Raw genomic sequence first — 72089 nt, 5'->3', positions numbered from 1 at the left:
TTTGTTCGATTACAAGTAGATGTATTGATATATATATGAATGATATAGGTTCGTGAATCCAAGGCCAACCCTACACTTGTTCTATGTCGTTATATGTATTTTTACTACAAAATACAGTATGGTGAGTTCATTTGATTCCCTTTTACTCTTTACATTTTTGGGACTGAGAATACATGCGCTACTTTTACAACTGCTTTATTAAATGCTTTTGAAATACATTTTGAACTGCGAATACATGAAATGCTTTTATATATGATTGACAAGATAGACAAAAGCAAAACATTCCTCGAATGAATTATGTGGACGTGATAATTGCCACTATTGAATTATGTGGACGTTATAATTGCCACAATTGATAAGAATATTTTTCCCCTGATTATTATTGCTTGGTAACTTAAGAATTAGGGAACATCACTAATTTTGAGAATTAGTGCACGCCTAATTGACGCGAATCCTAAAGGTAGCTACCGGGTTTAACACCCCCACCCAGAATGTTCACTAGACGGAAAAGCTAGTGGGCGTGGTATTTAGTACTTCGAAGTTTATATATTATACAGACGAGATGTTCTGTTTTTGGGGATATTATTGATGCGCATTATATGTTAAGGTCGGTTATCAAGCCAAGCTATGAAAGCAATGAAAAGTGAATGTTATATATCGAGAGAATGATTTTATACACAGGTTATGTGTATATTATTTTTGTGCACAAGATATGTGTACGGTTACTAAGATATATGAAAGATGATTTCGTACACGAGAAAGGTGTACTGTATTTAAAAGATATCGCATGTACATTACAGGTGGGTATAGGATTCGGGCCCATTTGTACCATGCAGGATTTAAATCTTGTGGTCTATCAAAATGATGAATATTTTTTTTGTTTTATGATAAACCTATGAACTCACCAACCTTTTGGTTGACACTTGAAAGCATGTTTATTCTCAGGTATGAAAGAAATCTTCCGCTGTGCATTTGCTCATATTAGAGATATTACTTGGAGTCATTCATGACATATTTCAAAAGACGTTGCATTCGAGTCATCGAGTTCATCAAGATTATTATTAAGTCAATTATAGTTGGAGGTATTATGAAATAGTATGCTTGCCATCAACTTTCGATGTAAAGAAAGTTTGTCTTTTAAAAATGAATGCAATGTTTGTAAAATGTATCATATAGAGGTCAATTACCTCGCGATGAAATCAACTATTGTGAATCGTTTATATTGTATATGAACGGGGCATTTCAGTTGATATCATAGCGGTGGTCTTAGCGAACCAGGTCTTGCATTAGTGTGTCTAACTGATAGTTAATTAGATGCATTAGTGGGTCTGGACTTCGACCGTGTCTGCATGTCAAAAGTTTTGCTTATCATTTCGTGTCAAAAATTACCTGCTTATCATTCTTAGGGAATCATTTGCTTTTCATCTTAAGTCTAGACACGTCTTACTGCATTTAGTGCATCGATAGTGTATAGACAAAATTCATATCTTAGCATATATGTTACTCTAGACCTTTCCTGACAGTTTCCGTAGATTCCTCCGTAACTTATGGGATTTTAGTATTATATATGCATATGTAAATCTTGTATTGCAGGGTACTAATCTACATCCTATAATCTATTTCATATCAAAAATCTTTCATCTGATTGTACGAGATGAATCCCTCAACCAGTTCGAGTCCCTCAGATTCCGATAGCTATTCCGACAGTTATTCCGACAGCTATTCTGACATGGAATTCCACTCGAGCTCTGAAATCAGTGTGATCTGAATGAATCAACCAATTAGACATCATCTATTCTGGATGAATTGGAGATGGGTTCGTAGTCGACTTAATCAATGGAGACGCGAAGAAGGCAATCATTTCCACCAACCAAATTACCCTCTTAACGATGAACCTAAAGCACTTACCGGCGAACCCGTTCGAGAAACAATTTTCTATCTCATTTTCAGAGTATCTCATCACAATTATATTCTATCCACAATTCTAGATCTTATTCATCCGCTCGTCTGAACCGACAACCATCCCGGTGTAATAGAAGAAGTCAACGAGCTTCGCGCCCGAGTTGTAGCCTTGGAAAATATTGTGCAAAACGTACCAGCTTCAGCAACATCACCGGCACCAACAGTACCATCAACAATCCATGCCTCAACAACTCATTCTGTACCTCGAGTATAATCATCGTTCTACGTATCGTCCTACATCAATTATCTTCGTTCTTCATGGCGATTATGTAATCTCTAATGTTTTAGAGATTATGTATTCTAGTTTTAACGGTAAATCAAATGAGATTAATATTATATTAACTCATTAAATCCATGATTTCATCAGAAGAAAATATATATGTAAGTATATTTTCATAAAGATTGTAATTAAAAATTCCTTCATACAAACTGTTAATGGTGAAAATATTTTAACGGGTAGGTAATACCCGAGGAATATTTAGATTTCACATTAATAAGTTACATTGTGCATTCTTCGAATCTGACTCAACAATCAATTACTATCCTACTTACAACCACCGATATACGTATTCGTTCACCGCAGAATAACCATTTTCATCCAATTTAATATTTGGATTTTGATTTACCAGAATCCAACAAGTGGCATAATGAAGAGAACATTTGACAAAATAAAATTTGTTAGAAACAAACAACTTAACTATGAGAAGAATTTTGTTAAGAATCCATGCTAACTGTTCCTAGCTAACTGTTCCTAGCTAACTGGTTACATTTTATTTATCGCAATTTATTTATCGCCATTTATATTCTCGCAATTTTATTTATCGTCATTTAATTTCTGTTATTTATTTTATGCACTTTAAATATCGGGACACGTATACAAGGTTTTGACATATCATATCGACGCATCTATATATATTATTTGGAATAACCATAGACACTCTATATGCAGTAATGACCGAGTTAGCTATACAGGGTTGAGGTTGATTCTACAATAATAGATATACTTTGAGTTGTGATCGAGTCTGAGACATGTACACGGGTCACGATACGTATTAATTAATTCGAATATTATATATATAACTATATATGAATTATTAGACTGTTAACTGTAGACTATCGACTGTAGACTGCCGACATTGGACAATTAAAATGAATTAAAATATTGATTATAATATATGAAACTAAACAATTCTTCAAGTTTGCCACTTGATCTTATCTTAAATCTCATTTGTATCTTGACAATTACAATCTGCGTTCACATCTTTCATAATTCTTGAAAACACCTTAATCGAGAGGATGAACCAACCGTACTTCATCTACGGAAGAAAAGATTGATACATATAGTTATGCACCTGAAAATACTCGGAACCTGAGTAAACATTTAACACGTATCTGTGCTAATTCCTTTAGTGTTATTATTACCCAAAATAACTTGGTGATTCCTTTCAAAGTAGCAAATTTTGTCACAGCTCCAGCAAATCAACTTTGACTTTTCATTCGAAACAACCTTATTATAACCTTGATATATATGCGTGCTCTTTTATTGTTACCGGGGAACCTTTTATATTCCACCATATTACCATCAGCGTTTAATCATCTAAAAACACAATTCTCCTGAAACCACCTCGGATTGGTAACCGATGATTCAGATATCGTAGCATTAAATGCAGAGGAAACAGAAAAATTATAGATGGTCTAAACGGCCAAAAGTTTGATGATAAAAAAGGGAGTGTTAGGAACGCTCGATAGAAAATTTGGTACTAAAGAACAGATTGAGTAAATCATGAAGGAGACCAAGGCCAAATACAAGGACCATACCATATATTCAAAGAAACTAGGTAATTCTGGATCTGATGAAATCTTCAACGAATATCTTGCTCCGTACTCATGTTAAAATCTTGCGGAAAATCTTTCTTCATCAACCATCGAACTTAGAAATTTTCAAAATATCATCATAAATATCTTCGATATTTCTGAAGATATTTTCATAAATATTCTCGTCCGAAATTATTTATCTCTTCATGCTATCTATATTATATCATAAAGGAAACTACTTTAGTTTCTAAATTTCTTTAAAATTCGAGTTTGAATTATGAATGATTTTGAAGTAGTGTTGGAAATTGATGCATGAGTTAGTATAATATAATGACACTTGATCAACGTGATTATATTACAGTAAGTCATGCTGAGTTTCTAATGGAACGTGATGATTCACAGATCATAACGTCATCATGTGCCATGTTACACGACTCTTACATTATATCTAATCTATAACCATATCAAGAACATATTTTCTTGATAATCCTATTTTTTTCCTTGAATTCAGGTAATTTGACAAATCAAATCGTGCGATTTCGTTCTTTCTTGTTTAGAACATTAAGTTCATTCGAAACTCCATACTTACGAATTCTGGACCATTACTCGCTTTACTAGAGGTCGAGAAGAGAATAAAAAGGCAAAGAGCTTCAAAATATAAGAGAAAATATAAAGCCCAATAACACCACGGAGGTCACAAACCATGGATATTAATACAAATAGCAATATAAAGACACGGTAGAATTAAGAATAGTATCACCCCAAGGTAATAGTAATAAGATTTTTCTGGTGGAAGATGGAAAGGAAGGATGACAGGAATGATAATTAGAAAAATATCAAGGATTAGAACTGGATTAAGCATTTTCATAATCTTTTGGATGTATGAACTAAGAAAGAAAGTATATAAGAATGGGGAGAATAATGGAACGGAAGAGTTTAATTTATAATGGAAATATCAGACAGAGTAATTGAAGCAGATCACCGTATTCAATTATAGAGATCTTAATTTCCTTATTCGCCGAAAAATTAAATCTTTTAGATTTTGAAAATTTTCTTTAAATCCCTTGAATTCCGGAATTCAACCGTGACAACGTCAAAAGATATAACGAAATTTTATTTTCTCATTTCACTCTTTTACGATTGCTTCACTCGTACTCTCGAGTAATCGAATTCTCTTATCCATATTACTCAACAGTAATAAACTCTAATTTTTCAGCTCGTATGCGTCATGAAAACATACTTATTGTCAGTCATGACCATCCCAATCAAATTTCGGGACGAAATTTCTTTAACGGGTAGGTACTGTGAAGACCCGAAAATTTCCGACCAAATTTAAACTTAATCTTTATTTGATTTCGACAAGATAAGCAAAGACTGTAATGTTGAAGTCTCAAAAACTTTGAACTATGTTCATGTATACATTTGACCTTTGACTATGCCCGATGATCACGAACAATTGGTTATAAATAAATGTGTGTATATATATATATATATATATATATATATATATATATATATATATATATATATATATATATATATATATATATATATATATATATATATATATATATATATATATATATATGTGTGTGTGTGTGTGTATATAATAATTAGATATAATAAAATGCCAATTAATCAGTAGAATTGAATATGTAAAATAATATATAATATAATAAGGTTGTTAATAAAATAAACCTATATATATGATTTTTATACATAAATATTATTATATGTATATTATAATATATAAAATCTCTAAATAATAAATATTCAATAAAAGTTATTAAATATGTAATTTCAAGATAAAGTATAAATGTTTTAGAATATTATGATCATTACTTTCAGTATTATTAATAATAGTAACATTATTATTATTAACAATATTATATCTAGTACAAACTACATATATGTATATAAAATTTTATATATAAATGATGATATTATTATTAATACTATTATTATCATTAATGATAATATTATTATTATAACTAATGAGATTATTACTATCATTTATATTATTATCATTGCTAGTAACTAAAATAGTTAAATTTATCATTTATTGTTAGCATTAACATTATCATATTATTATTTGTCAATTATTATTATTAGTCTTAATTAAAAATATTATTATTATTAATAATATTATTATTAGTATTATTAATATTAATAGTATTAATATAATTATATTAGTTAATTATCAAAAATAGGAATTAGATATATATATAAATACAGATATATAATCATTATATATATATAAATAGTTATATATGGATACATATACATAATACTGTTATACATATATACACATACATTTATACAGATACATACGTACATGTGTAAATAATGATAAATAAATATATATACTCCGTATAATAAACACAGAAATCTGTAATCAGTTCCATATCATTGTCAAGCTGTTGTGAATTGATTTCATGACATCAAAATCATACCAATCAGGAAACTCAATCAGCAGATACCAACAAAATTTGTTTACAATCCCTTTCTTCTTTTAATTTTTTTATAAAGTTTTGGTACCTGCTTGATATTCTTGTTGACCAATGGATTATAAAACAAACGAGTTATGCAGTGATATCAATTGACTCTTTCAGTCTTTCATTATCATTATCAATTAAAAACTAATACATCCAGTGTCTGTTTGAATTTAAATCTAAATTTTGAAGAAAATAGGTGAACACCCTGTTCTTATTTCGTTTTTCAAAAACCTCGATTACAAAACAAAATTTAAGATGTTTTAATGCAATGTTGTTAGGAATTTCTCAATCAAACTATCTGTAAAGTCCCAGCTCACAATTTTTATTCTAATTCTCGAGTCAAACATATTTTTCTTAAAAAGTCAAACGAGTGTTCATAGTGAAATTCGTGATCCTTTTAATGATTTAAGTTCAATTGATGCTTCAGATAGATTCTAATAAACGTTTAGGATCTTTTTCATGTTGGGATTGTGACCTGAAACATCCTAAAAATTTCAATGTGATTTGGAGTTCTTAAACGAGTTCATAGTATCTGTCTCATTTTTTTTTTGTAAATCCTTTCTGTTTTAATTAACAGTTAATCCTTCAAATCATTTCTGGTATTTAAAAATCCTAAAACAATTAGTTAATTTAGCTATTAAAAATCAATTGGGCTGTGTATGATTATGGAAGAAGAAGAAGAATAAATAGGAATCAAATATTATGGGTTAAATACTTATATGATATAGATTTAATCAGAAAAATGGAACTGGAGCATTGGTTTAAAGGGTTAGCAGGTTAACGAGAGGTCGGGGGTTCGAACCCCACTGATGGCAGTTTTCATTTTTTTGAGCTATCTCATCAAGGTAGCTAATTTATTATCATTATTATTATAATTATTATTGTCATTGATTATTTTTATCACTAGTAATATCAATTAATATTGTAATTATAATGATTATTATTGTTACAAAAATAAGTATTAGATATTTGTTATTATTATTATCATGATTAAAATTACAATTATTAGTATTATTGTAATTATCACTAATAATTAATATGATTATCTTTATTAATACTAGTATTATCACTAAATATTATTATCATTAGGAGTATTATTAATATAAGTATTACTATTATCATTATGATTAGGATTACGAAATTATGTCATAGCAGCTTTAGTTATTAGTTTGGAAATTAAACATGAAGACTATGATTATGATTAACATATCTATTATTATTAATATTGCTTATTATTTAGTATTATGTATATTTATAAAAGTTACTATTTTCATTATCATTACTAATAAACTTTTCATTTCATTAAACATTACTGTTATTATCATTATTATTAAGACTAGTACTAACACTAAGCATTATTTGTATTATTCTTATATGAAGATATTAGAATATTAGTAAGAGTGTTATGAACTAAAAATATTATAAATAGGTTATGAATTGAGCATGATATAATTAAAATTTAGTAAAGATCATGATTTAAAAAGTATTGTTATAAACATTAATTCCAAACTTCGAATATAAAAAAATATGTTTTTGCTATAAATAATATTAAGTAATATGTATGAAATATGGAACTAAAATTATGGATAAGATTATGATTTAAGTAAGTTATTAATTATTATTATCATTATCATCAATATTAATACCAACACTACCATTAATAAAAATTAGTAGTATCATTATTATTATTATTATTATTATTATTTTTATTATCATTTTATTTATTACAAGTATCACTCTTATTATTGAAATAACTATTAATTATATAAAATCATATCTAATACATATAACCTAACTCTATTATTATATTATTAGTTACTCAAGGTATATAAAATAAATATATTTAAGTTATTAATGGAACACAAAATTTATTAAAATAACAATTATATCACTAAAAATAATATATATATTTGTTAGATTACAAGTAGATGTATTGATATATATGAATGATATATGTTCGTGAATCCAAGGCCAACCCTACACATGTTCTATGTCGTTATATGTATTTTTACTACAAAATACAGTATGGTGAGTTCATTTGATTCCCTTTTACTCTTTACATTTTTGGGACTGAGAATACATGCACTACTTTTACAACTGCTTTATTAAATGCTTTTGAAATACATTTTGAACTGCGAATACATGAAATGCTTTTATAAATGTTTGACGAGATAGACAAAAGCAAAACATTCCTCGAATGAATTATGTGGACGTGATAATTGCCACCATTGAATTATGTGGACGTGGTAATTGCCACAATTGATATGAATATTTTTCCCTTGATTATTATTGCTTGGTAACCTAAGAATTAGGGAACATCACTAATTTTGAGAATTAGTGCACACCTAATTGACATGAATCCTAAAGGTAGCTACCTGGTTTAACACCCCCACCCAGAATGTTCACTAGACGGAAGAGCTAGTGGGTGTGGTGTTTAATATTTCGAAGTTTATATATTATACAGACGAGATGTTCTGTTTTTGGGGATATTATTGATGCGCATTATATGTTAAGGTCGGTTATCAAGCCAATCTATGAAAGCAATGAAAAGTGAATGTTATGTATCGAGAGAATGATTTTATACACAGGTTATGTGTATGTTATTTTTGTGCACAAGATATGTGTACGGTTACTAAGATTTATGAAAGATGATTTCGTACACGAGAAAGGTGTACTGTATTTAAAAGATATCGCATGTACATTACATGTGGGTATAGGATTCGGGCCCATTTGTACCATGCAAGATTTAAATCAGGTGTTCTATCAAAATGATGAATTTTTTTTTTGTTTTATGATAAACCTATGAACTCACCAACCTTTTGGTTGACACTTGAAAGCATGTTTATTCTCAGGTATGAAAGAAATCTTTCGCTGTGCATTTGCTCATATTAGAGATATTACTTGGAGTCATTCATGACATATTTCAAAAGACGTTGCATTCGAGTCGTCGAGTTCATCAAGATTATTATTAAGTCAATTATAGTTGGAGGTATTATGAAATAGTATGCTTGCCATCAACTTTCGATGTAAAGAAAGTTTGTCTTTTAAAAACGAATGCAATGTTTGTAAAATGTATCATATAGAGGTCAATTACCTCGCGATGAAATCAACTATTGTGAATCATTTATATTGTATATGAACGGGGCATTTCATTACCTGGATTTAGAAAGATAACCTACTGTTAATAACAAAGGTTTCTTGATCTTAGATGATTGCTTGGAATGGATTAGGAAACTTAGAAGTAAACTTGTAAACTTGGAAGTGTTCTTGATGTGTTCTTGAGTAATTGTTTTTATGATGATTATAGGTAATAACCAAATCTTGTATTTGATGATTTTTGCTGGAAAATAGTAATTTAGACGTTCATGAAAGAGTGTGTGTGTTTTGAGAGAGAATTGGGAAGGAAATTGGAAGTGAAATGGAGTAGGTGGTGAGTGGTGAAGGTGAGTGGGGTTAAAAGGAGTTCTTGTTTTTGTTTCCTTGCTCATAAGTCATGCTAGTTATCTAATTGTTGGTTCCACATATTTTTTGACTATCTAGGGCTGCTAAGATCTGAATTATTATGTGTATATACCAATAGTATATACATCTAGGAGCTGGGTATTGTACGAGTACGAATACGGTTGCATACGAGTAGAATTGTTGATGAAATTGAACGAGAATGTAATTGTAAGCATTTTTGTTAAATAGAAGTACTTTGATATGTGTCTTGAAGTCTTCCAAAAGTGTATTATTACAACATAATACACTACATGTATATACATTTAACTGAGTCGTTAAGTCATCGTTAGTCGTTTTTGAAACCTTTAAGTTAACGATCTTGTTAAATGTTGTTAACCCATTATTTATAATATATAATGAGATGTTAAATTATTACATTATCATGATATTATGATGTATTAATATATCTTAATATGATATATATACATTTAAATGCCGTTACAACGATAATCGTTACATATATGACTCGTTTTGAAATCCTTAAGTTAGTAGTATTGTTTTTACATATGTAGTTCATTGTTAATACACTTAATGATATGTTTACTTATCATTTATCATATTTAAACATAGTGTAACAATATCTTAATATGATTCATATGTATTTAGTAAGACGTTGTTATAACGATAATCGTTATATATATCGTTTCGAGTTTCTTAATTCAATAAACTCATTTTTTATGTATATCACTCATAGTTAACATACCTATTGAGATACTTACTTATTATAATTTCATGTTAACCATATATATGTCTATATATATAACATCATATAGTTTTTAAGAATTTGTAACGTTCGTGAATCGCCGGTCAATTTGGGTGGTCAATTGTCTATATGAAACCTATTTCAGTTAATCAAGTCTTAACAATTTTGATTGCTTAACATGTTGGAAATATTTAATCATGTAAATATCAATTTCATTTAATATATATAAACATGGAAAAGTTCAGGTCACTACATTCTCAATATGTTTGGAGATTAGATAAAATGTAAAAGTAGTGTAACATGGCACATGATGACGTTATGATCTGTGAATCATTATGTTCCATTATAAACTCAGCATGACTTACTGTAATATAATCACGTTGATCAAGTGTCATTATATTATACTAACTCATGCATCAATTTCTAACACTATTTCAAAATTATTCATAATTCAAACTCTAAGTTTTCAGAGATTTAGAAACTAAAACAGTTTTCTTTTATGATATAACACAGATAGAGCAGAGAGATAATTAATATCGGACAAGAATATTTATGAAGATATCTTCAGAAATATTGAGGATATTTATGATGATATTTTGGAATTTCTAAGTTCGAAGGTTGATGAAGAAAGATTTTTCGCATGATTTTAACATGAGTAAGGAGCAAGATATTCGTTGAAGGTTTCATCGGATCCAGGATTACCTGGATTCTTTGAATATAGGGTTTGGTCCTTGTATTTGTCCTTGGTCTCCTTCATGGTTAGCTCAAACCGTTTTTCAGTACCAAATTTTCTATCGAGCGTTCCCAACATTCCATTCTTTATTATCAAACTTTTGGCCATTTAGACCATCTACAACATGCTGCTTTGTCAGCATTTTCAAAGTTAACGGATCTGGATCATCGGTTATCAAACCGAGGGTTTTCAAGAATATTGAAGGTTTTTAGATGATTAAACGCTGATTGTGATCATCAAGATACAAAGAATGTTTAAGATGAAATCAAGTGGCAAACTTGAAGAAATATTTAGTTTCATATGTTATAATCAATATTTTACTTCATTTTAATTGTTCAATGTTGGTAGTCCACAGTTAATAGTCCACAGTTAGCAATTCAATAATTCATATATAGTTTAATATATAATATTCAAATTAATTAATATGTATCGTTATCCGTGTACATGTCTCAGACTCGATCATAACTCAAAGTATATATATTATTGTAGAATCAACCTCAACCCTGTATAGCTAACTCAAGCATTACTGCATATAGAGTGTTTATGGTTATTCCAAATAATATATATAGATGCGTCGATATGATATGTCAAAACTTTGTATACGTGTCCCGATATTTAAAGTGCGTAAAATAAATAACAGAAATTAAATGACGATAAATAAAATTGTGAGAATATAAATTGCGATAATTAAATTGCGATAAATAAAACGTAATCAGTTAGCTAGGAACAGTTAGCGTGGATTCTTAACAAATTTTTCTCGTAGTTAATTTGTTTGTTTCTAACAAATTTTATTTTGTCCAATGTTTTCTTCATTATGCCAGTTGTTGGATTTCTGGTAAGTCACAATCCAAATATGAAATTGAATGAAAATGGTTATTCTGTGATGAACGGATTCGTATATCTGTGGATGTAAGTAGGATAGTAAATGACTGTTGAATCAGATTCGAAGGATGTACAGGGTAACTAATTAATGTGAAATCTAAATATTCCTCGGGTATTACCTACCTGTTAAAATATTTTCACCATTAACAGTTTGTACGAAATAATTTTTAATTACAACCTTTCTGAAAACATATATACATATATAATTTCTTCAGATGTAATCATGGATTTAACGAGTCAATATGATATTAAACTCATTTGATTTACCGTTAGAACAAGAATATATATAATCTCTAAAACATTAGAGATTACATAATCACCATGAAGAACGAAGATAATTGATGTAGAACGGTACGTAGAACGATGATTATACTCGAGGTACAGAATGAGATATTGAGGCATGGATTGTTGATGGTACTGGTGCTGTTATTGATGGTACTGTGGGTGCCGGTGATATTGCTGAAGCTGTTAAGTTTTGCACCATATTCTTCAAATTGATTACTCGAGCGCGAAGTTCGTTAATTTCTTCTATTATTCCTGGATGATTGTTAGTCGGAACGAGCGAATGAATAAGGTTTAGAATTTTAGATAGAAGATAATCGTGACGAGCTTTCCTGGATATGAGACTAAAAATGGTGTTTCGAACTGGTTCGCCTGTAAGTGCTTCAGGTTCTTCGCCAAGATTGCAGGTTGGTGGGTGGAAAGGATCGCCTTCTTCTTGTCTCCATTGATTAAGTCGACTACGAACCCATCCCCATTTCATCTAAAATAGGTGATGGTTAAGTGGTTGATCCATTCCGGTTACGCTGCTTTCGGTGCTCGAGTGGGAATCTATATCGGAATAGCTGTCGGAATCCGAGGAACTTGAACTAGTTGCGAGTTCCATCTTGTACAGTCGGTTAGAGGATTTTCGATATGAAATGATTTTCAGATATCGGATGATATTCTAATTACATAGAATACCTATATATAATATAGAAGATCCCGTAGATTACGGAGGAACTTTCGAAAACTGTCAGGCAAAGTTTACATTAACAGATACGCTAGGATATAAATTTATCTATAAACTATCTATGCAATAAGTGCAGGAAGTCGTGTCTAGACATAGGAATGATAAGCAGGAAATTTTCCACTAGGAATGATAAACAATACTTATAATATGCAGCTAAGGTCGAAGTCCAGACTCACTAATGCATCCTAACAACTATCAGTTAGACACACTAATGCAAGACCTGGTTCGCTAGGACCAATGCTCTGATACCAACTTTAACAACCCGTCCTAATCCACCTGGACGAAGTCATCAACATCTGGTCCAATTGCGAGGTACTGACCTAAATATGCCATGAATGACTCCAAGTAGTATCTCTAATATGAGCAAATGCACAACGGAAGATTTCTTTCATACCTGAGAATAAACATGCTTTCAAGTGTCAACCAAAAGGTTGGTGAGTTCATAGATTTATCATAACAATCATTTCAATATATTAATAGACCACAAGATTTCCGTTTATAAATATATGTACACTCGCAAGTGTATAAAAGTATTCTATAAGTTGTTGAGCGCTTCGGTAACCATACTTAACAATTAATGTGGCATATTCTCTTTATTATGAAATCTCCCTACACTGTACCAAGTGTAGAAAAAATGAAGTACTATGCAACCGTTTACGATACTAGAGTGACTAGCCCAGTTGGGGTGGTCAAACCCGATAGATCTATCAATGGGATTCGCGCTTACATGTTCTTCCAACATGTAAATATTAGTTATCAAGCTATTAGGGAAGATATGCAAAGTGGTACAACTCAACGTAGAATATATTTTAAGTACTTGTGTCTATTTCGTCAAACATAAAAGCAGCGCATGTATTCTTAGCCCAAAAATATATATTGCAAAAGCAATTAAAAAAGGAGCAAATGAAACTCACGATACTGTATTTCGTAGTAAAAATACATATGACGGCACTGAACAGTGTAGGGTTAGCCTCGGATTCACGAACCTATATCAGTTATATATATATTAACACATATAATTGTAATCGAACGAATTTAAATATTATATCCTAAATTATGTATTATATATATATATATATATATATATATATATATATATATATATATATATATATATATATATATATATAATTTGTGTATATATTTAAAATGATTAATATTTATATAGCTATATCAATGTATATATATATATATATATATATATATATATATATATATATATACCTAATTTGTTAAAAATGTTAATATGATTAATACATACTTATATGTAATATTACTACAAGTATACTTTTATATCAATAATAGTAACAAAGGTTGTATTTGATTATAATGGTAATATTAATTATAATAATACTGGTAATAATATTAATTATAGTAATAATAGTAATAATATTGATAAAAATAATAATAATAATATTGTCTCTAAAAACAATACTAATAATAATAATGATAATAATACTAATCCTAATAGTGATAAAAATGATAATTTGACTAAAAATGATATTTTTAATAATATTGATAACAATAGTTTTTAATAAAAATAATACTTTTACTAAAATGCTACTTTTCATAATAATGCTAATAATGATAATAACAATATTGGTTTTAATTATAAGGATACTACTAATTCTTATGATAATAATAATAAAAGTTATATTTATGTTAATCATAATCATAATCTTTAATGTTAATAATAACAATACTTAGCATAACAATTATAACAATAATAATACTAATAATTTATTTAATAGTAATAATAAAAACAATAATAATAATAATAATGAAATAATAAATATAGTAATAAAAATTATACCTCTCAAGAATAGCCCTAAAAAATATAGTTCCTCTGCCCGGGCTCGAACCCGAGGCCTCCCGCTCACCCTCAAACACACTTAACCATCACGCCATTTCAATTTTTCTGTAATTAAATCACCTTAATTTAAATATAAACCGTACTGTTCTTCTCCCTTTTTCTTCTTCAACTCACGACATTCACTCAACCAAAGAATCAAACAAATCAAATAGTGGAATTAAGTTTATTATTGAAGACAGAAACGACTTGCAATGGATACACTTGATCAGTTAATTAAAAAAAATAAAAATAAAAAGAAACCTGCTGAACGTGATGACCAAGAACAACTCAAATGGTGATTTTGGATTTAAAAAAGTTTTAGCTCATAATTCCTACATGAAAAAGGTTTTAAATACTTCCTATAAACTTTCTAAATTATCAATTTCACTTTAATCGTAAGAGAAAACTCCAATTTAATCCAAGAACATTGTTTGACTTTTTATTTCAAAATCTTTGACCTTGAAATTTGAATTTGATAAAAGGAATTGGATTCTGAAACTTTACAGAAAGTATCACGACATGATTTGGATCGTTTCTGCATTTTTAGATTTTAAAACTCATTACAAATTCAAGCCATTGATAAAAATGAATAAAACAGAGATAGTCGACTGGTTCCAGCTTTTTTTCGATTTTAATTCAATAAATTGGATTGTTTATAATTGATAATTGATAATGGCAGTGGAAAAGAATTGGAATGCCTGATTTACAACTGAATTGATCAAGTATATATATAAAACATGGGTATTCAGCTTTCTAAATCAGACAAAGTAAAAAAAAAAATTAAAAAATGCAACAACTTGTACGAATTAGGGACAAAATCAAGAATCATTCACAGTCAGATAGTGAAATCAAACAGAATACGTATAACTGTATAATTGCATATGTATAACTGTATATATATTTATATATATAGCTGTATATGTTTATATATATATTAATATATATCAGTATTTTTTTATACGTATATGTATTTATGTATATACATATATCTGTGTTTATATATTATATATTTAATATTAATACTAATGAATAGATATATTAATAATTAATAATAATAATAATAATAATAATATTAATATTATTAATAATGATATTGATAGTAATTATAACCCTAAATGATAATTTTTAGTAAAGACGTTAATGATAATAAAAATAGTAATAATAATAATAATGTTAGTATAACACTATATTTTTAACTTGAAACCCAAATTTAATATATTGATATTACATATTATTATTTATTTATATTTAATACTTATATGATATATATCAAATAAATACACATATTGATTGTTTAATATTTATACATTTTATATATTATAATATATATACAATCAATAATTATGTATATCAATCATATATATATATATATATATATATATATATATATATATATATATATATATATATATATATATATATATATATATATATATATATATATATATATATATATATATATATATATATATATATTTCCGAAGGTACTACATATTTAATTATGTTTTAAATAGCTAGTTTAAGTTTTCTTTCACAATAACTAAATCACAATAATAGTTCTCTCATATATTTAATGTACAATTTGTTACATGTAGTTATTTACATATACATTTTTGTTTATGTTTAAAGGTTCGTGAATCGTCAAAAATAGTCTCAGGGTAACTGAATAATTCAAAAATTTTGAGGTTCAATTATATAGACTTTGCTCATCGTGTCGAAATCAAATAAAGATCAAGTTTAAATTTGGTCAGAAATTTCCGGGTCGTCACATCACTTCTCATCTTACACTCCAGGTGACTATGGATTTGCTAGGATGGGTAATGCCAGGTTATCAAAGATCGTTGGTATTGGAGATGTTTGTTTGAAATTCGACACAAGAATGGAGTTAGTTTTGCATAATGTAAAACATGTTCCGGATATGAGACTTAATGTCATTTCAACAGGCATTCTTGATGATGATGGTTATCATAGCGGTTTTGGTAATAGTATTTGGAAACTAACTCTTGGTTCTATGATAGTGGGAAGGGGTAAGAAAGACTCAAGATTATACTTCACGTGTCCGAAGATCATCCAGAACATTGTCAATGCAGTTGACAATGTTGACTCTACTGAGTTGTGGCATAAAAGACTTGGCAACATGAGTGAAAAGGGGATGTCTATCTTGTTTAAGAAGAATGTGTTGTCGGGTGTTAATGATATTAATTTGAGTAAGTGTTCTCACTGTTTGGCAGGAAAATAGACCAGAGTTGTGTTTAAGAGTCATTCTTCTTTTCAAATGGAGAACGTACTTGATCTAGTACATTCGGATGTTTGTGGGCCTATGAAGACTAGGACACTTGGTGGATGTTCTTACTTTGTTACATTCATCGATGATCATTCCAGGAAGGTGTGGGTTTATACCTTAAAGTCAAAGGATCAAGTATTTGAGAAGTTTAAGGAATTTCATGCACTAGTTGAAAGGCAAACGAGAAAGAAACTCAAGTGTATTTGGACTGATAATGGCGGTGAATACATTGGCAGATTTGATGCCTATTGTAAAGAGAATGGTATTCGGCATCAAAAGACTCCACCAAAGACACCTCAGTTGAATGGCTTAGCAGAGAGGATGAATAGAACTTTGGTTGAGAGAGTTAGATGTTTGCTTTCACATGCAGGGTTGTCCGATTCCTTTTGGGGTGAGGCTATAAATACGACAGTTCATATTATTAATCTAACCCCTTGTGTACCTTTGCGTTTTGATGTTCCTAACAGGGTTTGGAGCGGCAAAGATGTTTCTTACTGTCATTTACGAGTCTTTGGATGTAAAGCATTTGTTCATGTTTCCAAAGATGAAAGGTCAAATCTTGATATGAAGGCTAAGCCATGTGTATTTCTCGGCTATGGTGAAGATGATTTTGGGTACAGGTTATATGATCCAGTTCAAAAGAAACTTGTACGAAGCCGAGATGTTGTTTACAGAAGATCAGATGTTAAAAGATGTTGATAAGACAGATTCAGTTCCTTAACCTAGTGCTAATCTTGTTGATTTGGATCCAGTTACTCCACAAGATGTTGATTCACATGTTGGAGATGATGTTCATAAAGATGAACATGGTACTGATGATGATTATGCTCCGGAGCAGGTAGAGATTCCAGTACCAGATGTGCCCCCATTTGTCCCACTTAGGCGGTCTACCCGAGACTGTCATCCTTCTGTTAGATATTCTGCTGATGAGTATGTATTACTCACTGATGGGGGAGAGCCAGAGTGTTATGCAGAAGCTATGAAAGATGAGCATAAGAAGGAGTGGGGTGAAGCCATGCAAGATGAGACGAATTCCTTACAAGAGAATAATACTTATGAGCTGGTGAAGTTACCTAAAGACAAGAGAGCTTTGAGAAACAAATGGGTATTCAAAGTGAAGACATATGAGCTTACTTCACAACCAAGGTACAAAGCTAGGTTAGTCGTTAAAGGATTCAGCCAGAAAAAGGGTATTGATTTTGATGAGATTTTCTCACTGGTTGTGAAGATGGGATCTATTCGAGTGACTCTTGGGTTAGCTGCTAGTCTTGATCTTGAGGTTGAATATATGGATGTCAAGACTGCTTTTCTTCACGGTGATTTGGATAAGGAAATCTACATGATGCAACCTGAAGGTTTTCGGGTTAAGGGTAAAGAAAATTATGTTTGTAGACTTCAGAAAATTCTATATGGGTTGAAGCAAGCACCGAGACAGTGGTATAAGAAGTTTGAGTCGGTTATAGGAAAGCTAGGCTACCGAAAGATAACTTCAGATCATTGTGTTTTCTTTCAGAGATTTGGTGATGATGATTTCATCATATTGTTGTTATACGTTGATGATATGTTGATTGTTGGTAAAAATATTAAAAGAATTGTGCAGTTGAAGCGAGAATTGAGCAAGTCTTTTGCTATGAAAGACTTGGGGCCAGCAAAACAGATTCTTGGCATTCGAATTTCTAGAGATATAGGTACTAAGATGTTACATATATCACAAGAGCAATACATTGAAAATGTGCTTAGTAGGTTCAACATGAAGAATGCTAAAGTGGTTAGTTCCCCTCTTACTACCAACTTTAAGCTAACAGATAGAGATTGCCCTACTTCAAAGGAGGATGTTAAGGAGATGGACAGAGTTCCATATGCTTCAGCGGTTGGTAGTTTGATGTATGCTATGGTGTGTACTAGGCCTGATATAGCTCATGCGGTAAGTGTTGTTAGTCGGTTTATGTCAAATTCGGGTAAGAAGCATTGGGAAGCGGTTAAATGGATTATGAGATACTTACGAGGTACTTCAAAGTTAGGTATCACATTCGGAAATGGAGAGCCGGTGCTTATTGGTTATACAGACTCAGATATGGCAGGAAACAGAGATAACATGAAATCTACTTCTGGATATTTGATGACTTTTGCAGGGGGAGCAGTTTCATGGCAATCAAGGTTGCAAAAGTGTGTTGCATTGTCTACGACCGAGGCTGAATATATGGCAGCAACAGAAGCGTGCAAAGAACTATTGTGGATGAAAAGATTTCTACAAGACATTGGGTTTAAGCAATCACGATATGTGGTTCTTTATGATAATGAGAGTGCGATTCATTTGCTCGATCGCCGAGATGGCGATCCCTTCCTCATAATTGGAAAGGGGGAGATTTGTTGGGTTTAAATTGGTTTCCAATCATGATGAAAGGCCCAAGCCCAACAAATTAGGCCCAAGATGAAGATTGACATGGTCAAACATCTAAGGGCATTATTTGAGTCAACTATCCAGCTAATTTCCAGAAAAAGAGAGCAGAAAGTTTTCAAGAAAAAGTGTGCGATCTTCAATTTCCGTCTACAGTGACAGCAGTCCAGAAAATCGACGATCCCCAGAGATCTAACTGTTGGATCTTCATCAAATTTAGGCTCCTGACATCAGTGCCAAGGTTTTCAACCATTGAATTCGTCTAAAGAGGTCTGTAGCTCGAGTAATAGCTTCTGGATCAGACTGCAGTGTTTGGGTAAAATCATTCATCTTTTGTCTTTAATTGTTTCATATACTTGTTGATTATTGTAGTTCAAGAGTATGATGATGTTGTATACCTCTAGTTGATCTAGAGAATGATTATTGTATTGCTCTCTTGTTGATGATAGTGGAATTTAAGTGGCTTACGAGTCCCGTGGTTTTTACTCTTGATTTTGAGAGGTTTTCCACGTAAAAAGTCTTGTGTGTATTGTGCGTGCTTGATTATTGCTTAGCTACTGATTTGCTACTGATTTGGTATTGTTTAGCTACTTATTTGGGTTGGATTTGGTATAGCTTGTTTGTTAGCATCCTCACGGGTTCATACGGGTCGGGAAAGTATTGGTCAAACGGGTTTGTTTCCGCTTTGTAGATTGTCCGTTGTGATTATTTTCCCATCAAGATGTAGATGAATCTTGTTTCCTTCTGTCTTTTTATAACAAGTAGATGTAGATGCCGGTGTTGGGATATTGGTTACAGTCCACCTTAAAATTGGTAAACGATGTTTCAAAATTATAATGTGTTTAAAAGGTGCGGTTTTGTCCGATCTTCGCGTTTTCACTCAAAATAAACATCGAAAAACGATGTTGCGAAACAATAACGCGTTTGAAAGGTGCGGTTTTGTCCGATATTCGCAACTACAATTGCTATGTTAATTTGAACCTGGCAACAGTTTGAAAGTAACGCACGTTAACGCCACTAACGGGGCGTTAAAACTGACGTCGTAAAAGCGTGGGTGCGTTCAAATTTTTTCAACCAGTCAAAATTTAACACCTCATTATATATTATTTATTTATTTTTTTCACCAAGCTTCCAATCATATCTTCACATGTCACTTAAAACCTTTCAATAAATTTGACATTAATCACTATTTACCTTCAAAATTTTGTACATTTCTTTATTTAGTTTATTTTATTATTTAAATTTGGTGTTTGTGTGATTAAGATATTACGGTTAGTCTGTGTAATTTATTACCTTGAACCCAAATTTTGATGCTGCAAATTTGATTTTAAAAAATAGGATATGGTGCTTGATTCATAGACCATGTGTTTTTTATTTTTATTTTGTAATTATAAGCTTATGATATGATATTAAAGGGATCACTATTATATAAATTTAATGTATGAAACCTTTTGTGTTACAGAAGATATCTAATACTAATTAATTGTGTTTAGATTTCATCAAGAGGTTGTTTTCGAAGGTTATGTAGCGTCACTGCTTAACTATCTTTGCGACTCAGATGCTTACTTCACATTTATACATCATTGCTTAACTATCTTCATGGTGAATTTCTAGGTGTCGCTATTAAGACCTGTATCATTACCATTGAATACTATCATTCACAGTAAGTATTAAACAGGTCAAACATGAAGTTCGGTTGAAAGGCACGTGATTAACTGTACGAGTGCGTCAAGCGGGTCAAAGTCCATTTTGGTTGCGATTGGGAAAGAGGTTAATTTATTTTTTATCAGTTTTCTGCCCCTCTTATCATCTATATGTTTCTAGCGTGATGACCGCTGATTGGTAAATTGTCCGTTTTACAGGTCATGCAGATATCTGCGTGATTGAGGAGCTGATTTGGTTCGAAGAACCGTGCAAGAGGAAAGATATACAAATGAATGTTCAAAAGAAGTAAGTCTGCTTCTCTAAGTTTTGGAAAAGTATATATATCGGGCCTTAACCATCACAAGTTAGCCCAGTGGTTGGTTGAGGTCCTAAGTTACCTCATACATGTTGTACAGTTGCAGCAGTTATAAGATACCTCTTGTGGCAGATATAATTTTTTTTTTTTTTTTTTTTTTATGCTCAATCAGTTGCACTGCGGGTTGGGACCCTGGAAATTCTGGTGCAAGCTCACCATTTTGTTTCCCTTGTCAGACTTTCAATCCTTGTTTTATATTCGATATTCAATTCTTGGTATGAAAGATTCCCAAGTTCAAGATGACCTTAAATTGGGAAAAATGAAACGAAATATTGTATACAAATAGAATATTAAATATGAATAAACACAATTCGACTTAAAATTTAAAATATTTATGCTGGAAATAATATATTAACTAGCTTAATGCCCGCGAATTCGTGGGGCTGCTGTATGGGACTAAGCAAATATTAGTTAAAAAAATACTTAATGTGAAACATTATATTATTTGTGTGATTTTCAGTAACAGACACAATTGCTGAATATTGCTATATAGTTGTTGAGCAAAAGATAACAAATAAACCCATAAATACAAGTCTAAGGATGTCTTATATATTATTCTTAAACTAAGGTTTTGTCCCATAGGTTATTTCATGCTTCAAATCTCTTGATGTGCTGATGGCTAGCGAAGATGGCCCAATCTCAGTAGATCTCTCACTACTCACCAGCTTACGGAAAAAGAGCCATAAGGGAGAGAGTTTCGGTACTTCGGGCAAATCTATCAATGGGCAAAGACAGAAGAGCCTTCTATCTCTTCCAGTCTTATAAAGAAAAGAAAGCAGGATGAACAGGCTTTTATGTTGGTTTAAAGCATTAATACATGAACCCGGTTACAACTAACTGACTATAGTCAAGTTAAAGTAAAAGATTCTTTCTCACATGCATCCAGTGCATAAAAGATTAATAGAAAATTTGTATCATCAAGTGTAGTAAAACAACATTTACGAAAAGTTGAATAAATATGACGGGAGCGTTGCTTCAAGGAATCTTCTTGCAACTGGTGAAAGATTTTACATACCAACGTCATGGGTCGGATGCATTAAAAGTCACCAAAATGCAACTTAAATGTGAAAAATATGATTACATAAAGTAATATGTAATTAAAAATGGCAATCTAATCATGTACAGAAAAGTAAAAAGTGATTTAAGTCGAACAAATCACTTTGACCCGTTTCAGCCACGAAAACCCGTCTTCATCGCGAACACCCAACTTGTTAGTCCTGTCTATACGAACAGTTAGCCATCTAGATCATTTTCCCAAAATGTCAAAGCCTGTAATGTTTGGTTATAACAGAATTTACCGTCAAAAACCTTAAAAGTTTAAGACATTTTAAGAGAAATATAGATGTATCATGCGCATATGGTTTATTGTGACCCATTTAGTTAAAATGAGTTTTTTTTGGGACCAATTGAGTAGATTACTAATATTGACCCATGAACCATGTGTGTGGAACAAATGAGGAACCATTTAGTATAAATCTGAAACTGACCCATTTGGTGTATTGTGAAAGTGTTATTGTGACCCATTTGGTCAAATTGAGCAAATTTTTTTTTTTTTTTTTTTTTTGCCAAATCAGTAGATTATTCATATTGACCCATGGACCATGTCAAAGCCTGTAATGCCAAATTAGTAGTTTATAACCCGCGATTTCGCGGGATTATACATAAAAAAAATTTATCAAGTGATGTATCAGAATATGTTAAGCCTTGCCTTTTTATATTGAATTCTTTAACGCTTTTGTAAAATGCTCTATTATAGTTTGTCACCTTCATTGCATAAGGAGACTCAACTATATTCTATCTATACCGGCTTAGAAGCAAGAACTTGTGACGTAGTTACTAATTCAATTAATAAAAATCAGTCTTTACACGGCCACATAGGTACTAATTCAGAAAAATAATAAATAACATTAGGAAATTCACAATTCAGTGACAAAAAAAATAGCTCATTCAACTTCTTCAACACTGCTACATTGTTCATTAGTGAAACGATACTGATACATATAATAATAAATAATTTAAGGTCATACATTACATCAGCAAGAATACTTGCCCGAATTTCAAAATACTGAACCTGAAGACCTGCAGGTTGTGATTTAATCTGGTGTTCTTCAACATGAACTCAACTGCTTTATGAATTAAACTCCACAAAACTGAACGTGTCACTTAATTACTGAAACGATTCCAACTTAGTTACATCAATAGGTTTAGGAATTTCAAGTCTTTGAGAAGACTTTTCTACCAATATGTGTATTCAAAGAAAATAATTGCATTTTAAAATTGTGTTGATCACTTTGTTTTGTAAGACTTTTTGTTAGGTACCAAGAAAGTTTTTAAAAATAAATTATCACTATGGATGCAATATAAGAATTAAGATAAAGCACATGTTTCATTACCCGGATTACATGTCATGCTAAGGAAGCATACCCTCGCACCAAAGTAAAATGGCTCTGTTGTTAAGAGATCAACCTGTAGATTAAAAACAACAATTAAAGATGAATATGAATCTGCTGTGTTGCACTAATGAAAGAACTTCATGGTACTAATTACTTGTAATTTAAAGTAATATAAAACTTTAAATAAAGCATGTGTTAACTAAACTAATAATGAGTGTTGTAAGTTACTGCACTGGAAAAAATGATATCTTTTATGAATTTCATTCATCGTTAATTGTTCCTAGTTTTAAAAGTCAACCACATATTATGCTTTCTTGTTGACTATTGAAGTCAATCACATATGTGCTTTCTTCTACAATCACCATTCATCTATGCACTTATTATTCAAGGACTCTTAATTATTTCTCTTGTTTATATTTATACCCGTTGATACATTCAACAATAATTATTCACAATTTGACTAAAATTAGTCAAAGCTAACTCATTACCATATGGACCAATTCAAATTAGTATCATTTCATTATTTCAACAGTTGACCTCTTATTTTTCCTAGATCGGCTATATTCCCATGACTTCTAATAAATAATAAAATGTCAAACATCCCCATAAACTACTTTTATGTGTTTGACTAAATGCCATCTATGATCACTGCAGTTTATAACCACATGGTCTTAAAAGGTCAAACCTCCCAATAAATTACTTCAAATTGTTTGACTTATATTCAATATATGATCACTACAGTTTGCAACATTAAGAATCATCTTTTTAAGCCTATATTGTATAACCCACAAGTCAACTAATCCAAACTACAACTTTGTAGTCAAAACTTTTGATTCACTAATATAACAAATTTTCTACATGAATAATCCTCCTATAATTTCACATCCTTTCCTATAACCCCAATCCTACTATCCATTTTTGAAAAATAATGTTCACCTGAAATGATCTTATTTTTAAAACAAGTTTTATCATATTCCAAGCCCAATAGCTATCACATCTCATGCCATAATAGATCTAGTCAATAAGACCCCGTGAATCATTAACATTCACAACCACACACCTATTTCCATCCATTTACATACCATGTGACTTTCAAACTTAGTGTGTTACTTAAGGAATTTGAAAGGTTACCGTTTAATTTCATAGTATACCCAAACATAAAGTAAGTAGTCACCGCAGAAGAAACCTAATGCAAGCTTCCAATTGTGGCCAGGGGGCCTATCACACAGTTCTTCAGTGAATGGATCAAGAAAATATGCACACCCTCTCTAAGATGCTGAATGTACGTGTTGCAATAGCAAAATAAAATCAAAATTATCATTATCATTTCAAATATAAATGGAGTACTAATGCAGTCTGAATACTTACACAGGCTAATCTATGCTCCCTTTAATTTCACACACAACAAGCCCTTGAATGACCTATGAAATTAAAAAATGAAAAATTTTTAATTGATATAATTCCAGATTGAAATGTCACCGACAATCTTCACATAAGGATTTTCTCATTTCGTAACTAAAATCTAAAATTAACACATAATCACCACTATTTGATCTAGCGCATTCTCATTTAACGACTTCAGAGAAGAAGAAAAATTAAATGTTACTACATACCTTTTAAATCATATATATGGCACTTTGTATGAATTTCATGATTAAATAGTTGTTTTAGTGAAGCATGTTTCGACGTATTCTAAACATAGATTATGCTTCATATGATTTTGCAATTAAAGATGTTGCTACAGTAGGCAAAAACATATTATAAAAATTGAATATTCAAATTTAAAAAGGAGAGAAAAAAAGAATACCATGTGAGAACTGAGAACAAAGCACAACCCAAAGGTACAAGCTTAACATCTCTCTTTTGAAGTGCATAATATATAACATGTTCCTTCTGCAAGATCCCACAAGTTTAAGATAAATATACCAAATCAGTTAACACAAGAAATTAATATTTCTTTTCCAAATTAATCAATCAGATGCAACCTATTAAACACAAGAAACAAAACAAATTGATCACAATTTTACTTCTTCCAATTAATCAAAACACATAAGAAAAACAAATTGCTTACACTTGGATGGGTTATAGTCGGTACCCTTTTCTGATATTAGGCATATATAGATTAGGTAAAATGCTTAAGACAACCCATACACTGCTACAACTTGTGTCAAACCTATTATTCATCTAACTTAAATTGTTGCATGGTTCTTGTTGTACCTACACAAGTAACAACATGACATATCTTTAAACTATCAATCAAATATCCATTTACGTTAGAAATGTTTAGTACACAAATATAATTACTGATGCAATAACACCCATCAAAACAAAAGATTCAAGAATAGTAGCAAATGAAAACTTATAAAACATCAGTGATATAGAACTCTTAATTTCAAGCGTTTAGTGGTCCTCAATAACTAACAGCAAGTTCAAATGGTTCAATGTCAATTTAAAATTCACAAATACAGCAGATAGTAAGAAAATAAAAGAAATTTATCTATACATTAGAGTCTAATGGTTATTTCTTGTTGCTTTCTTGATCTAATGGTTATTGCTAATGGCTAAACTTCATCAAACCTCGTTACAAACATTAAACATATGGTTGAATCATGTTGATAAATATCTGAATAGTTAACTAAAGATAATACCATCCTTGCTAAATTAAAGATGAGGTTATAATCACAAATTAATAATGGATAAAAAGCAGGTAATAATCACATTTTGTAGCAAATTATCAATCGAGAAGTAGTTTTCATATGCATTTGTACCAACTTAAAAATGGCAAAAAGCAGGACTAATTACCCACTGGTTTAAGTGTCTGCTTTAGTCTTCATAAGCATTCGGTCCAAAAAAATCACTTACCATCAATAAGATTCGCACCTATACTGCAATGTCATGAGAAGAAATTGAGTCAATTATTGTCATGGTTACATAAGTAATCAACACAGTGTCCTTTTTTAGAGACTTATATTCATGAAATTTAAGTGTGAATGCACAAGCAACTATCACACCACTAATAGTAGTATACACAACACAAAGTTAGTGAGTACAAATGGTAGCAAACTAATATCATTTGAAAAAAAAATATGACTTACTCTAAATCAATCAAATTAACGTATATAACTATATATATTTGGATTTCAGCTCTTCACATCTCCTATAATGGTTGAGTGGACCAAAATATTAAACCCTACAATGGCATGTTTTGAAAAAAAAAATATAAAATAAAACATCAATTAAAACGTAAGTAAATACTGTTATACATCAAGTAACTAATAAAATAGTTTGATGACTACTAACCGACAGTAACACCATTTGCCAATGTAACACCATCTACCAACGATTTGTTTTTTAAATTGTTGAATGAACCAAACTAAACCCATTCGGGCCAGTCCAGTTCAATGTTGGTACATGAGTAACAGCTAATATGCAGGTAAACATTAGTTTACAGTTGTGATTCCAGTGGATGGATCTCCACTTCATAAGGTTATCAACGACATAATCGTTGCGTATATCGTAATTACTCATTTCCATGATTCCATCATAGCTCTCAAATTTTGGCCATTCTTGATGGTTAGGCTAATCATGTCTACCTGAAAAGCATTATTTAAGTAAGTTAAATGTTGGGCTCTATACCACTTCAATGTAACTTGAACATATACAGATAAAACTAACATACATTCTTTCACTTATAAAGCTTCCCAGATAAATCTAAATTAAGGAATTCAACACGACCATCATGAACAATTTGGCTAAAAAGATACGGAGGCAATTTATAATTCATACCATGTTCTCTTTTTGTCTCAGACATTTCATCGAACACCTTACATGCACTCAATAATCACCATTTAACCCCTAACCTTATCAATTCACAAAACCTTAATCTGACAAAGCTCTTATGTAATGAAATTACTTACAGTTTGTGGAATGGATAACAAAATTGCACTTAATGTATGTGCTGAAATCTGCGTGACCTGGATAGTTTGTATGTAATACAAACTTCTTTATCTTATGAGTATGTAAAAATCATATCAATACATTCACACTACAAAAACAGATTATGTTACTTGAAGTCCTAACTTGTGTGTTTTTCAAAAAATAGCCTTCCAGTTCTTTGTATATTCTCTGCACGTTGTGAAGATTCAAAAGTAAGAACACAAAATGTCACTAATTCATCTCAAAATTCTAACTTGTGAAGTCTGAGTTACCTGAATGAATGGTTCCTCATACTTCTGTGAAATCCTAACTTTCATGAATCGATCTCCTTATCGGCAGTCACTGTTACAAATATAAGATTAGGTCTAACTAATGGTAGAGCATCAGCAAGTGTAACATGGTTTTCTTTCATATTGAAAGGTGAATTCATAGGTACCATTTATAACATATAACATCAGCATCAGCATAATTTAATGGAATATATACATCAAATAAATTACTAATTTACTAATCAATACTCAAATGCTATGTCGTTGTATGCAACATTAGTATTAATATCATAAACTATGTAAAAGCTTAACACAGAAAATTCAATGTAATCATACCTGATATGCACCGTAACAAACGTCTGTTTAATTTAATATAGATCCTTGGTTGTCGAATTTTGTACATGTCCAGCAACCGATGACATCGAATAGTAGGAATTTGGTCATTTGATCACGAATTGTATACAAATCAATTAGGGTTTTAGTTACATCCATGATTGCCGCCTTATGAAACAATGAATATCTGAAACGATTGAACACTAACGATTTATTGAATTCAAGACGATTTAAATTGAAATTATCGATTACCATTGGGTGTAAAGTTCGAGAGGAATTTAGGGTTTTTTTGGTGTGTGTCGCCACTCAAATAGCGAGTCAATTGAAACCCCTATTTTTTTTTTGAAAGAAAGGCCGCTACTTTTTGCTCAAAAGGGCATTTGTGTAATCAAACAATTAAAACTTGGGATTATGAGGTCATTAGGAAGAATCAAGGGTTAAGATCAAAGATGGTTATTTTAATGGGTGGCTAAGATTAATTGTGACTCTCTAAAATGACCTATTTTAGTTTTTGTTATTATATATAAAAAAGATAATTAGTATCATTTTGAATTAGATTTTAAAACTAGGGATGAGCAAAAAACCGCATTAATCGAACCTTAACCATATTAACCGATAAAACATCATCAAATTAACACTTTGATCTATGAGCATCAAATGGATAACCGCGGGTTTGGTTAACACTTTTAAATAACCTCACTTTGTGGGTCGGTTATGGAAATAATAGGTACCCGCGCCGAATTAATCGCACCCGCACCATTTAGTATTTTCTATATGATCATTTTTACTACAGATAGTCAACATGTTAAAATATTAAACCTTGTAGATCAATGTGTAACATTATTTTGACTTTTAAGTTGGAACAAATAAGCATACATATAAATTATACCAAAGGGAAAGACACCAATGAAAGACACTTTGATTTATGACTCTCGGATGGAGGGAGAATAAAGTTTGAAGGAAAGTTTATGTTTAAAGAAATTTACGTGAACTTATGTTTTGTCTAATTATTTATGCGCTTTTGCATCATCTTGAATTGTAATAACGACATTGATCTATTTTATTTTCGATTAAATATGAGACAATGACCTAGTCTCATATTAAAATTTTATTCTATGTAGTATAGAAACAAACTTATTAATTTTTTTTTTCGTAAACGGTTAACCAAATTAACTGTTTTATAATCAATCGTTAACCAGTTTAACCAAATTAACCAAACCGCTTTTAACCGAACCCAATGGTTAAAAAAACTAGTTAACGGCAATAATGGTTATGGATGTGATTTTGGCCTCAAACCGCCCCAACCAGCACCATGCTCTCCCCTATTTTAAACTTCGTTATTCAATGCTCCAATACGAATGCTCTGACAATTAATGTTATGTTTTATTCGCAATGTTGATTAAATAAATATAAACATTAAACATAAATATAAGACTTTTTAGCTCCGTTGCTTTTTTGGATCTAAACCGTTTTGCATGCTGCGTCTCTATGTTTTTTTAGCAAACTTGATCCCTTATTTTTACAAATGTTGCATGGATGGTCCTTTCAGCTAACTTTCGTTAAAAATTCGTTAAATCTTAACATGTGCATATTGCATGTGAGGGTATAATAGTCATTTTGCTTCTTCCCTTTTTCTTCACCTACTTCCCTATTTTCTTTTCTTCTACTTCATGTTACTAACCTACCCGCAAGGTAAATTACGACTTGAAAATTAGCGCTTTATCTTATTCAAACTCTGATCTTGAAAACCCACCACTACCACCACCAGCAACCGCCGCCGCCGGTGGTACCTTCACAAATTCGAATTATCCAGTAGTAGAAATCGAATTACCCAGTCACGGATCTGAAATATCCATCTTGTGCTTCTTCCCTAGATCTGAATTTTTGTACTTCAAAGAAGGTGACTCACAACCACTGCAACTCCGGCCAAATCCAGTTGAAACAACTGTGGTGGTTTGCGGCGGAGGTAATGGGGAAGTGATTTTTTGTTCATCTTTGTTCTGATCGTTGTTTAGCTTTTAATGGGGAAGTAATTTTTTTTGCGTGCAAAAATAATGAACTATATATTACTCCGTTGGAGAAATGATGCTTAATTGAATTACTCCGTATATATTAGATTACCATTGTTATTATTTTACTTATTTTTTTGCGTAGAACTCCGAATGATGCTCATATTTGTAAGTTTTTTTTGTAATAAAAACGGAGCATTTAGGGTTTGTTACATTGATTTAGTTGAGGTTTTTTATTTGGTTTGTCATTGATTTTGATTTGTAGTCATTTTGATTTTGATTTGGTTTATTGAAAATCGAAAATGAAGGGGATAGAGGAACAGAAGAAAAAAGGTAAAATTGGCAGGCTCACTTGCGATTTTAGAATCAAAATCGCATAGGGTGTTATACAATTTGAGTTGTACTTTGTAAAAAAATTTTCTAAAAATCAAGTATTTTCTTTCAAAATATCACAAATTTAACAAATATATGGGGTCATATCTTTAAATTTAATGGTATTCTATACAATTTAACTTATACTTTATTAAAAAAAATAATAATAAAACTTAGTGGGGTCCTTGGACCCCATTGCTCTTACCTTACAATCGCCTCTGGGCAGGCTATGTAAGATGAAGGGATTTAACAGTTTTTTTTTTTAACGAAAGTTAGTCGAAGGGATCATTCACGCAACATTTGTAAGATTATGCAAAATGCGTTATAACTAAGGGATCTATAGAACAAAAATGTCTAAATATAAATATAAACGTAAACCAGGTTATAAGGGTGTTTATCTTGTGCAACACCAAAAGGCCCAACCTAGTTTTGAGGCATAAGTTTATCCAATCTACTAAAATATATCATATTAAGTGAATGTGAATAGTTAGTTTTGTTTTTTTCTTTTTTATATCTTTTTCCTAAATGGTAGTATTGAGGAATATTAACCATCTTCGCGATCATATGTTACTGATTCACACATTAGAAGTAACTCCTCATGTGTACCCGGTGTACTTTGAGTTAAATCGAGTGCCTTACGAAATGCACATTGTCACCACAACAGAACCCTGGAGAAAAACTCTCCCTCAATGATGCAAACATGCACTTAATTTTTTACGGATACAGGTCTGCCAAACAACATGAGGCTTTTTTCCACTCAGCTAGTAGCCACATAATTATATCCACGTAATTATATATATATATATATATATATATATATATATATATATATATATATATATATATATATATATATATATATATATATAGTGGTAGGATCAAGAGAGAAGTAACCAATCGGGGGAAAGCGGGGGGAAGCAAAAACTTTTTTTTTTCGTTTTTTGAAAAAACTTTGTTCACGAACATTATAGATGGGATGAAAATATGAACATTTAGTAGAGACACTTTGTGATAAATGTTTTTATTTTGGCGGGAAAACGCTCGAAGAAGTAATATATAACAATTATCGTGTTTTTCGAGCGTATGTTGAGGTTTTAGCTATTGGGGTTTAGATATTAGGGTTTATAGGGTTTAGATATTAGGGTTTAGAAATTTAGGGTTTAGGGTTTAGATTTAGGGTTTAGATTTAGGATTTAGATTGAGTTTTTAACACGAACGGTTTAGAGTTTAGGGTTTAGGGTTTAGGGTTTGGTGTTTTGGGTTTATGGAATAAACCCAAAACACCAAACCCTAAACCCTAAACCCTAAACTCTAAATCGGGCTAAATTTTACTTCACAAAACATAGAAAAAAAAACGTTCATATTCTTCACGAACAATATTATCTTGAATGTTATTTTTGTCGATCGTTTTCCCGCCTAAATAATAACATTCATCACGAAGTGTCTCTTCTAAATGTTCATATTTTCGTTTGATCTTAATGCCGGAAAAAAAAATTCAAAAAAAATGAATTTTTTATTTTTTTGCTTCCCCCCGCTTCCCCCCGAATGGTTACTTCCCCATTGATCATGCCCCTATATATATATATATATATATATATATATATATATATATATATATATATATAATTAGAAAATTTATGAACAGTAATTTTTAACTCAGTTTCAATTTAAGATTTTTTTCGAACAAATATAAACTTACAGATGTACAATAAAATAAAAATGTATTAGTGGCTGAATGGTTTGGTTTGCGTACCTACAAGCAAGAGGTCGCTTGTTCGAGTCATGGTAGATTCTTTTATTTTTGTATCTTTTTTAAATACGAATTTTTCAAAAATCGACAAGCTCTTACATGATCAACAGTACTTCGATCTTAGCGAAATGCGGTTGACCTCCCAAAACTTGTTCAATTATATTGAAACCGGTACATATTTTACTTGTATTTCTATTTATTAATAACAAGTGTATTGTGAACATGAGCTACTATGTACATTTGTTAATTATTAAACTTATTCATATATATATATATATATATATATATATATATATATATATATATATATATATATATATATATATATTGTCGAAAGTTTAAACGAGAACCATAAAAAAGGCAGAACTGCGAGAACTTTTGATTTATAAAGATTTTCACATGTAACAAGATTGAATCACACATAAACCTTGATGAAGAGTATGAATAAACATATAATAGTTGAAAAACACTTATATTTTACCTATTTAATTAAATATATAGGATCTTGTTCACATGTGCGTATTTGTTTTCGAACATGTGAACAGTTTCATATGATTAACAATTTAACATGTAATTTGAACTAATGAACATATGTTTGTTAATAATATGTGCATTAATTAACATTTGCAAGTAATTTGTTGTGATTAAAACAAATACTATGTTGCAATGAAAAAACAATTAATGTATCTGTTAAAAATTAATCTTTTTTTGTATCAAAAATCAGTAAAATTATGGCCTGTAGACTTCACCTTTTTAGGGTTTTTGTTACCCTCGCTCATTTTCTTCTCCACAACTATTTCTTCAACAAGTTTCTTTGTGCTTCTAGCAATTTGTGTCTGCTTCGAGCGATTGTTTCGACCTTTAATCCGTTAAGCGTCATGAAGGATTATTTCTTCTTTCAGGTTTTTCTAAAATCGATTGTTGATTTGAAGTAAAGATTAGGGTTTTAGGCGCTAAAACTCCAACCGTTGCCATCACTGTGGTGGCCTATGTAAGTTTGGTTATTCGATTATTTTGTTGAAATAACATTAAATTATCGTAATTTTATTTGATTTTTATACAAATCTGTTTTTTAGGATTTTTATTTTAGTTGATTTATTTTTTATTTTTATTTATTTATTTATTTATTTATTATTTATTTTTTTGTCCTGATAGTTGTAGGTGACGGTCGTAGTTAATAATAATAATACTAGTTATAGTAGAAATGATGATTGATTATCAGATTATCGTTTACATGAAATATTTAAATTATTTTTAAATAGCCGTATGGATGGACAGGGCCGGTCCCGAGAAATTGAATGCCCCGTGCGAGGCGGAAAAAAGGCCCTAATACCTTAACGAATAATATAAGTTGTTTAAAAAAAAACGACAAAACTTGAGTCTTATTATAAAAATAGAACAACATATAATAATTCAAATCATTTATTAATTCAACATATAAATCAAAATTGAAAAGTTAGCCATATAAAAAAAACTGCTCTGTCAATTATACTAGTTTAATTCAATTCATATATTAATTCAATTCTTTGTTCGTATATCTCTCGAGACTCGAGTTATACTAGTTCTCTTGAATTCATTAAGTGAACATTAAATATTTAAATAATTAAATTGATAAGAGTGTATCAATAATCAATGTATCATAACAGTAAGGACTTAATTATTTTATTGATCGAAACTGACAAACATTAAATTGATTAATTGATTAATTGAATAATTGTAATAAACTCAAGTATACTCATCAAAAAGAATTGAGGTGATAAAACGTTCAATTAAAAAGAAGCTATACGATTACGGTTATTACATTCAATTCTTTTCATTCAATTACTCCCAACTAAACATAAATTGATTAATTGAATAATTGATAATAGTATAATGTTTAGTTTATACTTACATACACATAACAGATCGATGAAGCAAAGTCCAAAAGAACCAACTGAAATTCGATGAAAGATGAAGCAAATTTCGAGCGACGTATCACGAATGACGTATGTCAGGTAGCTTATTCCGTATGATTGAAGTGAACCGTCTGTTTTTTTTTTTTGGCCCTAGTTCTATAATTCCTTTTGGGCCTTAAGTGTACAATGCCTAGTTCCAAAATAATTTTTGGGCCCTAAAATTCATGGGCCCTGTATAAATGTACACAATGTACATACTATTGGGCCGTATGGATATTAAGATAAATGGTTGTACATAGTTGCTAATGTTACAAAATGCCCCCCTCTACGGATGGATATTAAGATAAATAGTTGTACGGAATTGCTAATGTTACAAAATGTCCCCCTCCCTCGTGCGGCACTACTGTATTTGTTGTACGTACGTACACTTTATTGTTGAATTGTCCCCTGGACATTCTGTTATATATATTGGTCGGTTTACCATTACCATTTAAACTTACCAAATATTACAAAAACTGAAGATTAAAAAAAAAAAAAAAAAAAAAAAAAAAAAAAAAAAAAAAGAAGAAGAAAAAAGAAGAAAATTATGGCAGCTAATTTCATCAATTTTCTTGTTCATCATCCAGAGTCTGTTCGAAGGCTCTAGTAGCAGTGCCGTACGGTGGAGCAGCAACGGATGTGGTTACGTACGGGCGGGTTTTGAAACTTTCCGGGAGGTTCTACTCCGGCTCCGGCAACATTGTGCCGGTTACTGCTAGTTTAAAGCTTTTTACTGAAACGTTTGCAACAAAACCTGGGCGTGATAATGAAAGCTACAAGAAGGAAGAGAAACTGAAGGTAGAAGTAGATAGTAGCGGTGATGAAAAAAAAGGTGATTCAAACAGTGAGGAGAAAGGATCAGATTCCAGCTACGGTGGTGAAAATGATCGTCTAAAACGTAAGTTATTTGTATTAACTACACTTTCTTTCTTTCTTTTTTTTTTCTTTCCTTTTTTCATTATATATTTTATTAATTTTAAGATCTTTTATTAAAAAAAAAAATAAAAAAATAATAAAATAAAAAAAATTTAAGATCTTTTATATTTTTAAAATGATTACTGTAAATGGCAACTGTACGTGTGTAATTACTTGTCGAATTTTTTTTACCATATGTGCGTAAGATGTATGTATTAACTGGTGTGCAAAACAAAAACATGCATGTCTGTGAGATCATTTTTGTTACTATCTGATCTGTTATCTATTGATGTATATGATGATGATTGTAGTAATTATATTATGTCATTAATTATCAGTCTTTAGTTAATGTACGGTGCAATTTGTTTTTGTGAAATTACTCCGTATAAACATATACGGACTAGTAATTATTATTTATTATACAATATGATATGATATGATGACTCTTGAAAGCTAAAAAGTAAAAATTACTCATGTAGCATCCATAAATAAACATAGTAATAGTTTTACTTTGATCTTAAAAGTACAGAAAAATTTGATCTTAAAAGTATAGAAAAATTTGATCTTTATAATAGTTTTACTTTCATCTTAAACTATGGGCCCATAATCTTCAAACAGATAATATCACTGCATTATTGTTGCCACAACTTGATCTATTTATCTAACATCCAACTCAAACTACAAAACATTGTTATAGGCCCATATTCACCAACCATAACAACAGCCCAATATATCTTTTTATCCTTTCAAGCCCAAAACTGATTCTAATCCAAACAAACTAACCATTTAATTCTTAATAAAACATATACCTCTACATTTTAAGTGTATCCAACTTATGAACAAAAACCACCATGCGATTACAACTCAAACCCAATTTATAGAGATAATAGCAATCATAAGTTCATAACCCATCTTCATACTAACACTGTCGAATTGTTCTAAGAATTATATATGCTTATCGGACTAGCTAGAATAGATACATCACATTATATTATATATGTTTTTGAAATTCTAGTAATAATTAATAAAGTATTGGGATTGGGATTTATTTTCCACAATGTATTTTGCATCCATATATCTATATCTATACATTATATAACTTGTTATTGTCTTGTCTAGCTAGTTAGCTATATGCAACTCTTATTCACGTACATGCACCTCAATTTTAATTAATCAGGATTCAGAGACTGGATGAAGACAATGGGGGAGAAGAGCAAATTAAAATGGAAGAGCCAAGTTGGTAAGATGGAGTGGAAGGGCAAACAAACTAAAGGCAACAATGATGATGATGTTTTTTTTTTTTTTTTTGAAAAGCACAATGATGATGATGTTGAGGAGGTGTGTGAAGGTGGAAGATACATTCTTCCACCTCGCATAACGAGGTTCGAAAAAGATGGGAACATGTGGTTTAAAGTTCCTGTTGGGGGTTTTGACAACTCCGACAATTGGCGTTTGACCGTCCGAAAACAAAAGTTAAAGGTCCACGGAATACGGAAAGGGATGGATGTTGCGGGTGATACATCCACCGAGATTAAGGCTGAGTTGTTTTTACCCGAACCATTCGGGGAGTTTGCAAAAGATGACTTCGAGGCGAGGGTCGAAAAGGGGGAGCTATCAGTAAGGCTAGGTAAGTACCGTAACAAAATGGTGGAATTGGACATCAAGAAGGATTAGTCATGGTCGGGGATCGGCGGTAGTAGCATCCAATTTTCAGTTATGTTTAACAATATAATAATTGGATTCCGTGGTTTATCGTTTAAGACAATAATTTCCGTGTGTTATCGTTTAAGACATTAATTTCCGTGTGTTATCGTTTACGAACTTTTTAAGTTAATTATGATTATGATGTTTAATAATTAGTTTCCGTATGTTTTTAATTCCTCCTGTTTCCTAGCAAGTTGTAGTAAAATGTTCAACACTTTTAAAACATTTCTAGTATCGAATGAACTAAAGAGTGTAAGTTTTGAGATATATAACAGGCGAAATATTATATAATGCTAAGTACGAGTACTATTCTACTCTGTAAAAACATATTTTTTTTTTTTTTGGTGACTCGGGAACCCCCCTACGAACGAATCCTTTGGACTCCCCCGCAGAGGGTAAACCTGGGGGAACGAGCCTGCTGAGCGCCAGACACGCTACCTGGTGAATTGCATGTGAAGGCACTCCTCACAACAACCTCCCATTTTGAACGAGCGACCGAAGCCAGACTCGAACCCGGGTGGGTTGCAGGGTGGAGCAACTCAGTGGCCATCCAAGCTAAGCCCGGATGGTTAAACATATATCCAATTATAACTATAACTACCTGTATATATACTCTCGTAAATATTAATGCTAACTATATATCTTATTCTGTTTTGTACATTATTATACTCATCCTACTAAAATTCATTCATGATTACTCTTCATGTATGTCCAAATTTGTCTTTTCAAATTTTTGTTTTCAGTTCCTTTTTTTGTTTATAGCCAATTATGTCCAACTAATATATGTATAACTACGAAATCGCCCCTCGTGCTTAAACCACACCACGTGACCACCATCCACCTTCAACGTTTTTTCTTCTTCTTCTTTTTAAATTACATATATACCAATTGTTTATTTGTTTTTTGTAACTTACATTTATTGTAGTTAAGGTTTGTTGAATATGCAAGATTTCACCGTTTTCATCATATCTTCTTCATACAAAATCTCGTTTAGTTTATTCAAAAGCATAAACGCTCGTAACTTAAAGGGCTACAACTTTTATTTTTGTTACGTGTGCCAAAGCCCCTCCCCTACCCTTACTAAGCTCCATTCATGGTAAATCTATAAACGAAAACAAACGTACCATTTTAGTAAGCTCACAAAGTACCATCAATCAATTAAAGTAATAAAAATGAGACATAAATACATTTTTTTTTTTTTTTTTGTCTAAAATGACAAAAACTCATATAACAAAACATCTTCAACGGGAATTACAACGTGAGACAGGCGTACATCGCACGCCTGTTATTTTTTTTATATGTATTTAAGTATTTGACAGAGTAGCTAACTATTACAATAAATAGTAAATAATAATTGTTATAGTTGTTAATTTTTAGCTGGTACTTGTTATTTTTTTTATATGTTAAGTATTTGACAGAGTAGCTAACTATTACAATAAATAGTAAAATGACAAAAAGTTATAAACTTTTTCTCAAACGCTATTTCAATTAGCTTTTAACTTTTTATCTCCCTCAAAAAGTTTTAAACCTTTGTAAGCAAACCAAGTTTTTTACTTGATAGGAGAATTTTTTTTTTTTTTTTTTAAAGTTAAAAGCTATAAGTTTATAAAAGCTCCAAAAAAATTCATGTCAAACATATACCCAAAGAGAGAAAACTACTTAAACTTACTATGAAACATAACGTAAAATCGTACTCCGTATTTAGAAATTAAAAAGTACTTTATGTTAGCATATATTCAGCCCATTATTCATTGTTAGCCCGTTAACCCATTTTAATTTGTGTATGCGCCTAGCTTATTTGCACCATTATTAAAAACCTCGTTTATGTCAGAGAGTTTACACGTAATAACAATGTTTTGATTGAATTTGACGAATTCGGGTTTCCCACGAAAGACTATTTCCAAACATGGAAGCTCACATCAGACATTTGAAATTGGTATTAGAAGTGATGAGGCATCACACACTATATCCAAAAAAATCAAAATGTACTTTTGCTACTGAAAAGGTTGAATATTTAGGTCATGTTCGGCGAAAGGTGTGGCAACAGATATGACTAAGATAGAGGCATTGATCAACTGACCACAACCCAAAAATGTTAAGCAATCGAGGGAATTTTTGGGTTTAAGGGGATATTACAGAAGATTCATACAAGGTTATGTAAATATAAAATATTTGTGAACCATTGACCAAGCTATTAAAGAAAGACTCATTCTTTTGGATTGAAGATGCTACGATTTCTTTTCAGACACTCAAGCAACATATGCAACAAGCTCCTGTGTTAGCTCTTCCAAATTTTGAAAAATAATTTGTTATGCAAACTGATGCAACATAAGAGCCATTGGAAGAATTAATGTTACGTTTTCCTAGTTTTGATGTGTTCTACTCATTCATTCTTGAGGTCAAGAGTGTTTTCAAGAGGAAGGGAACGTCATGGGTGTCACGTGCTATGCACGCGATATAACAACAGTTTAAACAACTTTTGGCACCAGTTTCAGTTTCAAGAGCACTGGGAGTGGTGACTGAGGTCACTTGGCATGTCAGGTCTAACTTGCTGAGTCAGAAAAAGTGGAGAGTGGTGACCTCTGTCAGTTAGGCATGTCAGTTTATATTTTTATTATTTTTTTTTATGATTTTAAATATAACATAAATGAATATAATTATAAAAAATTAACAAAAATAAAAATAACTTCCATTAAAATAAAAATAAAACATTACAATTCCTATAAAAAAAAAACATTACATTTCCTAAAAATTAAAAAAAAAAACAATACGTTATCGCGATTAAAAAGTTACAATTCGTTAACTATTTGGTCATCGTGATTATGCCATAGATGCGAAACTAGAGTATGTCGAAGATACTCATGCTCGTCTTTGTCACGCAGCTCTTTTGTCTTCTCGGCATATACATCACACCTTTCGTACCAAGTTGATCCTTGTAGGTTGTTGACAGGCAAGTAGTAAGATTTATTTTCAGCGATGTTAAAACCATTGTCTTCAATTATCATGTTGTGCAATATGATGCAACCATACATGATTCTTTTGATTGCGTTTACACTATATGCCCTAGCTGGTTGTCTTAAAATACCCCAACGACCTTGCAAAATTCCAAATGTCCTCTCAACGTCTTTACGAGCTGTAGATTGTTTCTTTGTAAAGTATTTCCTTTTTGCGTCAACAACACTTGAGAATCCCTTAACGAAAGAATACCACGAAGGGTAAATCCCATCGGCAAGATAGTAGCCTCGATCAAAATCAACGTCCCCAATTTCGTATGGAACTTGAGGAGCCGTGTCAGTTAGTAAACTATCAAACAATGGAGATGCATTAAGGACATACAAGTCATTGTTCAAATCGGCCATTCCAAAATATGCATGCCAAATCCAATTGTCATACAATGCAACGGCTTCCAACATGATTGTGGGGTAACCGTGATCGCCTCGGGTGAAATGCCCTTTCCATGCATTTGGACATTTACCCCAAGCCCAATGCATACAATCAATGCTTCCAAGCATTCCAGGAAAGCCGTGAAGTTCTTCATGTTTATGATACAAACGACGTATATCTGTTGGATTTTTTATTTGGTTTCCATTTATGTGAAAGTTTTTAGCTCAATGTTCCAAGCCCAACAAATTTAGGCCTAAAATGCTTGTTGACTTGGTCAAGCATCCTAGGCATTTTAAACTCCAAGTGTGCAGCTGATTTTCATTATCAAAAAGCAGAGAGATCAGAGAGATAAATCAAGAAATAGAGTGAAAACCTCAATTCCCGTCTACAATGACAGCAGGCCAGAAAACCTTCGATCCCCGGAGGTCCGACCGTTGAATCTTCTTCATTTTTGGGCTGTGTCTTCCTGACATCAGTGCCAACATTTTCAACCGTTGAATTCATCTCAAGTGGTCTGTAGCTCGAGTTACAGCAGGTCGAACAGTAGCAGAATTTTGGGTGATGAAATTCTTCTTTTGCCTTTAATTGTTTCATATACTTGTTGATTATTGTTGTTCAAGAGTATGATGATGTTGTATGCCTCTAGTTGATCTAGAGAAGGATTATTGTATTGCTCTCTTTGTTGATGATAGTGGAATTTAAGTGGCTTACGAGTCCCGTGGTTTTTACTCTCGATTTTGAGGGGTTTTCCACGTAAAAAGTCTCGTGTATTTAGTGTGTGCTTGATTATTGTTAAGCTACTGATTTGGGGACTGATTTGGGTTGGATTTGATATAGCTTGTTTGTTAGCATCCTCACGGTTTCATACGGGTCGGGAAATGTTTGTCAAACGGGTTAGTTTCCGCTGTGTAGAGTGCTCGTTGTGACCTATTTTCCCATCAAATTGGTATCAAGAGCTAGGTTATTTGATTTGACTTGTGTGAAAGATGGAAGCTAATACAAGTAAAATGATTAGTTTAAATGGTTCAAATTATCATGTTTGGAAAGGCAAGATGGAGGATCTTCTTTATGTGAAATATTATTATTTGCCTGTTTTTACTGAGGATAAACCTGAGAAAAAATCTGATGCTCAATGGAAAATTTTGCATAGACAAGTATGTGGGTATATTCGGCAGTGGGTTGATGATAATGTTGTAAATCATATTACTGGGGAGACTGATGCTAAAGCCTTATGGAAAAAGCTTGAGCAGTTATATGAACGAAAGACTGGGAATAACAAGTTGTTCTTAATTAAGCAGATGATGGCTTTGAAGTATCATGATGGAACTTCTATTACAGATCACCTAAATGCATATCAGGGTATTATAAATCAGCTTGCAGGTATGGGTATCAAGTTTGAGGATGAGATTCAGGGTCTCTGGTTACTTGGTACATTACCGGACTCTTGAGAGACTTTTAGGACATCTTTGTCCAACTCTGCACCGAATGGTACTATCACCATGGAATTGGCTAGTATTTTGAATGAAGAGATGAGAAGAAAGTCACAAGGTTCCTCTTCACAGTCAGATATCTTGGTCACAGAAACGCGGGGGAGAAGTCATAGTAGAGGTCAGGGTAAAAGAGGCAATCATCGTAGCAGCTCACGCAAAGGCAAATTTGCTAATGTTGAGTGTTATAATTGTCATGAAAAGGGGCACACAAAGTGGTATTGTCCAAAGTTGAAGAATGAGAAGAAAAAGGCATATGACAAGAATAAACAAAAGAAAAGTGATGGTGGTGATGATGATAAGGTTGAAGTTAACGCTATCACAGATGAGTTCTTTGTTTGTATTGATTATGATATGATCAATCTTACTCATGATGACACGAGTTGGATTGTTGATAGTGGTGCTACATGTCATGTTGCAATTTGTAGAGATCACTTCTCATCTTACACTCCAGGTGACTATGAATTTGCTAGGATGGGTAATGCCGGGTTATCAAAGATCGTTGGTATTGGAGATGTTTGTTTGAAATTTGACACGGGAATGGAGTTAGTTTTGCATAATGTAAAACATGTTCCGGATATGAGACTTAATGTTATTTCAACAGGCATTCTTGATGACGATGGTTATTATAACGGTTTTGGTAATGGTATTTGGAAACTAACTCTTGGTTCTATGATAGTGGGAAGAGGCAAGAAAGACTCAAGATTATACATCACGCGTCCGAAGATCATCCAGAACATTGTTAACGCAGTGGACAATGTTGATTCTACTGAGTTGTGGCATAAAAGACTTGGCCACATGAGTGAAAAGGGGATGTCTATCTTGTTCAAGAAGAATGTGTTGTCGGGTGTTAGTGGTATTGATTTGAGTAAGTGTTATCACTGTTTGGCAGGGAAACAGACCAGAGTTGTGTTTAAGAGTCATTCTTCTTTTCGAATGGAGAACGTACTTGATCTAGTTCATTCGAATGTTTGTGGACCTATGAAGACTAGAACACTTGGTAGATGTTCCTACTTTGTTACATTCATTGATGATCATTCCAGGAAGGTGTGGGTTTACACCTTAAAGTCAAAAGATCAAGTATTTGAGAAGTTTAAGGAATTTCATGCACTAGTTGAAAGGTAAAAGGGGAAGAAACTCAAGTGTATTCGGACTGATAATGGCGGTGAATACATTGGCAGATTTGATGCTTACTGTAAGGAGAATGGTATTCGGCATCAAAAGACTCCACCAAAGACACCTCAGTTGAATGGCTTAGCAGAGAGGATGAACAGAACTTTGGTTGAGAGAGTTAGATGTTTGCTTTCACATGCAGGGTTGTCCGATTCCTTTTGGGGTGAGGCTTTAAATACGGCAGTTCATATTATTAATCTAACCCCTTGTGTTCCTTTGCGTTTTGATGTTCCTAACAGGGTTTGGAGCGGCAAAGATGTTTCTTACCGTCATTTATGAGTCTTTGGATGTAAAGTATTTGTTCATGTTCACAAAGATGAAAGGTCAAAGCTTGATATGAAGACTAAGCCATGTGTATTCCTAGGTTATGGTGAAGATGATTTTGGGTATAGGTTATATGATCCAGTTAAGAAGAAACTCGTACGAAGCCGAGATGTTGTGTTTACAGAAGATCAGATGTTAAAAGATGTTGATAAGACAGATTCAGTTCCTCAACCTAGTGCTGATCTTGTTGATTTGGATCCAGTTACTCCACAACATGTTGGAGATGATGTTCATAATGATGAACATGGTACTGATGATGATTATGCTCCAGAGCAGGTAGAGATTTCAGTACCAGATGTGCCCCCATTTGTCCCACTTAGGCGGTCTACCCGAGACCGTCATCCTTCTGTTAGATATTCTGCTGATGAGTATGTATTACTCACTGATGGGGGAGAGCCAGAGTGTTATGCAGAAGCTATGAAATATGGGCATAAGAAAGAGTGGGGTGAAGCCATGCAAGATGAAATGAATTCCTTACATGAGAACAATACTTATGAGTTGGTGAAGTTACCTAAAGGCAAGAGAGCTTTGAGAAACAAATGGGTGTTCAAAGTGAAGACAGATGAGCTTACTTCACAACCAAGGTACAAAGCTAGGTTAGTTGTTAAAGGATTCAGCCAGAAAAAGGGTATTGATTTTGATGAGATTTTCTCTCCGGTCGTGAAGATAGGATCTATTCTAGTGGTTCTTGGGTTAGCTGCTAGTCTTGATCTTGAGGTTGAACAGATGGATGTCAAGACTGCTTTTCTTCACGGTGATTTGGATAAGGAAATCTACATGATGCAACCTGAAGGTTTTCGGGTTAAGGGTAAAGAAAATTATGTTTGTAGACTTCAGAAAAGTCTATATGGGTTGAAGCAAGCACCGAGACAGTGGTATAAGAAGTTTGAGTCGGTTATAGGAAAGCAAGGCTACCGAAAGACAACTTCAGATCATTGTGTTTTCTTTCAGAGGTTTGGTGATGATGATTTCATCATATTGTTGTTATACGTTGATGATATGTTGATTGTTGGTAAAAATATTAAAAGAATTGCGCAGTTGAAGCGAGAATTGAGCAAGTCTTTTGCTATGAAAGACTTGGGGCCATCAAAACAGATTCTTGGCATTCGGATTTCTAGAGATAGAGGTGCTAAGACGTTACATATATCACAAGAGCAATACATTTAAAAGGTGCTTAGTAGATTCAACATGGAGAATGCTAAAGTGGTTAGTTCTCCTCTTACTAACAACTTTAAGCTAACAGATAGAGATTGCCCTACTTCAAAGGATGATGTTGAGGAGATGGACAAAGTTCCATATGCTTCAGCGGTTGGTAGCTTGATGTATGCTATGGTGTGTACTAGGCCTGATATAGCTCATGCGGTAGGTGTTGTGAAATGTCCCGTTCTTATTGATTAAAAACGTTCCATATTAATTGATTTCGTTGCGAGGTTTTGACCTCTATATGAGACGTTTTTCAAAGACTGCATTCATTTTTAAAACAAACCATAACCTTTATTTCATAAATAAAGGTTTAAAAAGCTTTACGTAGATTATCAAATAATGATAATCTAAAATATCCTGTTTACACACGACCACTACATAATGGTTTACAATACAAATATGTTACATCGAAATCTGTTTCTTGAATGCAGTTTTTACACAATATCATACAAACATGGACTCCAAATCTTGTCCTTATTTTAGTATGCAACAGCGGAAGCTCTTAATATTCACCTGAGAATAAACATGCTTTAAACGTCAACAAAAAATGTTGGTGAGTTATAGGTTTAACCTATATATATCAAATCGTAACAATAGACCACAAGATTTCATATTTCAATACACATCCCATACATAGAGATAAAAATCATTCATATGGTGAACACCTGGTAACCGACAATAACAAGATGCATATATAAGAATATCCCCATCATTCCGGGACACCCTTCGGATATGATATAAATTTCGAAGTACTAAAGCATCCGGTACTTTGGATGGGGTTTGTTAGGCCCAATAGATCTATCTTTAGGATTCGCGTCAATTAGGGTGTCTGTTCCCTAATTCTTAGATTACCAGACTTAATAAAAAGGGGCATATTCGATTTCGATAATTCAACCATAGAATGTAGTTTCACGTCCTTGTGTCTATTTTGTAAATCATTTATAAAACCTGCATGTATTCTCATCCCAAAAATATTAGATTTTAAAAGTGGGACTATAACTCACTTTCACAGATTTTTACTTCGTCGGGAAGTAAGACTTGGCCACTGTTGATTCACGAACCTATAACAATATATACATATATATTAAAGTATGTTCAAAATATATTTACAACACTTTTAATATATTTTGATGTTTTAAGTTTATTAAGTCAGCTGTCCTCGTTAGTAACCTATAACTAGTTGTCCACAGTTAGATGTACAGAAATAAATCGATAAATATTATCTTGAATCAATCCACGACCCAGTGTATACGTATCTCAGTATTGATCACAACTCAAACTATATATATTTTGGAATCAACCTCAACCCTGTATAGCTAACTCCAACATTCACATATAGAGTGTCTATGGTTGTTCCGAAATATATATAGATGTGTCGACATGATAGGTCGAAACATTGTATACGTGTCTATGGTATCTCAAAATTACATAATATACAATACAAGTTGATTAAGTTATGGTTGGAATAGATTTGTTACCAATTTTCACGTAGCTAAAATGAGAAAAATTATCCAATCTTGTTTTACCCATAACTTCTTCATTTTAAATCCGTTTTGAGTGAATCAAATTGCTATGGTTTCATATTGAACTATATTTTATGAATCTAAACAGAAAAAGTATAGGTTTATAGTCGGAAAAATAAGTTACAAGTCATTTTTGTAAAGGTAGTCATTTCAGTCGAAAGAACGACGTCTAGATGACCATTTTAGAAAACATACTTCCACTTTGAGTTTAACCATAATTTTTGGATATAGTTTCATGTTCATAATAAAAATCATTTTCTCAGAATAACAACTTTTAAATCAAAATTTATCATAGTTTTTAATTAACTAACCCAAAACAGCCCGCGGTGTTACTACGACGGCATAAATCCGGTTTTACGGTGTTTTTCGTGTTTCCAGGTTTTAAATCATTAAGTTAGAATATCATATAGATATAGAACATGTGTTTAGTTGATTTTAAAAGTCAAGTTAGAAGGATTAACTTTTGTTTGCGAACAAGTTTAGAATTAACTAAACTATGTTCTAGTGATTACAAGTTTAAACCTTCGAATAAGATAGCTTTATATGTATGAATTGAATGATGTTATGAGCATCATTACTACCTTAATTTCCTTGGATAAACCTACTGGAAAAGAGAAAAATGGATCTAGCTTCAATGGATCCTTGGATGGCTCGAAGTTCTTGAAGCAGAATCATGACACGAAAACAAGTTCAAGTAAGATCATCACTTGAAATAAGATTGTTATAGTTATAGAAATTGAACCAAAGTTTGAATATGATTATTACCTTGTATTAGAATGATAACCTACTGTAAGAAACAAAGATTTCTTGAGGTTGGATGATCACCTTACAAGATTGGAAGTGAGCTAGCAAACTTGAAAGTATTCTTGATTTTATGAAACTATAACTTTTGGAATTTATGAAGAACACTTAGAAATTGAAGATAGAACTTGAGAGAGATCAATTAGATGAAGAAAATTGAAGAATGAAAGTGTTTGTAGGTGTTTTTGGTCGTTGGTGTATGGATTAGATATAAAGGATATGTAATTTTGTTTTCATGTAAATAAGTCATGAATGATTACTCATATTTTTGTAATTTTATGAGATATTTCATGCTAGTTGCCAAATGATGGTTCCCACATGTGTTAGGTGACTCACATGGGCTGCTAAGAGCTGATCATTGGAGTGTATATACCAATAGTACATACATCTAAAAGCTGTGTATTGTACGAGTACGAATACGGGTGCATACGAGTAGAATTGTTGATGAAACTGAACGAGGATGTAATTGTAAGCATTTTTGTTAAGTAGAAGTATTTTGATAAGTGTATTGAAGTCTTTCAAAAGTGTATAAATACATATTAAAACACTACATGTATATACATTTTAACTGAGTCGTTAAGTCATCGTTAGTCGTTACATGTAAGTGTTGTTTTGAAACCTTTAGGTTAACGATCTTGTTAAATGTTGTTAACCCAATGTTTATAATATCAAATGAGATTTTAAATTATTATATTATCATGATATTATCATGTATGAATATCTCTTAATATGATATATATACATTAAATGTCTTTACAACGATAATCGTTACATATATGTCTCGTTTAAAAATCATTAAGTTAGTAGTCTTGTTTTTACATATGTAGTTCATTGTTAATATACTTTATGATATGTTTTCTTATCATAGTATCATGTTAACAATATATATATATATCCATATATATGTCATCATATAGTTTTTACAAGTTTTAACGTTCGTGAATCACCGATCAACTTGGGTGGTCAATTGTCTATATGAAACATATTTCAATTAATCAAGTCTTAACAAGTTTGATTGCTTAACATGTTGGAAACATTTAATCATGTAAATATCAATCTCAATTAATATATATAAACATGGAAAAGTTCGGGTCACTACAGTACCTACCCGTTAAATAAATTTCGTCCCGAAATTTTAAGCTGTTGAAGGTGTTGACGAATCTTCTGGAAATAGATGCGGGTATTTCTTCTTCATCTGATCTTTACGCTCCCAGGTGAACTCGGGTCCTCTACGAGCATTCCATCGAACCTTAACAATTGGTATCTTGTTTTGCTTAAGTCTTTTAACCTCACGATCCATTATTTCGACGGGTTCTTCGATGAATTGAAGTTTTTCGTTGATTTGGATTTCATCTAACGGAATAGTGAGATCTTCTTTAGCAAAACATTTCTTTAAATTCGATACGTGGAAAGTGTTATGTACAGCCGCGAGTTGTTGAGGTAACTCTAGTCGGTAAGCTACTGGTCCGACACGATCAATAATCTTGAATGGTCCAATATACCTTGGATTTAATTTCCCTCATTTACCAAATCGAACAACGCCTTTCCAAGGTGCAACTTTAAGCATGACCATCTCTCCAATTTCAAATTCTATATCTTTTCTTTTAATGTCAGCGTAGCTCTTTTGTCGACTTTGGGCGGTTTTCAACCGTTGTTGAATTTGGATGATCTTCTCGGTAGTTTCTTGTATAATCTCCGGACCCGTAATCTGTCTATCCCCCACTTCACTCCAACAAATCAGAGACCTGCACTTTCTACCATAAAGTGCTTCAAACGGCGCCATCTCAATGCTTGAATGGTAGCTGTTGTTGTAGGAAAATTCTGCTAACGGTAGATGTCGATCCCAACTGTTTCCGAAATCAATAACACATGCTCGTAGCATGTCTTCAAGCATTTGTATCGTCCTTTCACTCTGCCCATCAGTTTGTGGATGATAGGCAGTACTCATGTCTAGACGAGTTCCTAATGCTTGCTGTAATGTCTGCCAGAATCTTGAAATAAATCTGCCATCCCTATCAGAGATAATAGAGATTGGTATTCCATGTCTGGAGACGACTTCCTTCAAATACAGTCGTGCTAACTTCTCCATCTTGTCATCTTCTCTTATTGGTAGGAAGTGTGCTGATTTGGTGAGACGATCAACTATTACCCAAATAGTATCAAAACCACTTGCAGTCCTTGGCAATTTAGTGATGAAATCCATGGTAATGTTTTCCCATTTCCATTCCGGGATTTCGGGTTGTTGAAGTAGACCTGATGGTTTCTGATGCTCAGCTTTGACCTTAGAACACGTCAAACATTCTCCTACGTATTTAGCAACATCGGCTTTCATACCCGGCCACCAAAAATGTTTCTTGAGATCCTTGTACATCTTCCCCGTTCCAGGATGTATTGAGTATCTGGTTTTATGAGCTTCTCTAAGTACCATTTCTCTCATATCTCCAAATTTTGGTACCCAAATCCTTTCAGCCCTATACCGGGTTCCGTCTTCCCGAATATTAAGATGCTTCTCCGATCCTTTGGGTATTTCATCCTTTAAATTTCCCTCTTTTAAAATTCCTTGTTGCGCCTCCTTTATTTGAGTAGTAATGTTATTATGAATCATTATATTCATAGATTTTACTCGAATGGGTTCTCTGTCCTTCCTGCTCAAGGCATCGGCTACCACATTTGCCTTCCCCGGGTGGTAACGAATCTCAAAGTCGTAATCATTCAATAATTCAATCCACCTACGCTGCCTCATATTCAGTTGTTTCTGATTAAATATGTGTTGAAGACTTTTGTGGTCGGTATATATAATACTTTTGACCCCATATAAGTAGTGCCTCCAAGTCTTTAATGCAAAAACAATCGCGCCTAATTCCAAATCATGCGTCGTATAATTTTGTTCGTGAATCTTCAATTGTCTAGACGCATAAGCAATCACCTTCGTTCGTTGCATTAATACACAACCGAGACCTTGCTTTGATGCATCACAATAAATCACAAAATCATCATTCCCTTCAGGCAATGACAATATAGGTGCCGTAGTTAGCTTTTTCTTCAATAACTGAAACGCTTTCTCTTGTTCATCATTCCATTCAACTTTCTTCCCTTTATGCGTTAATGCAGTCAAGGGTTTTGCTATTCTGGAAAAGTCTTGGATGAACCTTCTGTAGTAACCAGCTAGTCCTAAAAACTGGCGTATGTGTTTCGGAGTTTTCGGGGTTTCCCACTTTTCAACAGTTTCTATCTTTGCCGGATCCACCTTAATACCTTCTTTGTTCACTATGTGACCGAGGAATTGAACTTCTTCCAACCAAAATGCACACTTTGAAAACTTAGCGTACAATTCTTCCTTCCTCAATACTTCTAACACCTTTCTCAAATGTTCACTGTGTTCTTGGTCATTCTTTGAGTAAATAAGTATGTCATCAATGAAAACAATGACAAACTTGTCAAGGTATGGTCCACACACTCGGTTCATAAGGTCCATGAACACAGCTGGTGCATTAGTTAAACCAAACGGCATGACCATAAACTCGTAATGACCGTAACGTGTTCTGAAAGCAGTCTTTGGAATATCATCTTCTTTCACCCGCATTTGATGATACCCGGAACGTAAGTCAATCTTTGAATAAACAGACGAGCCTTGTAGTTGATCAAATAAGTCGTCGATTCTCGGTAGTGGGTAGCGGTTCTTGATGGTAAGTTTGTTCAACTCTCGGTAGTCGATACACAACCTGAATGTACCATCTTTCTTCTTGACAAATAAAACAGGAGCTCCCCACGGTGATGTGCTTGGTCGAATGAAACCACGCTCTAAAAGTTCTTGTAATTGGCTTTGTAGTTCTTTCATCTCGCTGGGTGCGAGTCTGTAAGGAGCACGAGCTATTGGTGCAGCTCCTGGTACAAGATCTATTTGAAATTCAACGGATCGATGTGGGGGTAATCCCGGTAATTCTTTCGGAAATACATCGGGAAATTCTTTTGCAATGGGAACATCATTGATGCTCTTTTCTTCAGTTTGTACTTTCTCGACGTGTGCTAGAACAGCATAGCAACCTTTTCTTATTAGTTTTTGTGCCTTCAAATTACTAATAAGATGTAGCTTCGTGTTGCCCTTTTCTCCGTACACCATTAAGGGTTTTCCTTTTTCTCGTATAATGTGAATTGCATTTTTGTAACAAACGATCTCCGCTTTCACTTCTTTCAACCAGTCCATACCGATTATCACATCAAAACTCCCTAACTCTACTGGTATCAAATCAATCTTAAATGTTTCGCTAACCAGTTTAATTTCTCGATTCCGGCATATATTATCTGCTGAAATTAATTTACCATTTGCTAATTCGAGTAAAAATTTACTATCCAAAGGCGTCAATGGACAACTTAATTTAGCACAAAAATCTCTACTCATATAGCTTCTATCCGCACCCGAATCAAATAAAACATAAGCAGATTTATTGTCAATAAGAAACGTACCCGTAACAAGCTCTGGGTCTTCCTGTGCCTCTACCGCATTAATATTGAAAACTCTTCCACGGCCTTGTCCATTCGTGTTCTCCTGGTTCGGGCAATTTCTAATAATGTGGCCTGGTTTTCCATATTTATAACAAACTACATTGGCATAACTTGCTCCGACACTACTTGCTTCGCCATTACTCGTTCCGACACCATTTGTTCCTTTTGTTCTATTAACCCCTAGTCCGTAGACCTCACACTTCGCCGCGCTATGACCATTTCTTTTACACTTGTTGCAAAATTTGGTGCAGAACCCCGAGTGATTCTTTTCACACCTTTGGCATAGCTGCTTCTGATTGTTGTTGTTGTTGCGGTTATTATTGTTGTTGGGATGATTGTTGTAGTTGCTGTTGTTGTTGTTGTTGTTGTTGTTGAGCCGTTTGTTGTAGTTGCGATTGATGTTGCGATTGTTGGGATAATTGTTGCGATTATTGTTGTAATTGCTGTTGTTGTTGTATTGGTGATTCTTATCACCGTTTTCCTCCCACTTTCTTTTGACTTGCTTCACATTGGCCTCTTCAGCAGTCTGTTCTTTAATTCTTTCTTCAATCTGGTTCACTAGTTTGTGAGCCATTCTACATGCCTGTTGTATGGAGGCGGGCTCGTGTGAACTTATGTCTTCTTGGATTCTTTCCGGTAATCCTTTCACAAACGCGTCGATCTTCTCTTCCTCATCTTCGAATGCTCCCGGACACAATAGGCACAATTCTGTGAATCGTCTTTCGTACGTGGTAATATCAAATCCTTGGGTTCGTAACCCTCTAAGTTCTGTCTTGAGCTTATTGACCTCGGTTCTGGGACGGTACTTCTCGTTCATCAAGTGCTTGAATGCTGACCACGGTAGTGCGTACGCATCATCTTGTCCCACTTGCTCTAGATAGGTATTCCACCATGTTAACGCAGAACCTGTGAAGGTATGCGTAGCGTACTTCACTTTGTCCTCTTCAGTACACTTACTTATGGCAAACACCGATTCAACCTTCTCGGTCCACCGTTTCAATCCGATCGGTCCTTCGGTTCCATCAAATTCCAAAGGTTTGCAGGCAGTGAATTCTTTGTAGGTGCATCCTACACGATTTCCTGTACTGCTAGATCCAAGGTTATTGTTGGTATGTAGCGCAGCCTGTACTGCGGCTATGTTTGAAGCTAGAAAAGTACGGAATTCCTCTTCATTCATATTCACGGTGTGTCGAGTAGTCGGTGCCATTTCCTTCAAAATAGTTAAATGGAACAAGTTAATCATACAGAATATTAAGAGTAGTTAATAGTATTTCGTAGCATAATATGAACTCATTTATAAAAGCTTTTTCTTCATATTAGCGTTTTATAAGTTTAAATTCGGGTAGTACCTACCCGTTAAGTTCATACTTAGTAGCTAATATACAATTCAACTACTACAATTCTATATGAAAAACTGATTATAATAATATTTCGCGTTCAAACTTTTATACAATATTTTACAAACTTACAATACCGCTTATTTTACATAAAGCATGAAATATAGCACACAATAACTTTGATACAAGATAGTTGTGAAGACAATTCTAGCTAGTACACAAGTCGTTCAGCAAAGGCAATAAAGACACGTAATTCATACGTCCAGAAACAAGTCATGCATTCTGGTTTTACTAGGACTACTTCCCATCCTTGGTCTTGTGCAACATAACCGTTATGGCCGTTGATAAGACAGCGTGTTGTAACGTCATCAAAGGGACGAGGGTTACGTAATGTCCAACAGTCCCGTAATAATCTAAAAACCTCATTTCTTACCCCAATTACCGATTCCGTCACTTGTGGAAACGTTTTGTTTAATAGTTGTAGCCCGATGTTCTTGTTCTCACTTTGGTGAGAAGCGAACATTACTAATCCGTAAGCATAACATGCTTCTTTATGTTGCATGTTAGCCGCTTTTTCTAAATCACGAAGTCCAATATTCGGATATATTGAGTCAAAATAATTTCTTAACCCGTTGCGTAAAATAGCATTTGGGTTCCCCGCAATATATGCGTCAAAGTAAACACATCGTAACTTATGGGTTTCCCAATGTGATATCCCCCATATTTCAAACGAAAGTCTCTTATAAACCAAGACATTCTTGGAACGTTCTTCGAATGTCTTACAAACTGATCTCGCCTTAAATAGTTGTGCCGAAGAATTCTGGCCGACTCTAGACAAGATTTCATCAATCATGTCTCCGGGTAGGTCTCTTAAAATATTGGGTTGTCTATCCATTTTGTGTTTTTAAACTGTAAAATAGACAAGAGTTAGATTCATAAAAAAAATACTTATTAATACAAGCAATTTTTACATATATCATAAAGCATAAGAACACTATATTACATATATTACACCACACGAATACAACTATCTTATTCCGACTCGCTCGTTTCTTCTTCTTCGGTTTTGGTTCGTTTTGCCAAGTTTCTAGGGATATATGATGTTCCCCTAATACGAGCCGTCGTTGTCCACATTGGTTTAGAAAAACCTGGTGGTTTAGAGGTTCCCGGGTCATTGTTACAACTTAAGGACTTCGGGGGTTGACGATACATATAAAGTTCATCGGGGTTGGAATTAGATTTCTCTATTTTTATGCCCTTTCCCTTATTATTTTCTTTTGCCTTTTTAAATTCAGTTGGGGTAATTTCTATAACATCATCGGAATTCTCGTCGGAATCCGATTCATCGGAGAATTGGTAATCCTCCCAATATTTTGCTTCCTTGGCGGAAACACCATTGACCATAATTAACTTTGGTCGGTTGGTTGAGGATTTTCTTTTACTTAACCGTTTTATTATTTCCCCCACCGGTTCTATTTCTTCATCCGGTTCCGATTCTTCTTCCGGTTCCGATTCTTCTTCCGGTTCCGACTCTTCTTCCGGTTCCTCTTCGGGAACTTGTGAATCAGTCCACAAATCATTCCAATTTACATTTGACTCTTCATTATTATTAGGTGAGTCAATGGGACTTGTTCTAGAGGTAGACATCTATCACATAATATCAAACACGTTAAGAGATTAATATATCACATAATATTCATATGTTAAAAAATATATAGTTTCCAACAAAAATGTTAAGCAATCATTTTTAAAGAAAACACGGTCGAAGTCCAGACTCACTAATGCATCCTAACAAACTCGATAAGACACACTAATGCAAATTTTCTGGTTCTCTAAGACCAACGCTCGGATACCAACTGAAATGTCCCGTTCTTATTGATTAAAAACGTTCCATATTAATTGATTTCGTTGCGAGGTTTTGACCTCTATATGAGACGTTTTTCAAAGACTGCATTCATTTTTAAAACAAACCATAACCTTTATTTCATAAATAAAGGTTTAAAAAGCTTTACGTAGATTATCAAATAATGATAATCTAAAATATCCTGTTTACACACGACCACTACATAATGGTTTACAATACAAATATGTTACATCGAAATCTGTTTCTTGAATGCAGTTTTTACACAATATCATACAAACATGGACTCCAAATCTTGTCCTTATTTTAGTATGCAACAGCGGAAGCTCTTAATATTCACCTGAGAATAAACATGCTTTAAACGTCAACAAAAAATGTTGGTGAGTTATAGGTTTAACCTATATATATCAAATCGTAACAATAGACCACAAGATTTCATATTTCAATACACATCCCATACATAGAGATAAAAATCATTCATATGGTGAACACCTGGTAACCGACAATAACAAGATGCATATATAAGAATATCCCCATCATTCCGGGACACCCTTCGGATATGATATAAATTTCGAAGTACTAAAGCATCCGGTACTTTGGATGGGGTTTGTTAGGCCCAATAGATCTATCTTTAGGATTCGCGTCAATTAGGGTGTCTGTTCCCTAATTCTTAGATTACCAGACTTAATAAAAAGGGGCATATTCGATTTCGATAATTCAACCATAGAATGTAGTTTCACGTACTTGTGTCTATTTTGTAAATCATTTATAAAACCTGCATGTATTCTCATCCCAAAAATATTAGATTTTAAAAGTGGGACTATAACTCACTTTCACAGATTTTTACTTCGTCGGGAAGTAAGACTTGGCCACTGTTGATTCACGAACCTATAACAATATATACATATATATTAAAGTATGTTCAAAATATATTTACAACACTTTTAATATATTTTGATGTTTTAAGTTTATTAAGTCAGCTGTCCTCGTTAGTAACCTATAACTAGTTGTCCACAGTTAGATGTACAGAAATAAATCGATAAATATTATCTTGAATCAATCCACGACCCAGTGTATACGTATCTCAGTATTGATCACAACTCAAACTATATATATTTTGGAATCAACCTCAACCCTGTATAGCTAACTCCAACATTCACATATAGAGTGTCTATGGTTGTTCCGAAATATATATAGATGTGTCGACATGATAGGTCGAAACATTGTATACGTGTCTACGGTATCTCAAAATTACATAATATACAATACAAGTTGATTAAGTTATGGTTGGAATAGATTTGTTACCAATTTTCACGTAGCTAAAATGAGAAAAATTATCCAATCTTGTTTTACCCATAACTTCTTCATTTTAAATCCGTTTTGAGTGAATCAAATTGCTATGGTTTCATATTGAACTCTATTTTATGAATCTAAACAGAAAAAGTATAGGTTTATAGTCGGAAAAATAAGTTACACGTCGTTTTTGTAAAGGTAGTCATTTCAGTCGAAAGAACGACGTCTAGATGACCATTTTAGAAAACATACTTCCACTTTGAGTTTAACCATAATTTTTGGATATAGTTTCATGTTCATAATAAAAATCATTTTCTCAGAATAACAACTTTTAAATCAAAATTTATCATAGTTTTTAATTAACTAACCCAAAACAGCCCGCGGTGTTACTACGACGGCATAAATCCGGTTTTACGGTGTTTTTCGTGTTTCCAGGTTTTAAATCATTAAGTTAGAATATCATATAGATATAGAACATGTGTTTAGTTGATTTTAAAAGTCAAGTTAGAAGGATTAACTTTTGTTTGCGAACAAGTTTAGAATTAACTAAACTATGTTCTAGTGATTACAAGTTTAAACCTTCGAATAAGATAGCTTTATATGTATGAATTGAATGATGTTATGAACATCATTACTACCTTAATTTCCTTGGATAAACCTACTGGAAAAGAGAAAAATGGATCTAGCTTCAATGGATCCTTGGATGGCTCGAAGTTCTTGAAGCAGAATCATGACACGAAAACAAGTTCAAGTAAGATCATCACTTGAAATAAGATTGTTATAGTTATAGAAATTGAACCAAAGTTTGAATATGATTATTACCTTGTATTAGAATGATAACCTAATGTAAGAAACAAAGATTTCTTGAGGTTGGATGATCACCTTACAAGATTGAAAGTGAGCTAGCAAACTTGAAAGTATTCTTGATTTTATGAAACTATAACTTTTGGAATTTATGAAGAACACTTAGAACTTGAAGATAGAACTTGAGAGAGATCAATTAGATGAAGAAAATTGAAGAATGAAAGTGTTTGTAGGTGTTTTTGGTCGTTGGTGTATGGATTAGATATAAAGGATATGTAATTTTGTTTTCATGTAAATAAGTCATGAATGATTACTCATATTTTTGTAATTTTATGAGATATTTCATGCTAGTTGCCAAATGATGGTTCCCACATGTGTTAGGTGACTCACATGGGCTGCTAAGAGCTGATCATTGGAGTGTATATACCAATAGTACATACATCTAAAAGCTGTGTATTGTACGAGTACGAATACGGGTGCATACGAGTAGAATTGTTGATGAAACTGAACGAGGATGTAATTGTAAGCATTTTTGTTAAGTAGAAGTATTTTGATAAGTGTATTGAAGTCTTTCAAAAGTGTATAAATACATATTAAAACACTACATGTATATACATTTTAACTGAGTCGTTAAGTCATCGTTAGTCGTTACATGTAAGTGTTGTTTTGAAACCTTTAGGTTAACGATCTTGTTAAATGTTGTTAACCCAATGTTTATAATATCAAATGAGATTTTAAATTATTATATTATCATGATATTATCATGTATGAATATCTCTTAATATGATATATATACATTAAATGTCTTTACAACGATAATCGTTACATATATGTCTCGTTTAAAAATCATTAAGTTAGTAGTCTTGTTTTTACATATGTAGTTCATTGTTAATATACTTTATGATATGTTTTCTTATCATAGTATCATGTTAACTATATATATATATATATCCATATATATGTCATCATATAGTTTTTACAAGTTTTAACGTTCGTGAATCACCGATCAACTTGGGTGGTCAATTGTCTATATGAAACATATTTCAATTAATCAAGTCTTAACAAGTTTGATTGCTTAACATGTTGGAAACATTTAATCATGTAAATATCAATCTCAATTAATATATATAAACATGGAAAATTTCGGGTCACTACATGTTGTTAGTCGGTTTATGTCAAATCCGGGTAAGAAGCATTGGGAAGCAGTTAAATGGATTATGAGATACTTACGAGGTACTTCAAAGTTGAGTATCACATTTGGAAATGGAGAGCCGATGCTTGTTGGTTATACAGACTCAGATATGGTAGGAAACAAAGATAACATGAAGTTCACTTCTGGATATTTGATGACTTTCGCAGGGGGAGCGGTTTCATGGCAATCAAGGTTACAAAAGTGTGTTGCATTGTCTACGACCGAGGCTGAGTATATGGCAGCAACAGAAGCGTGCAAAGAACTATTGTGGATGAAAAGGTTTCTACAAGACCTTGGGTTTAAGCAATCACGATATGTGGTTCTTCGTGATAATGAGAGTGCGATTCATTTGGCTAGAAATTCTATGTATCATAAGCGGACAAAACATATTGATGTGCGGCATCATTGGATTAGAGAACGTCTTGAAGATGGTTTGTTTGAACTTGAGAAAGTTCATACCGATGAAAATGTTTCCGACATGTTCACAAAGGCTTTAGCAAGTGAGAAGCTTAAGGTATGTTGCTCGATCCCCGGGATGGCGATCCCTTCCTCATAATTGGAAAGGGGGAGATTTGTTGGGTTTTTTATTTGGTTTCCATTTATGTGGAAGTTTTTAGCCCAATGTTCCAAGCCCAACAAATTTAGGCCTAAAATGCTTGTTGACTTGGTCAAGCATCCTAGGCATTTTAAACTCCAAGTGTGCAGCTGGTTTTCATTATCAAAAAGCAGAGAGATCAGAGAGATAAATCAAGAAATAGAGTGAAAACCCCAATTCCCGTCTACAGTGACAGCAGGCCAGAAAACCTTCGATCCCCGGAGATCCGACCGTTGAATCTTCTTCATTTTTGGGCTGTGTCTTCCTGACATCAGTGCTAACATTTTCAATCATTGAATTCGTCTCAAGTGGTCTGTAGCTCGAGTTACAGCATGTCGAACAGTAGCAGAATTTTGGGTGATGAAATTCTTCTTTTGTCTTTAATTGTTTCATATACTTGTTGATTATTGTTGTTCAAGAGTATGATGATGTTGTATGCCTCTATTTGATCTAGAGAAGGATTATTGTATTGCTCTCTTTATTTGATGATAGTGGAATTTAAGTGGCTTACGAGTCCCGTGGTTTTTACTCTCGATTTTGAGGGGTTTTCCACGTAAAAAGTCTCGTGTATTTAGTGTGTGCTTGATTATTGTTTAGCTACTGATTTGGGGACTGATTTGGGTTGGATTTGATATAGCTTGTTTGTTAGCATCCTCACGGTTTCATACGGGTCGGGAAATGTTTGTCAAACGAGTTAGTTTCCGCTGTGTAGATTGCTCGTTGTGACCTATTTTCCCATCAATATCGTCCTCGGTCAGTTCTCTCATGTATACATTACCATACAAGTCTATAATACATCTTGTAAAATTTTGCAAAGACTCACGTGATGTTCTCTCTGAAATTTGTAAATATTCGTCAAATAGATCCGGTGAATCACCGTATGCTAGTTGACGAATGGCAGAAGTGACTTTTAAAATAGTAGATACTCCGAGAACACCACGTGCATCGGGACATTGTTGAAAATAAGTAAACCACTTTGGTGCATTGGGACGAGTAGAGTAAGAAAGTATACCTTCAATTATTTTTTCAAGAAGACTTTGTGACATTCGATAACGCCTTTTGAAATATTCAGGGGGATACTTCGGATCTTGAACAAAATAATCTTTCATCAAACGATTGTGCGCTTCTACACGATCACGATGAATGTAGCGACGTTTTCGTCTTGAGCTTTGAGCCTCATTTTGTTCCTCGACCTCTCTACGTATTACCACGTTATTTCGATAGGCAAATATACTTTTCATTGCGTTAACCAAACTTTCTTCGTCGGAACTACTCATTTTTAAAGAAATATTTTTATTTAGATGATAGAATTTGGATTTGATTAAGGGAGTATATGTTGAGTAAAATGGATGTAAAATGATATTTGTTTGTGTTTGTGTTTGTATATGTGTTGTGTATATATAGCATTAAAAAAGAAAAAAAAATAAAAAAAGCCAACGGTCCAATATAGAGCCGTTAGATGTATTTTTTTATTATTTTTTTTTTTTTAATAAACCGAACCCCAAATTTCCGTCGCCTGGGCGACTGACGAGGCCGTGACTGAACATCGATCAAGGGATGGGGAGTGGGGCGACTGGGAACGAGGTGTGGGACGGGGTAAGTGACACCCTCCACTCCCACCGCTCTAAGCTCATATGTAATTGTGTAATCATTTATTCATGATTTGTGTAAAACTCATTTCTCTCTTGTACTATGTATTCATTCAATAAACAATTTGGCTCCAAAGCTTGTTCTTGTTCATAGCTTTTCGGTGTTGTCGTTAGGTTAACTCCGATCACTTATATCTAGGTTAATCATAACACCCACCAGTCTACTACAAACCCAACTTCATAATTAATTCATGGTTACTTTTTTTTGTTAGAAGATGAAACCTCTCTAGCAACAACCACATTGGGTCCCCACTAGCGAGTAAAACCCCCTGGGTGACGATCTCCCCGAGCGACGAGACCCATAACCCGGTGAATTGTGCACATTAGTCAAGAGTCCAGTTAGTTCAATTTTGGATTATTTATACTTGTATAAAAAGAAAACATATAAAAGAAGATATATACAAGATATATATACAACAAGGTATGTACAAAACAATATGTTTTCTTTGAAAACATATACACTTTTTCTACCACTAAAATTAAAAGGGGTTGAATCCTATCATGTACAAGATTAATGCCTATCAATCTCATGAGTTTTGGTTAATGGTGTGTTGCATTGATCACGAGCTCAATCGTGTTCCTTTGAGTGGTCGAGCAATATATGCGTCATGGATGCAAAATGTGGATGTCGAACGAACAACCGCAGCATTCATTCAGGTCAACAAAGCCAAAGCAATGGATTCCTCAATTTGCTTGTCATGCGACTGTTTGTTTTGAACTTTCTACCGAATCTTGAGCGCTTCTTACAAGCACGTCATAATTGATAGAAGCCAGCTGAGACAAGTTCTGATCACCATAACACAAATTTTTAATTACGTACTTAACTTTTCGTTGCCTCGTTAAGTATTAGAGGTGGCAAATGTGTTACCTTAAATGAGAAATTACTGAATGAGTAATCCACATTGAGAGTTGAAGAACCAAATTCTGCTAGGTTACCACATTCATCACCCTGCTTCAACAAACAAAAAGCAATTTAAAACAATAATTGACCCATTTTGATCCACTTATAATAAAGTAAAGCAATAATTGACCCATTTTGATCTAAAATGAGAGGTGGACAATATGAATGTACCTCTTCATCTAGTGTGTTGCCGTAGGAGCTTTCACCACATGTGCTTCCAGTATCAGACATCTCATCAAAGTCACTACCTCCGTCAACATGCTCATCTTCTGGATTCCATATATATCGACTCTCAAAATACTCGGCGTCAAGTCCTTCAGATGGTATAAATGTGGCCTGCAACCAAATACTCATATGATCATATATGATAGATCAAGTGAGTTATTAAGCTTCCACAAAGTATGGATATCAACAATTAGAGTACCTTTTGCCTTGCAAGTGTGTCCCAGTGGATATTCCTAAAGAACTGGTGTGTCTTTACCTGTTTTTTATAAAAAAAGTGACAGATGATTTATGAATTCCTGGGCATTTTCTATCACAACAATATCATAATTTAAATAAAATAAAAAAAAGTTACCTCTCCCGTCCCTTTATTACCAAGACGGTGACTTGGATTTTCGGTCAGTAGCCTGAACAAAAGCAAAATGTTAATGTTTTGAGTAAGTAGTAAAATTATGCCAACTTCTTTTATAAGATGATAAATTAGTTAATTAAACTTACTTGTTAATCAGATCATAGGCTTCATAGCTCATTTCCTCAGGAATTTTGGGCCATGGTATGTCTCTGTTCATGATATTGGCAAAAACTTGCTGCACCAAAACATAACTATTAGTCTTCAAATGTATTTTTATAATTGTGCAATCACATAAAAATAACATATTTTTGTTTTTAAAGTATCACAAACATCTTTTCTTTTTTACATACTTGAGGAGATTCAGCATTAAAAGGTGGAATGCCCACAAGTAGTTCAAAAAGAATAACACCAACAGACCACCAATCAGCAGTCGCACCTACAAGAAGAAAAGTATTGCAAGATGAGTACGCAGATGAACAACATTCAAATATTCAATAAAGGGTATTATTGTAAATTCCAACCATGTCCCACGCCAAGAAGGATCTCGGGAGCCAAATAGTCAGGAGTACCAACAACTGAATGTTTTTCACGATGTTCGTTTGGACCTGTTGTGACTTCATTTTCCATGTAAATAGGACTCCTGCTGTCTGATGTCCCTGATAAATCCTCTGTGCTGTTAATTAGACCCACCTTAGATAGCCCAAAATCTGACAACTGTCATAACAAAAATGTAACCGTGAGATCGTTTAAATGGTGTTTTAGTTGAAATTACATCAAATATAACTAAATAGTCATTGTGACCTTGATGTGTCCATGTGGACCAATTAACAAGTTGTCCGGTTTCAGGTCTCTATGAATGATATTTAATGAATGTAGATACTCCAATGCAAGAACCTGAAATTACTCGGTCAGGATATATATATTCAAATATTGACATTAAAGGGTTTAAGTCTGAAAATGAAGGAGAAAATAAAGTCAAACAACTTACGAGTTCCGCAATATATACACGAGCCATGTCTTCTTCTAAGGAACCTAGATTTCTCAACATAGAGAAAAGATCTCCTCCATTTAAAAACTCCATAACCAGATATAGGTTCTCTTTGCAAGTGAACGAGTAGAAAAATCGAACCTGTTCATGTCAGAAGTCAACCAAGTTAATGAGGTTACACTATGGAAAAGTCAACTCTGGCTTGAATTTTCTTTTATATGCTTCTCACCACGAAAGGATTGCGCACTGATATCAGGATATCACGCTCAGCCAAAATACTTTCAACCGCATTTTTACGTATCATATCAGCCTTCTTCAAAACCTGCAATAAATCAACTTCCTTTAACACTTAGTAACTGAATCACGGTTTATTTTAACAAAATTCTGATAAAGTAATGTAAAAAGGTGCACTGGGAATATGGTTTCAAGTAAGATAATTAAATTGATGACAACTGATTACATTAGAGAGTTTAAAGCCTTTACCTTTATGGCAAAAACATCACCAGTTGCCCTTTTCTTGGCCAAAAAAACTCGTCCAAATGCACCTCTGCTGATTGGTTTAATTATCTCAAAATCTTCAATAGATGTTCTATCCTTAGAGAATGTATTAACAGGACTGGCACGTAGACTACGAATTGTATCATCTTCTACTGAACTATCTTCATTGCCCATGTTACTTGATGAATCTATCTTATCATCATCTATCTGCCCACAAAGAAGTACATATTTCTCCCTGTTTACAGATATACTATAATATCAGTAGCTGAAATAATATAACCAACTTCATCCTGATAACAACTGCAGCTAGTAATCTTCACTTTCAGATATGTTATTATTAATTACTTACTGTATCAGTTTTTCTATACGTCTACCGAATGTTTCAACAACAAGGGCGTCCGCCTTTCTATCTTGGATAGCAAACTTTAGGTCGGTTAAATGATCAAGCATGATCTCCAGTGCACTGTACTCATTAGTGTTTATATTAGCCACAGATCGAGCAATTTCCAAAAGCTTGTGTATCTGCCATTTTTACACCAATATGTCAGAACAAAACTGGTGACTCAAAAAAGAGACGACAAGCATACATATATCTGCACACACATGGATATATGCCTACGTCTGTTGATGCCTATATGTATGTATCATGTATTATATGAGTGTGAATGTGTGTGTATATGTATGTATCATGTACTATGTATTTATTATCTGTGCACATATAAATATGCATTTAAGGAGTACTGGGAAACTCGGGGAGTACTCAAAATGTTGACCAAGTTTGACTTTAACCGATTTTCCGATAATCCCGAGTTTTTGGCCGTTTTTTACCTATATTCCGAGTAATCCAGAGTTTTGACTGAGTTTGACTAAGTTTGACCAAGTTCGACCGAGTTTGACTGAGTATGACCAAGTTTGACCAAGTTAACAAATAAAAAGACTAAAAGAGATTGCTGAATACCTGTTGCCAATTTTCATGCTCAGTTGTGGTCTTCCTTTCACTCAGGAAAACTTCAATCTGATTCGTCCTCGGTGTAAGTAACGGTGATCTGGGAGTCAAGCTTCCACCCGATGAACATATAATGGGCGTCAACGTTCCACGTGTTTCGGTAGAAATTTCAGGTAAACTGCATAGTTTGTCCATCACATAACCAGTCCCAGCTTCATGAACGCATTCAAGCATCTCTTGAGAACATCGACACGAAAACCGTGATTTCCTCGGTGACGATTCATCAGAATCATCTGTCGTACTAGATGACGATATTCTCCCACTATCGACCGAAAAACTTGCACTCTTTGGTGCACATGCATCAACGATCCGTTCAAGTGTTTCTGCAACTCTATATAGTCTTTCGTTAACTGTTAAACCTTTTAAATCACATCTATCAGCAATCGTACATATCCGTGAATGCTCTTCCACATGAACAGTAGGTATTTCAACTTCACATATACGACAGATCAATGAACTCTCGTAAGCTAAATGATTTTGAGTAACTGAGTCTACAGACGTAACTCTCGTTAGATCCGACGGTGTCTCCAAGTCTTCATGATGGCAGACAGGTATTTCGACATTTAAGACATGTTTGTCCTTTGGTTCAAATTGGTCTGAAACATCTGATTTTGGGGTGTTAACATCACCAAGGTTTTTAAGATTCTTCTCCACTGAAGATGAAAATTTCTTCCAGGTGTTCAAATCAACACTATTTTCTGTACTAACAACCTCCACATTATCAAATCCTCCATCTAAATTTAGTTTTTCTTGATTTTGTTCCCGGTCAATATGTTCTTCACTGACACGTGTTTCGCCTAACGAACTACTAAACGTTTGGTACGTAGATTTAATAACCTTTTCGTACCTACTAAGATCACTTAACTGGTGAAGACCCAAGTTATGGTGAGTATGGCCTTCATCGTAACCACACTCTTTATGGAACTGCACGAGCCGTGTGCATCTAGAAAGTATAAATAAGAGACGTGTATGGACTTGTTTCAGTATACCAGTGGGTAAATCCTGACGACGATCATCTAAAATCTGAACAATGCTTTCACATTTTAACCAAAACTCTTCTGACGGCATTTTTGCGCACTTTCTAGCTATAATTAACAAATCCTCCAAATTTTCCTGCCATTCTGGGTGAGAGATTGATGTTTCTTTGAGTATGCCCACCAAATCTCCAGCGAAGATACACAAATCAACATTGACTTCTTCCTTCAACTTATCGAACTTTCCCCTTAGCATCGCCAAAATCTCCTGAATTTGATGCATTGTGCAACAGATTAAGGAGGTTAAATGAAGAAAATATAAACTTTGACTTTTTTGCGCCAGGGGTCCATCGTTTATCCATCTGTCCTTTTTTAGCTCCGGTGGTCCCTTGATTTTACAAATGTTACCTTGGTGATCCCTCCGTCTATTTTTCGTTAGAAATGTCCGTTAAGTGCCATCAAGTGATGTCGTTTAAGATAAATTAAACGTCCTTAAATAACATCACGTATCACGTGATGACACTTAACGGATCTTTTTAATGAAAAATAGACCGAGGAACCACCAAAGCAACATTTGTAAAATCGAGGGACCACCGGAGCTAAAAAAATGACATATGTATAAACGAGGGACCCCTGGCGCAAAAAAAGTCTATAAACTTGAGTCAAAAGATGATGAACCCTATTATGAGAACGAACAATAAGATACCTCCACACGACCAAATCCTCGGGATTTCCAAAAAGGCAGAGGCCTTACCCCTTTAGCGCTTAGATCTTGCGAGAAACTTTTGAGATCGGGGACTCGCTTTTTACGACTTGTTGCACGCAGTATAGCTTGAAACCTTGGGGATTGCATTTCTTTCGAAAGAGCCGCATTTCCCTGCAACCAGTCACAACACAAACAGATCTAATAATTAATCCAATATTAATAATAATCTTATTATTGTTCAGTAATAGCTCTTGCAAATTACCTCCAGTCCACCAAGAGGTGGTAGAAGGACTCGTAACGATTTAGATTGACTCCATGATACCTTCTTCCCTACAAATAACCAAAACCAAATAATAAAAATGTCAAAATTGTGGATCAAACTTCAAATCAAACTAAATTACACGTTATTTGAGCTTATAAGCACCTTTGAGTGTTTGGTTTAAATTATTAGCTTATTAGCTAAAGTTGTAAAAAAGCCAAAATAAGCCAATGATTATATATAAGCTATAAGTCCATAAGCTAATCAAAACAAAATTATGATGTTCAAATGATTCAAACACTAAGCCATCAAAATAAAGCAATCCAAATTACTGCAACACGAATCCTAAATTGTAACACTAATTAATAAATAAGCATTAATTCACATTTTTTTTTACAGCAATGAGTAAATAAATTGATGGCAAGGAATCAGCTGACCTGGTTCAATACATCTCGAAAATTGGTTCACATACATTTCTCCGCGAGGGGGCGTCACAATATTCGTATCATTATTCACATCATTGTTATTATTGTTATCGAGGTTAAGACCTAGATTTGAACACGTAATAGCCGTAGAAACACCGCGAAGAGGCGAAGGAACAGAACAAGTTCGAATATGATTAAGACCTAGGGTTGAAGGATGAAGTATGTAATTTTCTTCCATCTGCCGATCATAAATTACATCATCATCATCATCGTCGTCGTCATCATCGTGATTGCTATCATCGTCGGCGTCGTCATTATCACTGCAAATGCCGTCGTTGTTTTCGGACATTTCAGCCATACTATGGCTTTGCCGGATCGGAATTGGGGGAATTTTACGCAGTTTTAGGATTGAATGAGAGGTTTGACAATTTTGATGAAGGTTTTTGTAGACATTATCGATTGAATCGTGAGAACTTTGTTCGGATTCTAATGATGATGATGTTGATGATGATGATGGTGATGATGGCGGTGGAATTGACATTACATAACTTTATCTTTTTTTCAAAGTGTGAGTATTATTTATGATTTTAAGACAGGAATTTTTGGATCCATACAAAATTTGTTGAATTACCAGAAAATAGAAGGTAGGGAAAACAATTTGAGAGAGATATTCGCGGGAAACGGAGGATGGAGCTGCAACCTTTATTATTTATTTATTTATTTATTTATTTATTTATTTATTTATTTATTTATTTATTTATTATTATTATTATTATTATTATTATTATTATTATTATTATTATTATTATTATTATTATTATTATTATTATTATTATTATTATTATTATTATTATTATTATTATTATTATAATAATAATAATAATAATAATAATAATAATAATAATAATAATAATAAACTTAAAAGTTTTAAAACTTACAAAAAATTAGTGGGAAGTCTAGAGACAATCTGAGCCCCACACCTCTAGCAATAGCAAAACCTATCCTAGTAAAAATATGAGCAGCAGCACCGGCACCAATATCTTGGGCCATCGAACTCTTCTGCACCCGCTTTAGCAAAGAAACATCCTCCTTCTCTAATTCCCCAAGGGAAGAAAATGAGAAAGGAATGAAACCATAACCAATCGCCTGACAGCTAGATTCGTACTTGACCCGCTTCCGACGAGCCGCATCAACCACAGCACGTCCAGGGACAAAGTCAGAAAGCCCAGACTGTGTCAAAGGAGAAGACCCTGTCAAGTCAACACAAACATCGCGACCACACTCCCAGGAATAAATTAACACATCTGCAGGTCTGAGGGCCCTGTCGTTCCCTCCAGACAACCCAATGTCAACCTCCTTTCTTGCTGAAATCCCAGATCGGTAACAAACATCAACAAGGGAATCCCGAACAACATTATGTCGATGCATAATACCCACCATACCAGCACAAGACACCGCGTGATCCCCGAAAATATCCCCAGTAAAAACCCTTGAACAGGCAGAGCATGCCGTCGAGATAGAGAACAATGGAACACCCAACCGGTAGCACAACACACATCGGTAAGTCTTTGCGTTCATCGTCTGACCCAACCCCAAAATAGGGACTGCCCTTAGCCAAGCAGAGGTGTGATCACCCTGCTGTGATTTCCATAAGGCCATTGTCGGGGAGATAACGAAAAAGTGGATTCTGCAGAAGCTGTAACCTTTGTGAAATAAACATCTGCCAATTTCTTCATGAGTATTGGGGCAGCGACCTCACTCGGATTACCTAAAATATCAAACCCAACCGTTTTATTAAACAGACCCAATGCATCTTCAAAAGCACGACCAAGACCAACAATACTCGCATGACGTAGGAGCTTGGTCTGCAACCCAGCAGACTGTAATCGAGAAGCCACAAAAGCATAATGACGAACATCTCCCGCAGAATAAACACCAAGCCCTCCAAAAGCAAATGGCAAGCCGCCACTGCCAATCACCAAACCCAGGCCCGAAAGCAGTAACAATACGCTCCAAGGAAGATCGAAGGGCTCCATCGAAAGCGCGTTGAGCCGCCTCAAATATACTAGGAGGACAAGTACGCAAGAAAAAGTAGAGTTTAGAAACTCCCGTACATGCCCTAAGCAACAACAACTCACACTGAGGATCATCAAGCTTAGCAACCTTATCCATAAGCGCAATGGACTTGGTCACCCTTTGCATCACCAGTTCACTACTAAAACCAGGATCGGAACTTGCGGGGGCCCCAAGCAACTTAACACCATTTAAAGGTCGGGCAATATTAGGAGGAAAGACACCTACTTGCCTGCTGCGAGGGTCCTCCGTAGGCCAGAAAATTTCTGTTTTTTCCACGTTGAGATGTAGCCCAAAACGAGGCCCATCCTCCATAATCAAATGCAAAACCTTCCCCACCACCAAAGTGTCCCCAATAATAGTGCCATCATCCAAATACCACGCCTGAAGATAAACCTCAAAATTATCTCTAATTTTAGAAACCAAGGGTTGTAAGACCAAAGAAAAAAGCAGCGGACCAAGGGGATCACCCTGTTGCACCCCCTGAGAAGACCATAAGGTGTGGTTCCCATAATACAATCTGGCTGGATTAGAGTAGCAAAATTCAACCCACCGAGAAATGCTTGGATAAAGGCGGCGAACTTCACGCAACATTACCGTACGATCAACTAGATTGAATGCATTTTGAAAATCAACTAATAACATAGAGAGGCCAACATCAGAGCCACGATCCTCAATCAACCGATTCACAGCATGAAGAATTGCCTCACCACCTGAAGAAACACCAACACCAAATTGAAGACCACCGAAGTAACTTCCCAAAGACTGGCCAACCATAGCAGCGCCAACCTTCGAAACAAGACGTCACCAAACAGTACCCACAGCTATAGGACGAAGACCACCGCCGGGCTTGACAAGCGGTGTGAGGGGAGCACTAGCTATATACTCTCCTAATTCCATAGGGCACCTTCCAGCTAGAAAGAGATTAACGACCCCGGTAATAGAGCCAACCAACTCATCCGAGACTGCCACAGCAGCACCACTCAAGCAATCCATAAGGTGTTGTGCACGTAAACCATCCCTACCACATGATGTGCCCCGAGGAAAACTTTTAATCTGGCCCAAAACAACAGCAGAAGTCGTAACGAGGTGAAGCCGATCAACCGGCATATCAGGCAAGGATGGAGCTAAAGAAGAAGGGTGCTTAGACAGCAAGTCCGCCAGTGTGGCGTCATTATAAGGAGCAACGCCTGATGAAGAAAGAACACGAGCTGCAGCGGTGTAATGGCCATCACAATCACACTGCTTAATATTACGCTCTTCCAAATCAAGGACCTCATCATCAACCACTGACAACATAGGAGAATCCTCTGCCAAATACTCCCTCACAAGCTGTAAACTTCCACTCGCTGTCCCCCAAGAGCAAATAGCACGGGAAATATTCTCTTCCTGATGCCGACGCTTTACCGAAGACCTAGACTCACGACTACTCCGTGGCCGAAAGGTTTTAAGGGTACAAAGGGGTAACACCAACAAAGAGACCCAACAAGAAATGTCATCAGGCTTAGAGATCACCTTATCAAGAGCACCTTTCAAAATCCGAGAAAACCCCAAACGACACTTGGGAGGGATAGACTTAACCGTGAGAAACCCCTTAGAGAACAAACGATCAAGGAGAGCCACGTCAAAACCATCATTATTGATGTTTCGCGAGGTGTATATAAAATAGCTTATATTTTACGCAGAAAATACTATTAAATACGATACAATTTTACACAAGATATTTATTTATTTATAGAATGGATATACTTAAACCTTGCTACAACACTTATAGGCAGTGTACCTAATCGTACAGTAGTGTAGTTTTTAGTAAGTCCGGTTCGTTCCACAGGGAGATCTTTAAGCAAAGCTCAACGCTATATTAGTTTACTTTTATAAAAATACAAATATATATATAAGTGATATTATTATTATAAAGGGGGGTTTTTACCGTTTAATGACCGGTTTGTCGATTTTAAAACTTTAGTCGCAGTTAAAACCTAATGTAAAATATAAAATAAATACAAGACTTAAATTAAAGCTTAAAATAAATAACGATAATGAAATTGCGAATAATAAAAATGCGATCAAATAAAATTGCGATAATTAAAAGTACGATAATTAAAAGTGCGATAAAATAAAATAACAATAAATAAAAGTGCGATAATTAGAAGTGCAATTAAATATAAAATAAAGGAAATTAAATATGAAATAAAAGAATTATGCTTATTTAAACTTCCGTAATCATGATGTTTGACGTGTTGATTTTAGTTTTATGCCCATGGGTTAATTGTCCTTTGTCCTGGATTATTCAATATGTCCGTCTGGTTTTTGTCCATAACAGTCCATCAGTCATAAATATAAATTGCAAGTGTCCTTGTCAAATTATTATTATACCCGAAGATAAATATTCCAACTAATTGGGGATTCGAATTGTAACAAGGTTTTAATACTTTGTTTAATGAATACACCAGGTTATCGACTGCGTGTAAACCAAGGTTTTACTACTTTGTTAACAATTACACCAATTACCCTTGAATGTAATTTCACCCCTGTTTTAATTATTCTAGTGGCTATTAATCCATTCCCGTGTCCGGTTAAATGAACGATTATTCGTACATATAAATACCCCGCCCATCGTGTCCGATCGAGTGTATATGGTAATTTATAGGGACGCCCAATTGTAAATCTTTATATTAACATTAACAAACTTTCATTTAGTTAAACAAATATAAAGCCCATTAATAGCCCATAGCCTAGTTTCCACAAGTGTCGTTCTTTTGTCCAAACCCCAATTATGGTACAAAGCCCAATTACCCAATTTTAATAATTAGCCCAACATCATGATTACTTCGTTTTAAACAAGCATAATAATAACTTAGCTACGAGACATTAATATAAAAAGGTTGAACATAACTTACAATGATTAAAATAGCGTAGCGTTACACGGACAGAATTTCGACTTACACCCTTACAACATTCGCTAACATACCCTTATTATTAGAATTATAATTAAAATTAAAATATAAATTATAAATATAAATATATTACGTATATATTGAGAGAGATTGAGAAAAAAGATGATGTTTTTGATCAGAATTCGGGTTGATTTATAGCCAGAATTGATTTTTGGGGCTCCGCGACTCGCGGCAAAATGGCCTTCAAACTCCGCGAGTCGCGGAGAGGTATTTTCATTTCACACCCTTGGAGTTTCTGGCTGCCGACGGTTTTAATAATATATATATATAATATATATATAATTAATATAATTAATTATATATTATATTATATTTATATACATAGTT

The 72089-nt window shown here is 33.4% G+C and overlaps 2 protein-coding genes across 2 annotated transcripts; both read right to left on the bottom strand.

Annotated features, from left to right (window-relative positions):
- Positions 1–40061: 40061 nt before the first annotated feature.
- On the bottom strand, positions 40062–60029 carry LOC139889963 (uncharacterized). Its single transcript, XM_071872872.1, has 2 exons — positions 59576–60029; positions 40062–40834 (listed from the first exon to the last, which is right to left on the bottom strand). Exons 1-2 carry the CDS (start codon positions 60027–60029, stop codon positions 40062–40064), a joined length of 1227 nt encoding a protein of 408 aa, XP_071728973.1.
- A 1001-nt stretch (positions 60030–61030) lies between these two features.
- Positions 61031–67273, bottom strand: LOC139889962 (probable serine/threonine protein kinase IRE). The gene is made up of 17 exons (XM_071872871.1): positions 66745–67273; positions 66311–66378; positions 66049–66219; positions 64321–65610; positions 63712–63884; positions 63348–63597; positions 63094–63186; positions 62865–63005; positions 62678–62770; positions 62398–62590; positions 62227–62312; positions 62023–62111; positions 61880–61931; positions 61727–61783; positions 61474–61638; positions 61270–61353; positions 61031–61187 (listed from the first exon to the last, which is right to left on the bottom strand). Exons 1-17 carry the CDS (start codon positions 67271–67273, stop codon positions 61098–61100), a joined length of 3624 nt encoding a protein of 1207 aa, XP_071728972.1. The 3' UTR covers positions 61031–61097.
- Between the last annotated feature and the right edge of the window lie 4816 nt (positions 67274–72089).

The sequence above is a fragment of the Rutidosis leptorrhynchoides genome, chromosome 2 (genome assembly GCF_046630445.1).
Source record: "Rutidosis leptorrhynchoides isolate AG116_Rl617_1_P2 chromosome 2, CSIRO_AGI_Rlap_v1, whole genome shotgun sequence".
Classification (NCBI taxonomy): Eukaryota; Viridiplantae; Streptophyta; class Magnoliopsida; order Asterales; family Asteraceae; genus Rutidosis; species Rutidosis leptorrhynchoides.
The sequence above is the reverse complement of the archived record's forward strand: the minus strand, read 5'-3'. Positions and strand labels throughout refer to the sequence as shown.

Bases quoted from the DNA above. Each gene is read 5' to 3' on its own strand.
- LOC139889963 (XM_071872872.1), bottom strand. From the start codon at position 60,029: ATGAGTAGTTCCGACGAAGAAAGTTTGGTTAACGCAATGAAAAGTATA. The intron at 40,835-59,575 runs GTGAGTCTTTGC...AAAATCCAACAG, and splicing joins AATTTCAGAGAGAACATCAC to ATATACGTCGTTTGTATCAT.
- LOC139889962 (XM_071872871.1), bottom strand. From the start codon at position 67,273: ATGTCAATTCCACCGCCATCATCACCATCATCATCATCAACATCATCA. The intron at 62,112-62,226 runs GTATGTAAAAAA...GTTTTGGTGCAG, and splicing joins TTAATGCTGAATCTCCTCAA to CAAGTTTTTGCCAATATCAT. The intron at 61,188-61,269 runs GTAACACATTTG...TATGGTGATCAG, and splicing joins TCAGTAATTTCTCATTTAAG to AACTTGTCTCAGCTGGCTTC.